The sequence below is a fragment of the Phocoena phocoena genome, chromosome 4, assembly GCF_963924675.1.
Source record: "Phocoena phocoena chromosome 4, mPhoPho1.1, whole genome shotgun sequence".
Classification (NCBI taxonomy): Eukaryota; Metazoa; Chordata; class Mammalia; order Artiodactyla; family Phocoenidae; genus Phocoena; species Phocoena phocoena.
Window position 1 is genome coordinate 137,366,353 of NC_089222.1, and position 72,089 is coordinate 137,438,441.

Here is a 72,089-nt window from a genome sequence, read left to right on the forward strand (position 1 = left end):
TTTGATTTCTCCATCAAATATGAATGAGATCCTTGTCAGGTAGAGTAATCTTGGTTGTAGGTTCCTCCCTTTCATCACTTTAAATATATCATGCCACTCCCTTCTGGCTTGTACAGTTTCTGCTGAGAAATCAGCTGTTAACCTTATGGGAGTTCCTTTGTATATTATTTGTCATTTTTCCCTTGTTGCTTTTAATAAATTTTCTTTGTCTATAATTTTTGTCAGTTTGTTTACTATGTATCTCAGCGTGTTTCTCCTTGGGTTTATCCTGCCTGGGACTCTGCGCTTCCTGGACTTGGGTGGCTATTTCCTTTCCCATGTTATGGAAGTTTTTGACTATAATCTCTTCAAATATTTTCTCAGGTCCTTTCTCTCTCTCTCCTCCTTCTGGGACCCCTATAATGTGAATGTTGTTGCGTTTAATGTTGTCCCAGAGGTCTCTTAGGCTGTCTTCATTTCTTTTCATTCTTTTTTCTTTATTCTGTTCCACAGCAGTGAATTTCACCATTCTGTCTTCCAGGTCACTTATCTGTTCTTCTGCCTCAGTTATTCTGCTATTGATTCCTTCTAGTGTAGTTTTCATTTCAGTTATTGTATTATTCATCTCTGTTTGTTTGTTCTTTCATTCTTCTAGGCCTTTGTTAAACATTTCTCGCATCTTCTCAATCTTTGCCTCCATTCTTTTTCCGAGGTCCTGGATCATCTTCACTATCATTATTCTGAATTCTTTTTCTGGAAGGTTGCCTGTCTCCACTTCATTTTGCTGTTTTCTGGGGTTTTATCTTGTTGCTTCATCTGGTACATAGCCCTCTGCCTATTCAGTTTGTCTGTATTTCTGTGAATGTGGTTTTCATTCCACAGGCTGCAGGGTTGTAGTTCTTGCTTCTGCTGTCTGCCCTCTGGTGGATGAGGCTATCTAAGAGGCTTGTGCAAGCTTCCTGATGGGAGGGACTGGTGGTGGGTAGAGCTGAGTGTTGCTCTGGTGGGCAGAGTTCAGTAAAACTTTAATCCACTTGTCTGCTGATGGGTGGGGCTGGGTTCCCTCCCTCTTGGTTTTTTGGCCTGAGGTGACCCAACACTGGAGCCTACCCGGCTCTTTGGTGGGGCTAGTGGTGTACTGTGGGAGGGCTCGTGCCAAGGAGTACTTCCCAGAACTTCTGCTGCCAGTGTCCTTGTCCCCATGGTGAGCCACATCCACCCCTCACCTCTGCAGGAGACCCTCTAACACTAGCAGGTAGGTCCGGTTCAGTCTCCCATGGGGTCACCGCTCCCTCCCCTGGGTCCTAATATGCACAGTACTTTGTGCGTGCCCTCCAAGAGTGCAGTCTCCACTTACCCCAGTCCTGTCGAATCCTGCCAGCCTTCAAAGTCTGATTCTCTAGGAATTCCTCCTCCCGTTGCCAGACCCCCCAGGTTGGGAAGCCTGACGTTGGAATGGGAAGCCACTCCAGTGGGTGGACCTCTGTGGTATAAGTGTTCTCCAGTTTGTGAGTCACCCACCCAGTGGCCATGGGATTTGATTTTATTATGATTGCGCCCCTCCTACTGTCTCACTGCAGCTTCTCTCCTGTCCTTGGATGTCAGGCATCTTTCTTGGTGAGTTCCAGTGTCCTCCTGTCAATGACTGTTCAGCACTTAGTTGTGATTCCGGTGCTCTCGCAAGAGGAAGTGAGCGCACATCCTTCTACTCCGCCATCTTGAACCCAGATTTGGCCTTTCTAAACCCAACCTCATTTATGGTTCATGAAAACTTTAGAGTCTAAGTTGTTCTCATCTCTGGACAATTTCTACCTTTCCTGTTGACCACTCCTTATCTTTGCTCTATCCCAGCATGAAAAAAATTCTTTTCTGCACCAGGACTCCATACTGGCAAACAAGCAAACCTTTCTTAGCGCTTGCCACAACATAAACTTCTCAAAAAGAAAGAAATAAATTAACATTCTATTGGCCATTTGGGAAAGATAAAGAGCACAGAAACTTACACAGTGTGACTGGGAAGATAAGTCCTATAAATTTCTAATTGTGTGTCATAAACTTCCTAGAAGAGCCTTCCCCAAAAAGCATTCAATAGGGTGCTAACAGAGTCACATAGATGAAAGGTTCCAAGCACATAAATTGGGGAAGTACAGGGTTGAAAAAGCTAAGCCCGTTTCTATAATGCAGAACTTCGCAGATCCTTACTGTGCTGACATGCAATGTGAGTCTCTGTGAGGCAGAGAAAACATTTGGCATTTCACAGACTGACTTAGTCATGGACCCATCCTTCAGGGGGAGCAGAATACAGGGAGAAAGGTGTCCTTTGAGAGACACATCTTCCAGGAATTACTCTGGAAAACACTGGCCTAGCCAGGATATATTGAGTTTCAAAGGATGGAGTTGCCATGACTATTGACATAAGGATTCCCTGTGGTCTGAAGTGGTTGGAGAGGGTATCTTAAAAGTAGTATGATTCTCGGGAATTCCCTGACCATCCAGTAGTTAGGACTATTTGCTTTCACTGCCAGGGACAAGGTTCGATCCCTGGTCAGGGAACTAAGATCCCACAAGCCACGTGGCATGACCAAATAAAAATTTAGAAATTAAAAATAAATAAAAAATAAAGTATTGTTAAAAAGTAGTATGATTCTTATTAATGATCAAAACACAGAGAGAGGAGAGGAGAGGAGGGTGCTTGGGCAGGGAAAATAGCTTCAGCAAGGGAGAAAAATTACAAGCTGTGTTTGAAGAGCACCAGCGTGGAAGGTATGCTGTGGAAAAGGCCAAAAGACCTAGGAGGAGGGAGAAATGAATAGGAAAGAGGCTTAGAACCTGACTGTGATAACCTCATTCTGAGAGTGTAGGAAACAACTCAACTTCAAGGCAAAAGTGCAGACCAGGGGTGCTGCAGGAGTACCACTGAATTAGGCCCCAATCGATAAAATGATAGCTACTGTTGTAAGACCAGACACTATCAAACTCTCAGAGGAAAACACAGGAAGAGCACTCTTTGACATAAATCACAGCGAGATCTTTTCTGATCCACCTCCTAGAGTAATGGAAATAAAAACAAAAATAAACAAATGGGACCTAATGAAACTTCAAAGCTTTTGCACAGCAAAGGAAACCATAAACAAGACCAAAAGACAACCCTCAGAATGGGAGAAAATATGTGCAAATGAATCAACGGACAAAGGATTAATCTCCAAAATTTACAAGCAGCTCATGCAGCTCAATATTAAAGAAACAAACAACCCCATCAGAAAATGGGCAGAAGACCTAAATAGACATTTCTCCAAAGAAGACATGATGGCCAAGAAGCACATGAAAAGCTGCTCAACATCACTAATTATCAGAGAAATGCAAATCAAAGCTACCATGAGGTATCACCTCACACCGGTTAGAATGGGCATCATCAGAAAATCTACAAACAACAAATGCTGGAGAGGGTGTGGAGAAAAGGGAACCCTCTTGCACTGTTGGTGGGAATGTAAATTGATACAGCCACTATGGAGAACAGTATGGAGGTTCCTTAAAAAACTAAAAATAGAATTACCATATGATCCAGCAATCCCACTACTTGGCATATGCCCAGACACAACCGTAATTCAAAAGGACACATGCACCCCAATGTTCATTGCAGCACTATTTACAATAGCCAGGTCATGGAAGCAACCTAAATGCCCATCGACAGACAAATGGATAAAGAAGATGTGGTACATATATACAATGGAATATTACTCAGCCATAAAGAGGAACGTATTTGGGTCATTTGTTGAGACGTGGATGGATCTAGAGACTGTCATACAGAGTGAAGTAAGTCAGAAAGAGAAAAAAAATATCGTACATAAATGCGTGTATGTGGAACCTAGAAAAATGGCACAGATGAACCAGTTTGCAGGGCAGAAGTTGAAACACAGACGTAGAGAACAAACGTATGGACACCAAGCAGGGAAAGCTGTGGGGGGGTGGGGATGGTGGTGTGATGAATTGGGCGATTGGGATTGACATGCATACACTGATGTGTATACAATTGATGACTGATAAGAACCTACTGCATAAAAAAGTAAATAAAATAAAATTTAAAAATTAAAAAAAAAATGATACCTACTGTCTACTGGGCAGGGAGGAAGGAGAGTGCTGGTGAACTTGGCATGTAGTGGAGCCTTGGCAGTGGAGGGACAAGAGCCCTGGCATGTTAGGGAACTCTCACCTTCCACACCCGCACTGCTGTGACTTTGGACAAGCAAGCTCACCGCCCCCGCCACCCAGGGACCCAGTGTTCTCATCTGGGAACTAAGAGGAACTAACGCTCTGGTCCCCTACTATTCTACTACTCTAACACCAGTCTCTGATGTCATGAAAGTCACAACTGTCCATAGCCAGCAGGAGTAGAGGGAACGGGGCTTTTTTTTTTTTTTTGCGGCACACGGGCCTCTCCCTGCTGTGGCCTCTCCCGTTGCAGAGCACAGGCTCCGGACGCGCAGGCTCAGCAGCCATGGCTCACGGGCCCAGCCGCCCCGCGGCACGTGGGATCTTCCCGGACCGGGGCACGAACCCGCGTCCACTACATCGGCAGGCGGACTCTCAACCACTGAGCCACCAGGGAAGCCCCAAACGGGGCATTTTGTGGTCAGACACCGCACTCCATTCTCCCACCATGAGCTTGACAGAGATGTTTTCAGCTGACAAGCCCTTCTGCAAAGAGAGTGCAGCTGTGTCAGTCTGGGCCGCTCTGCAGCCCAATACAGCCACCTGTGCCATCTGGGTAAGGGGTGGGAACCCAAGAGGCATGAGTTCTGAGAGAAGCAAGGGACAGTCCATTGGGGGACAAGAAGACAGAGGAATTGTGAGCTGTGTCTCTTCCCATTGAGTTCAGGCAAGCTAAATGCCATCCCTTCTGAATCTTAATGAGGGAATGGACCAGGTGCATGCTTTCTAATTCCTCAGCTGCTTCCTGAACTACCGAGAATCAATTAACAGCTCCCACATGTATAAAATTAAGAAATTCATCGTAGTTTCATAGGGCAGTGGAGTGGATTGAATGGCAAAGGTTATATAAAACACAAAACCCCGTGCCTGGCCTAGAGGACAAGTCAATACATGTTCACGGCTTTGCAGTCTAAGCGTGTTGTACTCAAACCTAATTATTTCCCAGGATCTGTCACTGATGTGTTGCTTCCTCCATCCCACACCCCTGTCTCACCCCAACACTTCCCTGCCTGCTGATGGGGCTTGGCTCCAGCCACTCAAGGCATCCTTCAGTGGACAAAAGGACCAGGAAAATACAGACCCACTTGGGCATCTCAAACTTCTTTTTACTTACAGCCAACACTATGATTTTAGCTAAAATGTTAGAATAGTTTTGTTTTCCATTATTAGCATGGTTCTTCCTTACCATGATGAAATGTGGTTTCCTTTGGTTTTAAAAAAAAAAGTGTCCAATGTGTTGTAAAAGATGAAGTAATGCTTAGTAACCTTGGTTGTTTTTTAAAACCCCTTCCTATCAGCTTCTTAAGGGACTTGGTTGTAATGTTGATCCATGCCACAGTATATCTGCTTCATGCCCAGATTCTGGCTGACCCCTTAATGGGTAAATTCATTAGGTAATATGACTCAATTAATCAGAATGCATAGTTATTTTTATGAACTCTACTGCCAGCGCATGAACTCATGACATGTGTTTCATAAATGGGAAGAACGGCTAAAATTAAAGTATAGATTTTTATATGATATATGGTTCTAAAAGTCAGATACTATGAATAATTCATCCATTCATTCCCCCAAGAAGTGTTCATTAAGGACCTACTAAGAACCAGTCACAATTCTCAGCACTGGACGTAATAGATGGGTCTAGTCAAGGGGGGGTAGTAGGCGTGCAAACAAATCTGCACACACAGATTTATGATGGAGGTGGGGATGGGATGGGATGGTGAACAGTGTGGAGGCCACACCCCTGCCAGAAGGTCAACCAAGGTTTCAGAGGGACAGAGTTGCATCTAGAAGGATGCTTAGGGACTCAATGGATAGACAGAAAGGGAGAGAGAAGGAAAGAGTGATAGAAAGATGCCCCAGGTATTGGGAATTTCCTCTGAAAATGCCTCAAGGCTCCAGGGAGCAGAGTAACTCAGAATGGCTAGAATGTAAAGTCCCAGGGAAAGAGAGGGGAAGTGATGAACAGGCGCTAAGTGGAGGAACAGGCAGAGCTTAGAAGACCTTGAGTAGCACACTAAGGAGTCCTGAAGGCAATGCAGAGTTTCTGAAGGGTTTTAATCACAAGGAGTGGTGTGGCCAGATGTTTAAAAGATCACTCTGGAGACAATGTGGTTGACGGATTAGGGAGAACAAGACTGGTGGGAAGATTAGCTTAGAAAGGATATCATAAGTCCCCAGTGAGAGATGATGGAGGTCCGGGGTAAGTCAATGGCATAAAGGAGAGAAAAGAGACAATAGATTTCAGGTATATTTCTTCCAGTTTTATTGAGATATAATTGACTCAGGTATATTTAACAGCCCGAATCAGCAGGGTTTGCTCATGGATGGAGGTAAAGTGAAAGGAAAGAGTCTGGGGTTCTAAGTGGATGAATGGCAACACCATCAACTCAAGTAATGGAGAGAGAACAGGTGTTCAGGGAGGTTCATGAGCTCCATTCAGCCAGGTGGATTTGAGGGGACCGTGGGACATCCAAATGCAGGTACTGGACACGTTGTTGTACAGGTGGGGCTGAAGCTCAGGGAATGAGTCTGGGCTGGTGAAAGGCAGTCAGAAATCATCACTGCTATTGTAAAGGAATCAAGAGAGATGTGTGATTGCTCAGGAGGGGCGGGGGAAGAAGAGGAGTCCAAGAACGAGGTAAGTCCAAGGATGATATAGCAAGACAGAGGATGACATAGAGAAAGGGGGGTGGACGTGGAAATCACCGGATAGAGCATTTCAAGAGTGCGCAGTCCACAGCGTCAAGTGGCACAAGGAATGAGCACTGGGCGTGTTCCTGGTTGGCGCTTTTCAGTTCCCGTGAGGTCAGCTGGCGCTGACCAATCAGCCACAAACAGGGCGGTGCCAATTGATACAAAAGGAGAGAAAACCCAATGGCTCTCCAACTTTAATGTGCATCAGAAACACATGAAGGGTGGGTTTAAATACAAATTCCTGGGGCCCCACCCTCAGAGCTTTTGATACGGTGGGTCTACAGGAGATCCCAGGAATCTGAATTCTTAACCAGCACCCGAGAGAGTTTCTAGGAGGGCAGTCAAAGAATCCACTCTTAGGAACACTGTGAAGGTGCCTCCCTTGAAGTCAACATTGCGACTTTTTTAACAAAAGCGTTTTATTAACAAAAGTGTTCCCCAGGGGTCACTAGTATCCCTCTCTTCCACTCAGAGAGGACGAGGCTTCTGGGTTGGTTTAACCTTCCAAGTGACTTCAATCCTGTAGCCCTCAGCATCCTCAAAATGAGATCAGCAGTTCTCAGAACCGGAAGAATGACCTTTGCATTTAAGAAAATATATCGACAACGTCCCGGTACCCAGAGGTGGAGCTCAGGAATCCAGAAATTTCTAAAGTCTCCCTGGTAGATTCTGTGGCTCAGCCAAGTTTAGAAACAACTGAAGAGGTGATCTCTAATCCAACATCAATCGTTAATAGCCCATGAATTCAATGGGCATCTGCAAGAGGAACTGTGTTTTGGTTGCCGATGTACGGCCCCATAAACCTCCCTGTCGAAAAGGAAGTTTAAGATTCCTTGATGTCAGCAGAGCCTGCGATAGAAACTTTAGTCCAACTGTGAGTTTTCAGAGTAAATATTATGACAATGAGGTAGACTTTTAGCTGGTCCTGTTAATCATGCAGTTGAAGCACTTGGATGGCTCACGGGTGGTACCCTGATGTAAACATTCTGTTCAGTAATTATTACTGTCAAGTTCAATGGCCTCCTCCAAGCAGTCAGCAGAGATTTGCCATTGTTGTTATAACAACAAGAGGAGTCCTGGAAGAATGAGTCCTTTCATCAGCTCTGAAATAGGAAGGCTTGGTGTGCATATTTTTAAGTCAATGCCAAACAATACGGGATGCCTGATAAGTAACATAAAGGGCTGGTAATCACTACTATTTCAAAAGTGCCATTCCTCCAGAGGTAAAAGAGACAGACAAATCCTTGCAAATGAGCCAGTTACCCCTCTAACCTTTGCTTCTTTCCTCCTGTGGTGACCCCCAGGCTAGGGGATGCTGAAAGAGAAGGCAGCTGAAGAACAGGGGACCACATGGCAGACCAGCACTGAAAACCCACTTGCAGGGTCTGCCTTTGTTATCTCCCGGATTTCTCTTAGGATGGCCCCAGGGCGGTACCATCAGCTTCCTACAAAACAGAGGAGATCTCCCCTGCTGAAAAACCTCAGTAGGGTTCCCAGGGCTTACACAATAAAACTCATACTGCTTATAGAGGCAAGCAAGAGCGTTTTCCATGGGGCCTTCACTGCTCTCTCTTCTTGCCACCCACCCTTCCCCATCCTCACTCCCCATACCCCCAACAGGTACACACCCTCCATTCCGTGAACACTGAACTTCTTACTTTCCATAGCTCCACACTGGGCAAATCTCCCTCATCTCTCAAGACCCAGCTCAGACAGCACTACCTTGGTGAAGCCTTCCCAGATTATCCCAGACAGACATATGGGTCCACCTTTGACGCTCTGGAGCCCTTTGTTTAAACGCCTATGACATCAAGTACCCTGCTAAACTATCTTTTATCTAATTGCCCATCCAACTCTTATGCTAGACCATGAGCAGCTTCAAGGCCAAGCTCATAGCAGATTCTCAAAAATGTCTGTTGGATAGATAGAAGGAAGGATAGATGTATGGAGCAATAGACAACATAAAGGAAAAGGAGGCAGAAAGGAGAATTGGGCTGGAGTCAAAAGACCTATATTTCTTTATCTGTTGATACAACAAACATGTATTGGGAGCAACTATCAAGTTCCACACTGTGTGAGGCACAGTGAGACAAATAAGACACACCTCTGAGCCCCACAGAAGGCTCACAGGCCAGCAAGGGACACAGATAAGCAAATACCCAAGTACATTGACATCTGTGGAAGGATGCACAGGGTGTTATGATATCTTATAGGAGAATTAGCTAAAACAGTCCAGGAGGGTCAGACTGAAAGCTGAATCCTAATGCATGAGTGGAGCTGGAAGCAATTCACATTTCCAGTAGAGAGACAGAATGTGCAAAGGCATGAAAATAAAGAAAAGCTTGGGCAAAGAATTGAAAAACAATGCTGAGGTGTATTTTAGCATGCAGGCAGGAGAGATGAGGCTGGAGAGAGAAGCAGGGTGTGGCCATGAAGGAGTCTAGAGTAACTATGGACATGAGGGTAAGCAGAGAGAAAGCTCTCACTGAACTCCGGGCCTTTGCACATGCTGTTCCTTCTACTTAAAATAAGTTCAGTTTCCTCCAGCCAAACCCTGCCCCTTTAGTCAGAGGTTCCAGGCACCCTACACCTGACCTTTACAACACTCATCAAAATTCATTAAACTAATCTTTCTAGTATCTGGCTGCCCCAGTAAAGTGGAAGATTCGCCGGGGCAGCCACTGTATATGTGTTGTTCATCATCGTATTCCTAGCACCTAGAAAGTGCCTGGCCTATAGTAAGCCCTCCATGAATATTAGTTAAATAGATGCAAGGGCTTCATGGTCTTGTTGACCAAATCTTTCCATCATGGAATCTATGAAACAGTAAAAAGAATCTCACCTGGAGGAGTATTTGAGAAAAGTCCGTGAGGTAGAAAAGATCCCAGCAGAGCTGGTTCTCACCCAGCCACTGACACTCAGCCATGATGTGACCCCCAGCTCACCAAGGCTTGCCTTCTTATTTGTCAAATGGGGCTCTTGGACTGGATGAACACTAAGGAAGCCTCTAACTCATAAAATCAGTGATTTTTACATTGCAGTAGCTCCAAAGCCATAATGGCCCATGGCAAGGAGTCCCTTGGCAATACTAACTTGGAGGAAAGAACTCAGTGCCATTCACTTCCAGGACTGTGGTCTCATTGGATTTGGACTCAGGGAAGCAGGTGCAAAGTCCACTCTTGACTTTATTAGATGTGAAAATATAATCAGAGATGAAAAGAGAGGTCACCTCTCCTGCTCAAATAAACTTTCTTTCAGTGAGTCCCCAAGAGATGGATATGGAGAGCCCAATGTTTTCCACTTTCAAGTTTAAAAGGCCCAGAAAGAGTCACTGTCCCTACAGCCAGACCTGGGAGAAGAGCTTGCTGCTTCTTCCCAGCAAAGGGCCACGTGGTCTGCTCTCCGCCCAGGAAATCCGGAGGACTGGAAACAAATTAAGCCATGATTTAAGTAATTTCATCTATGTGTTTCCAGAAATTAATTATATTTATTGTATCTGACACCAGTCATGGATAGCAAGCGCCTTTTGTGAGTCTTACAACAAAAGTTAGAAAGCATTACTCGTAATGGCTGATTTTGCTTTATTATATCTGACTCAGAGCCAAAGGTAGACAGCACTTAGAGCCGTCTGTGGATATTAATGTTTGGAAAGCAACAAAGACAGCTCCCCTCCCTGGCCTCCTACCACCACTTGCACATACAGCCCACCCCCTCTCAGTATAAGGATGATGGGGGTGGCAGGCAGCAGGGAGGCAGGGAAGCTGTTCAACACCCCTAGGATTTGTTGTGTAGCCGCCATACCCCAAGCACAGTGCTAGGCATTGCTGGATCCTCCGTGGTGGGTAAGACAAGGATCCCCGCCCTCCAAGTATAATTGATAATAGTCTAAAAAACATTATCCCATAAAAATCATATGATATGTCATAAGACAGGATGAGGATGTACACAAAAGGGAAAGATGCATTCTAGTTGGGAGAAGTCAGGAAAGGAGGTGGCATATGAGATGAGCCAGCAAAGAAGAGGCATCTCTTAGGAAGACACAAATGGGAACTGATTTGGGGTGCCAAGAACAGAATAAGCGAAGGTGGGAAACCAAGGAAGCCCGGGGCGTGTTCAGGCAAGGCTTCAGTGGCATGTGTCCAGGTGGGGAAATAGCACACAGTAGGACGGGAAAGATGGAGCATGCAGTTGAAGGCCTTGAATACTTCCTGAAGAGCGTGCCTATGTCTGGTAGTCAGTAAGGAACATGCACGCCATTGAGCAGAGGAGTAAGAAAAGAGCTACGCTCCAAGGATATTAGTGCAGGGATAGTGTTAGGTATGCAGCCAGCAGGGCCTTAAGAAATTGCCTTCCCTGGCCCGACTGAGAGACACTTCTCTGGAACACAGGCACACCTGGTGATTAGGGTCTGTAGTGTTGCTTCGATACTACAGATATTAACACGGCGGCCTTGGCAAATTTCAGTCAGCTGGCCTGGGAATCTAACTATCATGTCTCCACAGAAAAGTGCAATTTTGAATTTCAAGCTGTTGCCATAGAAAGAAGCTTCAAAGACAGCCCATGAGCTGCAGATGACGAAGGTTTGTGTCATATCTTTAAGGCGTGCTTCCACTTTTCAAGAATCTGACATCTAGTGGAAAAGATGAACATATTTTGGACAAAGGATCCAGGATATCCAAGCATGAGGGCACTTACATCCACCTGTGCCCACGATAGCAGGACAAGAACATAACCCATCAGGGAGCACCCACACACATACCTCACTAGCTACCCAATGGTCTGTCTCCATAAGCCTTAAAAAAACAGCCAGGATGTGAAATGGTTCTAAAATCCATAACGTCTTCCCAGAGTCACTTTTCCTGGGAAATCGTTCCCCCTTTATAGAACGTTAGTCCCTAAGGACACAGTACAGTGAGGAGAAACTTGTTTTTTTATGAATTTGCCTAAGAAAGTTGATACACACTAAAGTCCATCGAGTTATGCATTTCTCTCGCATCTGTCCCTTGTTTGTTTGCTTTGAAACCACCAATCTAAATCTTCTTGAGACACTCAATGCAAAATAATAATAAAAGCCTGGTCATGTTTATTTGGCTTTAAAGGAGAAAAGTAGCAGAAGAAAGGAACAAGGTCTCAGCTCGTGATTAAGAAAATACGGCGGAAATGAACATCTACGAAAAATGAATCAAGAATGAATCTCTGTATCTCTGCATTGTCAATGGATTCTTTTTCTTCACAAAGAAGACACTTATGTCTTTCTTCCCTGCGTATTTTCTGGTTCCATCATTGAGATGCCATATTTTATCGTGCCAAATATATTGATAAGTTCTTAAACATCATAAAACGCCTCTACTACTTATCTTTGAAACAATATGTCACTCAAAAGATACAGTAAAATTGTATCAGTAAAGTTATGAATGCTAGCATAAATAGGCATAGGTACATATTTATGTCTATTGAGAAATGCATATCTATACATTAACTTTTTATTTCAACATAATTTTAGGCTTACAGAAAAGTTGAAGAATAGTATAATGAATTTACAATTCCCATGTACTTTTCACCTAGATTCCCCAAATATTACCATTTATCTTGCGTGTGTAGCTAGATACATAAGTTCCAGACATGATGCACTTTTAGCCCTAATCACTGAAGTTTGTGTCTCCTAAAAACAAGAACATTCTCTTACATAACCACAATATCTTTATCCAAGTAAGAAAATTAACAATACTATTGTCCAATACCTCTTATGCAGACTTTATTCAAATTTGGCCAATTGTCCGAATAGTGACCTTGAGAGCAAAGGAAAATCCCGCATCACACATAGCGTTGATTTGACATATGTTCAGCAATACCGACCACCTTCATGTGTAAAGAGCAGAGAAACTTGCTGTCATGAAGAGTCTCAGAAAATATCCCCTTGAGTTCTTCCTGAGGAATTTACTAGAGCACAAGCTTCAGACAACCAAAATGACTAGAGAAGCATGCACACAAGGCAGGTGGTGAGCATTTTAACACGGGGCTACTTGAAGAACTAAAACTTAATGAGACTTTATAAAGAGAGACTTTATAGTCTATATGACTATATAAATATAGATCTGCCTACAAGTATATAGTAAAACCATAAAAAATAGAGGGAGAATGAAGGTAGCATATGTGACAAAATGAAGTTAACCATTTTCAGGAATCATAATTAGTGATAATAGCATTATGTAGTTATTCTGAGACTGTTGTGTATATACTATGGAATAAAGCAAGTGAGTAATTATGGGAAGTTCTAATTCTACCACTCTAATTCTCTGTGCTTGAGAACTAAGGTTTTTGGTGTGAAATAAAGGAGATACACATGCAGTACAGAGGAGGTAAAGTACAAACACTGTAGTCTTTAACTTGAATTAGAAATCAGTGTGAATTCACAAGGCATTTTATCTTAGATAATAGGTAGATAGGTAGATAGACAGATAGACAGATAGACAGATAAACAGACATAGATATAGACGTATACATACATATGTGTTTTCCTAGCTCTGTCCACTGGAAAAGCCTAGAAATGGTGATGAACTCAGTTCTAGATTCATTTCAAGAAGATACAAGAGTAACTGGTTATAGAGGCCTAACTTGAAGAGCTTCTCTGGGTCAAAGATGGGACATTGTGAACCCCCACGAGGATGAGAATTGCTACAGATTGAAACTCATCAAATATGTTTAAATCCATGAGCTCATAATGACATGTTTTAAAAACCTAACTGGTCAACTTTCAAGGATGACAAGGAACCCATACATTATCTTGAAAACTAAGTAAGTAAAAGGAGAGTGCCAAATATTTATATTACTTTCCTATATGAACTATACCATCAGGTAACCAAATAGTAGGTGAAAGATGGTATCTCCTTATAAAATTATCCCAGCTAATATAGCTGGGATAAACAAAAACTAAATGAGGTAATTAGAACATCAGCATTCCGCAGTGCTCAGTGAATGAACAGACCTAGACAATGTACATCATACGAGAAACAAGGGAGAAATGAGCGTGTATGTGATGGAAGAAAACAGCACCACCTACAATATTCTAGTCCAGGGGCTAAACCTGGACCTGGTAAGACTTCTGGATCCAGATGCCAATTTATAGGAGGACGGATCTGCACCATGAGTGTGCAGTCAGCAAACTCCAGCCTGAGGGATACTCCACAGGTCAGAGGGCCCAGGTTCTTCAGGTTCAAACGTAAAAATTTTTTTAGTGAGCAAAACCTATAGTGTGTAGGGCTGCATACTTTGGATTAAACCATAATGATGCAACAAATTTAATACCATAATATCCATAAAAGTGATTACTTTTGGTGGTAGTGAGGGAATTTCTAGGGTGACTGGCCAAGTTCTACAAAGTTTTACGATAAAACTGCTTTAAAATAAATGTAAAAGTCAAAAACTTAATAGGTGTTGTTTTAAAAAGACTTTCCAGAACAGGAATCCATTATCATTATGATACACAATGTGGGGAAACCCTTACAGTATACATCTACATATAAAATAAATGTCTAGAAGAAGTCTTGAAGCCTGCACACCGAACTATGAACCGTGAAGGAGAGATGGTCCTGATGCAGCCCAAAATGAGATGCAGAGAGAGCTGGGAGACGCAGCCCAAGAGGACTCTCACATTTAGCTTGATGTATTTTTATACCATTTGCATTTTTACAAGTGACTTTTCGTGTATTGCTATTTTTTTTAACATCTTTATTGGAGTATAACTACTTTACAATGGTGTGTTAGTTTCTGCTTTATAAAAAAGTGAATCAGCTGTACATATACATATATCCCGATATCTCCTCTCTCTTGTGTCTCCCTCCCACCTTCCCTATCTATCCCACACCTCTACGTGGTCACAAAGCACCAGGCTGATCTCCCTGTGCTATGTAGCTGCTTCCCACTAGCTATTGATTTTACATTTGGTAGTGTATATATGTCCATGCCACTCTCTCACTTCGACCCCAGCTTACCCTTCACCCTCCTCACGTCCTCAAGTCCATTCTCTAAGTCTGCGTCTTTATTCCTGTCCTGCCCCTAGGTTCTTCAGAACCGGTTTTTTTTTTTTAGATTCCATATATATGTGTTAGCATACGGTATTTGTTTTTCTCTTTCTGACTTACTTCACTCTATATGACAGTCTCTAGGTCCAACCACCTCACTACAAATAACTCAACTTTGTTTCTTTTTATGGTTGAGTAATATTCCATTGTATATATATGCCACATCTTCTTTATCCATTCATCCATCGATGGACACTTAGGTTGCTTCCATGTCCTGGCTATTGTAAATAGAGCTGCAATGAACACTGTGGTACATGACTCTTTTTGAATTATGGTATTCTCAGGCTATATGCCCAGTAGTGGGATTGCTGGGTTTTATGGTAGTTCTATTTTTAGTTTTTTTATGGAATCTCCATACTCTTCTCCATAGTGGCTGTAATGGGACCTAATGAAACTTAAAAGCTTTGGCACAGCAAAGGAAACCATAAACAAGACGAAAAGACAACCCTCAGAATGGGAGAAAATATTTGCAAATGAAGCAACTGACAAAGGATTAATCTCCAAAATTTACAAGCAGCTCATGCAGCTCAATATCAAAAAAACAAACAACCCAATCCAAAAATGGGCAGAAGAGCTAAACAGACATTTCTCCAAAGAAGATATGCAGATTGCCAGCAAACACATGAAAGGATGCTCAACATCACTAATCATTAGAGAAATGCAAATCAAAACTACAGTGAGGTATCACCTCACCCCAGTCAGAATGGTCATCATCAAAAAAATCTACAAACAATAAATGCTGGAGAGGGTGTGGAGAAAAGGGAACCCTCTTGCACTGTTGGTGGGAATGTAAATTCATGTATTGTTTATATAGATTAAATGACTCAATCAAGGAGTTCGTGAACTAAAGAATGTGCGAGCTAGTGGGAAAAAGTGGGTGAGCAAGTGAATAAGTAAGTACGTGAGTTAATGAATAAGTGAATGTGTAAGTGAGAGAGGGAGGGAGCAAATAAATGGAGAAAGAAAAAAGTACCCCAGTATGGTAGGCAGGTCCTAATAGAAAAGTCTTTATAAAATCATGTTTAGCAAACCACAGGGGAAAAACAGAACATGGGAAATAACGGTCAACCCAGATATTTCACGGCCTGCGTATCTGAAGATCCTTAAATCCCTAGCCACTGATTCAATGAGATTATATGCTAAAATTTTATAAATGAAAAATTTACAAGGAAACTTGAGGAGTGACCAGTCAAGTGTGAATTCAGAACCAAAGGCCACTCTGAAAGACCTTGTGTGTCCATCCTAACAGCAGCCTGCCTACACTCCCCTCCAGGAAACCCCTAATCATGAGATCCCACCAGGAAGTCTCCCTGGCCTTTCAAATTTCATCATCCACAAAGAATTCTAAAGCGCACCTCTGCATCCACCCAGAACTGCAAACATTCCTTTTAAACACAGAACCACAGCCTCTGAGTCCCTGACCACCCAGTGTCCAAATTCAGAGCCAAGAGGTGTTCTTTCACACTTGAAGCAGTTCAGGACCACCTACCTCCAAGTTTCTTCGAGTCACCATACTTAACTCTGGGAATGCGAGGTTCTGGAAAGCTTGTCAGAAGGAGAGTATGTTGCTTAATTTCTCTGGGCTTCCGTCAGGGTCTCCATCTGTAAAATGGAAGGAATTCATCACCCATCACAGAGGGGCATGTGACCTCGACGGGAGAATTATGTGAAATGCTTAATACGATGCCTGCTTCACAGCAAGTGCTCAGTGGGTGTTTGCTGTGGTTCCTTACCTTTATTAAGGTGAAATTCACATAACATAAAATTTTCCATTTTAAGGTGCACGATTCAGTGGCAATCAGTATGGTCACAGGATTGTGAACCACTTCCCTCTAGATCCGAAACATTTTCATTACCCAAAAAAAGCCCCTTATTCACGAAGCAGTTAACGCCTATTTCCCTTTTCCCCTGCTCCAGCAACCACTAATGGGCTTTCTGTCTCTATGGCTTTACCCATCCTGGATGTATCATATAAACAAAATCATACAGTGTGGGACCTGTTGTGTCTGACTTCTTTCACTAAGTATAATGTTTTCAAGATTCATCTATATCGTAGTGTGTATCAATATTTCATTCCTTTTTAAGGCTGAGTAATATTCCGTTGTAGGTTTATACCACAATTTGTTTATCTGTTCATCTGTTGATGACATCTGGGTTGTTTCCACCTTTTGGCTGTCATGAATTAGCACTACCATGCACATTCGTGTACATGTATTTAAGTACCTGTTTTCAATTCTTTGGGGTATAAACCTAGGAGTGAAATTGTTGGATCGTCTGGTAATTCTATGTCTAATTTTTTGAGGAACTGCAAAACTATCATTATTTCTAAAACATTCATTTCAGTGTCTACTAAGAACAGGGCATTCTTTCACAGCGGGTGCTGTAAATATCCATGAGCTATAGCCCCTGCCGTCTGGGAACTTATTTTCTATAAGCAGCATTAATCCAAATGGAAACAAACAGTCATAATTTTCCACGGGCTGTTAGTTTTTGTTTGTTTGTTTGTTTGTTTGTTTGCGGTACGCGGGCCTCTCACCACTGCGACCCCTCCCGCTGTGGAGCGCAGGCTCCGGACGCGCAGGCTCAGCGGCCATGGCTCACGGGCCCAGCCGCTCCACGGCATGTGGGATTTTCTGGGACCGGGGCACGAACCCGTGTCGCCTGCATCGGCAGGCGGACTCTCAACCACTGCGCCACCAGGGAAGCCCCCGATGCTGTTGGTTTTATTCAAAGTGAGTACCTAAGCAAACTCATGACAATTGAACCTCAAATTTCAAAGTAGTCTTTATCCCCCAAATATACATATTTCAAATGTATATAGGTAAATAAGCCTATTCTTTTAAGTAGTGCTGATAACTTCTAACTGGGTCAAACTTGACTTTCTATAGCCAGTAACTGATAAAATGTATTTTTAGGCCTTAAATCATACACATCCTTGCAAGCACAGATGCAAAACGGCAGAATGCCTGTCTGACATAATTGCTCAGGTGGATCCATATCTTAGTAAAGGAAGGTTATAGAAACAAATGCAGTATCAAGTGGAGGGGCAATTAACAGAGCTCATAGAAACACAGAGGGAAGGACAACATAGGTTTCAGAACAACCAAGCCAGGGCAGAGATTCAAAGAGCAGAACAACACAACAACAACGCCAGGACATGGGGAGATGTGCCAGTTACGGAAAGAGGCGGGGTTAAAAGATGAGAGAAGAATGTCAGTTTCATGTCCCTGCCAAATCTTTCACGGCTAATTACACTGACAGCCTATAAATTCCTCTAATAGTTTTCAATGAAGAAACTATTCTTCTACCCATTCCCACAACTATTAAGTAGCGTAGCTGGTTTAGACTAGCTTCCAGAATCACCCAAGTGGCGTTGATTATCATTGATGGGTGTGGACAAGAAAGAAAAAAAGAATGCATTCTTGTGACAGCCTTCTGGGCAAAAAGCACTATGTATGGTAAGTATAAGATTCCGCACATAAAATGTCCCTATTTCCCAACTGAAACAAATATCTGAGGAGTACCTGTCCTCTCCTCTCCTCTCCTCTTCTCTTCTCTCTCTCTCTCTCTCTCTCTTTCTTCCACCCCTCAGACTAGGACCCAACACAATAGCTGAGCTCTCCAACCAACCACCCCTCAAATTCATTTTTCAGAATCAAGGGATTTATCTTTCCCACCATGGAAGAGTTCTGGTTCCATATATGTCAGCTAAGAAACAAAAATTCAGTTTTCAGAGACAGAGGCTCACTCACCTCCAACAAGCAGCTTCTTTCATGGTTCTGAATGAAGACAATGATAGCTAGCATTCATATGGTGGCTTTTGTCTTCAAGACACTTTAGAAAGAGGAGGGGGTAATGGGTTAACAGACCACCTTCAAAACCCTATTTTTCAGGTGGCTAGTCTACATTTTGACTGTTTAAATAAAGCAGGAATGGAACAAAGACCCATTCAAAAGGTCTAATTCTACAGAGAGAGTGAACCATCTATGGGGCAAAAGAAAATAAGTAATAAAATAAGTGTCAAGTCCCCAAAAGTGAGCCCCCCTCTGCTAAAGGTCACTGACTTAGGAGTCAGGCACAACTCATTTCAAACCCTTATCCTGCCATTCACTAGCTCTGTATCCTCTGAAAGCATCCATATTCTCACTGGAAAATGGGAGAAAGTGAGTTAATGTCCAGCCTAGTGGTCAGTAATTGTGGTGGTAGTGGTAATATTATGCCCCGTATCAATGACTCAACTTTTAGAATGTAATTTATTATGTTATAAGACCAAGTCTTTTCAAAATATTAAATGGTTTGGGGATCCTTGAAAATGTTGAGAGGTAAGAAGTATTTTGCTTTTTTTTTTTTTTTTTTCCCCGGTACGCGGGCCTTTCACTGTTGTGGCCTCTCCCGTTGCGGAGCACAGGTTCAGCGGCCATGGCTCACGGGCCCAGCCGCTCCGCGGCATGTGGGATCTTCCCAGACCGGGGCACGAACCCGTGTCCCCTGCACCAGCAGGCGGACTCTCAACCACTGCGCCACCAGGGAAGCCCTATTTTGCATTTTTTAAAACAATTTGGGGATTGTTGTTTTAAAGATTTTTTAAACTTTTGCAGTTAATAGCTGGGCACTACTGATGTAGCATGGGAGCATGAGCTAAGATTCTTCCAAGATGTTTGAGTAAGGATGTCTGAAACAATAGATGCACCACGTGAAACCCATACAGGCTGCTTCTTCAGCCCATCGCCATGCTTGCCACCATTTATTGCATTGGCCAAAAAGTTCGTTCGCGTTTTTCATAAGATGTTACAGAAAAACCCAAACGAACTTTTTGGCCAACCCAATATTTCCTCTTCGAGTGTGGCTTGGGATAAGGTAGTATCATTTGTGAAAGGAATTGCTCCAAAGCACAGAAAGGCTTACAGAGATACTGATTTAAGAGTAAAAATTATGTTTGTTACTTCACCCTCAGTGGGTGAAGACCACTGAGGCTTACAATTGTCCTCTCATCAGCAGACAATTTAGACGTGTGAAGTAATTTCGCTGCCTTGTAAATTTAGTACAGTATCCTGACTTAAATACAACCAAGCTGAGCCCACCTGGAGAATTTTGAACATCCAACTGGATATTTACAGGTAACTTCAAAATGTGTATCTCCAGCCCAGATCTCACCTATGGATTTCAGAACCATAAATTCCATGTGGCATCTTAAATGCCACTTGTCCAAATCTGATCTTAAGATCGTCTCTCCCAGTCCCAGTCCTTCTTCCCTCCTCCTGTGTCTCCTCTCTCAGGGAATGGTCCTTCCTACATCCAGTTTTGTTGAGTAGAATCTGAGGGGCCACCCTTGGCACCATTTTCTCCACCTCCCACCCACACATCACAGCCAACTCATCACCAACTCCTGTCCATTTTCCCTTCTAATAATAATTAGGTCTCTTCACTTCTCTCCAATTCCATGGTCACCAACGTACAAACCCAAGACACTGACATTTTTTGCATGAACTACGCCCCAGCATCCTCCCTGAACCTGCCCTCATCTCTTCCCCATGGTTTCCAGAATGATCTTCTCAAAACTCAACATTCCACCTTAAATTCCTCCTTGGCTTCCTATTATTCAGGTAAAGGAGGAAACATTGAGCATGGCCTAGAACACTCACCATGATTTGACCTCACAGACTTTTACCTACTCTGAGCTCCAGCCAGGGTCTCCATTCAAGTATACGCCCACTCCTGTCACAGGGTCTTCGCTCATGCTCTTCCCCCTCCCAGACAATCGCTTTCGCCTAACCCCACCTCTATCTGGACAATTCCTACTTGCTCTTCAAATCTCTGCTCAAAAACTGCTCCCTAAGAAATTATCTTGGTCAGATTCTTACGTTCCATATGGTTCAGCATGGCTCCATATGTTCATGGAACTATATCTCTTTCTTCAGTGCTCTCCTTTCAGTCTACATTTATCACCCCCCCACCTCACTGCTGTGACTGTTGTAACTGCTCCTCTACTAGCCTGTGAGCCCAATGAGAGCAGGGACTATGTCTGGTTTGTGCACCGTTATACCCTGATTACCAAGGCCAGTGTATAGTGAAAAGTAGGCACTTGGTAAATAGCTGTTGAACGAATGATGAAATGGATGCATTTGAAAAGGTATATTACATGTCTAATAGGAGGATATGAGAGCCTCAAGTGTAACCTTAAAAAGAGTCTATAGGACAAAATTCCAGGGCATGGCTAGGGAAGGGCAGAAGGGCTTCTGCATCCCAGGTCAGAGTCCTACAGCAATGCTACAAAGATCCTAGCCTTTGTTATCTCTAGCAAATTCTGTAGAAAGAGAGGGTACAAATATTTGGGCATCTTCCTTTTATATCACCACCCTGAGAATCTTGAGTTTCAAATGGAGAGTCAATGGTGGGGGTGGTGATGAGAGAAAGAACGAAGGAACATGTCATTCCAAAACATTCTAGAGCTTTCAGGACAAAATGCAAATGTGCCAAAGAATATCAGATAGAAATTGGGCCTATCTACAGTTTTGCAAAATGAACAAGGAGATCTCACAAATATCCATGCGTTTCATATCTTTTACAAATTATGCAGCCCCTCCAACCATCTTAGACACTGTTGGAAATTTCCAACTAACTGGGAAAAATATAGTCCTCGGCCTTTCCTCAAGATGTCTGAGGAAGTGAGACTTGACACAGGTTTTTTGACGTGTGGCAAAAGCCACGTCATGTTTCAGAAGGAAGATGGGAAGAGGTGTGTCCTGCCCAACCACATAGAATTTCTCGGCTGAGAACAGCCACTAGATCTGTGGCCCGGCTATGAGCTGCCAGAGGATGCTTGCCTAAATGCTAAAAGGACTGCAGTCACGTGTTTTTTCTGTTTTGATAATTACTCCTTCATTTGAAAAGAAAAAACAAAAACCATGAGCATCCATCTCACATGTGAGCCTACGTTTAAAATCAAGCTTTCATGATGCATCTTTAGAGAACTAAAACTCTAACAATGCAAGGAGAGAACCCTCCTGCAGAAAGACTAGCACCTTCCCCAAAAGCTACCAGACTGTCCTTTCCAGCACTAGAGCTCAAAGTTTCTTTCTTTGTTTCCTTTAAAAACTTCAACTTGAAAGAATATACATGATATTCTGAGTTTGTGTTGCAATCAGAACAACAGAAGTCTAAACTCAAGCTTTAAATAAAAGTGAGAAATGGATACGTGGCTGTGGCTTCTCCTGGCCCAGATCAGGTGATTGAGAAGATGTTCAAGAACCTAATCCCATGAAATATGCAAGGTGCTGTCACTCATCCAACTCTCTTTTACTCTTTCTGAAGACCCCACCTGTATTGCTTCATCTCCTCTACCTGAACCAACTCCAAGCCAACCCAGAGCTCTTTTCTTCTAAGTTTACTGAACCTCGATCTTTAACCCCCTGACAGTTTCTTGCCTTGGCAAAACCCCTAAAGCTTTCAGGGTGGTTAACAAACAGTAGGTGTCAGCCTCCAAGGGTTAAGAATTCACGCTCCCAGATGATAATCATCAGTATATTGTTCTGGAAAATTAAATACACCTGGGCCAAGTTTCTTAAGGCTGTACTCTTTGGAGATGTTTCAATTTTTTTAAAAAAGGAGCAGTTCAAGAATGTGAAGTTCATTGTTCACGTATATTTCCCTAGACTTGTTTTCTTTTTTCTCTGGTATTTCATTATGTGATTTGGGTTTTCCCCAGATTTTTACCTACCCTGGGCCTCTCTGATAAGTGAAAAATGTGCTTGCACGCTGCCATCTTAGTAGGGGCATCAAATGACAAAAGCAACTGTTCATTCAAGAAGGCCTAACTGCACTATCATTCGATTCAAGCAATCTATCTGCAAAGTTCTCCAGCAACAAGAATGAACTCGGCTGGGTGGGCGCCCTCACTCAAGAAATGCTGATTTAATCCTTCTATGCACCAAACATTAGGCTCGCATCATGTCTCCAGAAAACCTATCAGGATGTTCTGGTTCTCAAGGAATTCACATCTGTTGGGATAATGGACTAGAATAGAGGTGAGCACCGGTTCTACCCATGGTAGAAGGAAGGCTGAGGAATGCTTCATATGATGTAATCACCAGTTCACCAGATGATGGAGATGCCATCACGGCCTCCCAGGTAGAGAAACCAGCGGAGGCAAAGGTACAGAAATGTGAAAGGACATAGGGATGTTTCTAGGTGGCCAGACCAAGCCGTGGGGAAGAGAAACAAAACTGAAACCTAGGAATATCTATGAAAAATGGGTGATGGGAGCTTTGGTGTGTTGGCTTTATTCTGCGTTAAGAGGAAGGCAAAACACAAGGAGGGCTTTCAGTCTGCCAAGGGATTGAACAAGGAGCTGTAATAGGAAGCATGACCAATGTATTTCTCCTCTGGCTGTAGGAGAAGTGTATGAGGGGGAAGAGGAGGGCAGAGAAGAATCCTAAAATGAACAACATTTTAAAGGAGGGCAGGACTCAGACCATGAGTGACGAGAAACAGTGCCCTGAGCAGAGCAGGGGCACAGGCTGGCCAGTGGGCATGGCCCGTTCCAGAAGGAGCATGGGATCTGCCAGGGTTGGCCGAGGCTGTTGGAGGCTTAGAGCAGAGGATAAGCAGGCAAGTTAGACTAGACCGTGTTGGGGAGGCCTCTGAATGCCACACTAAGGATACTGTTCTGAAGACAACAGCAAGCCTGCAGGGTTGTTGATGTCCAAGTTACCCGCTCTCTTGCGGTTGGCTGTGATCACGTGGGATGTGATCAGAAGTGGTGGACTCACGTATCAGATCTTCCCATCCAAGCTGCCAGAGTGCCTCTTCAGTGCCTTTTCCTTTCCAGCTGGTGGTGATGATGCTAAGCTCAGAGTATCCTTGGAATCCCACCGAACATGACTGAAACTCCATCAGCCTGAATCCCTGAATGAATGGCTGTGTGCACAGAGCCATACCATGAACAGCTTACTCACCCGATACTGTTATGTGAGCAAAAACTAACCATCTATTAATTGTGTGTCATTTTATGCTTTGAGATCTATCTGTTATACCAGCTCTGCCTATCCTACCTAACATTGGCCGCAACTAGCAATGCGGACAGAAAAAGTCCACAGACTTGTGGACATTAGTCCTCCAGACGTGGCTACCAGTTTTTTGTTTGTTTGTTTTTTTTTTTTTTTTTTTTTTTTTTTTTTTTTTTTTTTTTTTTTTTTTTGCGGTACGCAGGCCTCTCACTGCTGTTGCCTCTCCCATTGCGGAGCACAGGTTCCGGACGCGCAGGCCCAGCGGCCATGGCTCACGGGCCCAGCCGCTCCGCGGCACGTGGGATCCTCCCGGACCGGGGCACGAACGCGTGTCCTCTGCATCGGCAGGCGGACTCTCAACCACTGCGCCACCAGGGAAGCCCGTGGCTACCAGTTTTAAGTGCAGGTGAGAGTCAAAGATGGAGCCACCATTTCCAGCCAGAATGGAGGGGAGTATTGAGAGGCCATTCATCTGAGTTACCGTGGAAGGAGGAAAAGGTTTTGGAGGGAGGTAATGAGATTTGGGACCTATAGAAATTGGGGTATCTGTGGGGTCCCCAGTGGAGCTGTCCTGCAGGCAGTTAGGAACACAGGCAAGGAGCTGGACCATGGAAGCCTGGTAGAGCCACACAGATGCTTCCAGAACAGCCCATGCTACCCAGGAAGTCTCCCTGTGTACTTTCCTCAAATGTTGCAAATGTCTATGTATAAAATAGACAAAGACCTACTGTCTAGCACAGGGAACTCAATATTCTGTTATACTTTGTAATAACCTATAAGGGAAAAAAAGGTTGTTTTGTAATAACCTATAATGGAAAAGACTCAGTTATACATACACAACTGAATCACTGTGCGCTACACCTGAAAGTAACACAACATTGTAAAACAACTATACTTCAATTTTTTTAAAATACTGCAAACGTCAAGGACCGCAGACTGTATCAATCAGTTATTTAAAATATTACTGATAACCTTTTAAGATGAACTCTGAGTGAGTTATGGGTGCTAAATTGTCTTGGGTTAGTAAAAACTCCAGCTCTGCCACTTACTAGCATACCAAGAGATGTCACCTCTCAGGGCCTCCATTTTTCTTCTGTATAAAATGGGGTAATGCCTCTGCTCTTGCAGTGAGGAACAAATGGGCAATGTACCCATTACACAGGGCTCAGCGCCCATACATGCAATTACTGTAAACAAATGACAATAAGTACGGCATTTATTGAATTATTCTAAGTGTGCTACTGGATCCACCCAGTTAATCTTGACAAACCCTGGTACAATCACTTTCCCCATTATACAGAACAGGAATCTGAGACCAAAGAGGTTAAGTAACTTGCTGAAGATTACACAGCTAACGGTGAAGCTGGGCTCCAGCCCCAGCAGGCAGACTGTGGCACGTGGGCTCTTCCCTGCCACATGACACAACCATCCTGGGAAGGCACAGTCCCTCAGGAGCACAGTGTCCCTCTTCCTCCTTGTTCTTTCCTGAGTCATGACCTAGGAAGCATCTCCAGCAGTTGTGAGCACTTGCTTGTTGCCTCTATCAAGCAGTTCATCAAGGCAGCTGGCAGTTCTCCGCAGGTTCTAAGTGGTTATGAGAACTTTTGACTTATTCTTGAATAGCATTTTCACAGTAATGGAGAAAAGTCAAGAATTCCCAAAAAACAAATGCTAGTCGGGCAAGATAACAATCCCAGGGCTGGGCTTCCCTGGTGGTGCAGTGGTTAAGAATCTGCCTGCCAATGCAGGGGACACGGGTTCAAGCCCTGGTCTGGGAAGATCCCACATGCCGCAGAGCAACTAAGCCCATGCACCACAACTACTGAGCCTGCGCTCTAGAACCTGTGAGCCACAACAACTGAGCCCGCGTGCCACAACTACTGAAGCCCGCACGCCTAGAGCCCATGCTCTGCAACAAGAGAAGCCACCGCCATGTGAAGCCCGCGCACCTCAACAAAGAGTAGCCCCCTCTCGCCACAACCAGAGAAAAGCCCACGCGCAGCAATGAAGACCCAACGAAGACCCAACGCAGCCAAAACTAAAGTTAATAATAATTTAAAATTTTTTTAAATAAAATAAACAATCCCAGGACTTCTATAATGCTCTTAATTTTCCAAAGCATGCCCGTGATCTTCATCTCACTTCCACCAAAGGAGATTGGAACTCGGGCCATTCAAAGGTTCATGGAGGGAAACAGAGGACACTGGCAGAGAAAATGTAAACTGTCCCTCTTGAAAGAGGCTACTTGCTGCACCCATTTTTCTCTGTCTTAGCCAGGACCATCTGGAGCCCAGGAGGACCTGCATAGTAGCGGGGAAGGGGAGATGGGTCATTTCAGCTGCTTGGCTTGGGCTGCAGGACCCCCCCATATGGAAGGGCGCCTCTCCAGAGGTTGCTGCTGCTGTTCTTCCCAGGGGCGTCTCTTCTCCAGGCTGTTCTACTGCAGGTTTCATTCTGGGGGACAAGATCAGACTGGCGCAGAGGCTCTGCTACAACTTACTGAATGTTAAAGTACCATGAGGTTAAAACTGAAGCGACACGATGATGCTTGAAAACACTTCAGGGCTTGGGGCAGCTCAGACCTCAGTGCTCCACTTGGTAGAGTGTAATTTCCCACATGGGGAGACCCGGGATGCCGTGCTGCCACCGTGTTACTATTACGACGCTCCAAGCAGCTGCAAAGCCGAAACGTCCGGAGTCCTTCTTGGTAGTTTCTGGCCCTGTCTGCAGGAAGCTTGACAGGACCCAGAGGCCTGGGTCAAGCATCTCGCTTGATCCGCACACTCTCTGCCACCTCCCAGCTCTTGCTGTTAGCGCCGGCAGAAACCACGGGCACGGAGAACTTTCCTCCACGGTGCACAGACGTCCCCAGGCTCCTTTCAGGATTCCAAAGAGCTCAAGGACCTTCTTCTCCCAGTTACATCCCTTATTCCTAAGCCTTGGTGCCCATCTCGCCCTCCTTTAAAAGGGGGGAGCAGTATATTATATTTTAAAAACCCGGAATAAAACAGGGATCAATCAACATATTTCTTAGAAGAACTGCCAAGAGTCTCCGGCCTCACCAGCCACAGAGGCTGGCTGTTGCCTTCCTCTTTGCTCAGCCTGCCGCTCATTTAAGGATCATTAGAGATGACTCACGTTCCAGTTCTTAAAATCAAACTTCTGCCAAATCCAAGACTCTGAATTTATCCAAATGGTGGAAACATGCTTTTACCATCCATCCACCAAAATACCTCTCATTCAGATCCACATTATGGCTGATTCAATCCTCTCAAATTTTAAAAATATTCTTACGCCTTCCCCATCAGGGCAGAGGCCCTCAGTGTTCCTCACACACGCTCAGAGAATTCCATTCACAGTGGGGTTTACTGACCAGGGTTCCGGCCTTCCTTTTTTTTTTTTTTTTTTAAACATCTTTATTGGAGTATGATTGCTTTACAATGGTGTGTTAGTTTCTGCTGTATAAAAAGTGAATCAGCTATATGCATATGTATATCCCCATAGCCCCTTCCTCTTGCATCTCCCTCCCACCCTCCGTATCCCACCCCTCTAGGTGGTCACAAAGCACCGAGCTGATCTCCCTGTGCTATGCGGCTGCTTCCCACTAGCTATCTATTTTACGTTTGGTAGTGTATATATGTCCATGCCACTCTCTCACTTCGTCCCAGCTTACCCTTCCCCCTCCCCGTGTCTTCAAGTCCATTCTCTACGTCTGCATCTTTATTCCTGTCCTGCCCCTAGGTTCTTCAGAACCATTTTTTTTTTAGATTCCATATATATGTGTTAGCATGCGGTATTTGTTTTTCTCTTTCTGACTTACTGACTTCACTCTGTATGACAGACTCTAGATCCACCCACCTCACTACAAATAACTCAATTTCATTTCTTTTTATGGCTGAGTAACATTCCATTGTATATATGTGCCACATCTTCTTTGTCCATTCATCTGTCGATGGACACTTAGGTTGCTTCCATGTCCTGGCTATTGTAAATAGAGCTGCAGTGAACATTGTGGTACATGATTCTTTTCGAATTATGGTTTTCTCAGGGTATATGCCCAGGAGTGGGATTGCTGTGTAGTATGGCAGTTCTATATTTAGTTTTTTAAGGAACCTCCATACTGTTCTCCATAGTGACTGTATCAATTTACTTTCCCACCAACAGTGCAAGAGGGTTCTCTTTTCTCCACACCCTCTCCAGCATTTACTGTTTGCAGATTTTTTGATGATGGCCATTCTGACTGGTGTGAGGTGATACCTCACTGTAGTTTTGATTTGCATTTCTCTAATATTAGTGATGTGGAGCATGCTTTCATGTGTTTCTTGGCAGTCTGTATGTCTTCTCTGGAGAAATGTCTATTTAGGTCTTCTGCCCATTTTTGGATTGGGTTGTTTGTTTTTTTGATATTGAGCTGCATGAGCTGCTTGTAAATTTTGGAGATTAATCCTTTGTCAGTTGCTTCATTTGCAAATATTTTCTCCCATTCGGAGGGCTGTCTTTTCATCTTGTTTATGGTTTCCTTTGCTGTGCCAAAGCTTTTAAGTTTCATTAGGTCCCATTTGTTTATTTTTGCTTTTATTTCCATTTCTCTAGGAGGTGGGTCAAAAAGGATCTTGCTGTGATTTATATCATAGAGTGTTCTGCCTATGTTTTCCTCTAAGAGTTTTACAGTGTCTGGCCTTACTTTTAGGTCTTTAATCCATTTTGCGTTTATTTTTGTGTGGTGTTAGGGAGTGTTCTAATTTCATTCTTTTACATGTAGCTGTCCAGTTTTCCCAGCACCACTTATTGAAGAGGCTGCCTTTTCTCCATTGCATATTCTTGCCTCCTTTATCAAAAATAAGGTGACCATATGTGCATGGGTTTACCTCTGGGCTTTCTATCCTGTTCCATTGACCTATATTTCTGTTTTTGTGTCAGTACCATACTGTCTTGATTACTGTAGCTTTGTAGTATAGTCTGAAATCTGGGAGCCTGATTCCTCCAGCTCCGTTTTCCTTTCTCAAGATTGCTTTGACCATTCGGGGTCTTTTGTGTTTCCATACAAATTGTAAAATTTTTTGTTCTAGTTCTGTGAAAAATGCCATTGGTAGTTTGAGAGGGATTGTATTGAATCTGTAGATTGCTTTGGGTAGTATAGTCATTTTCACAGTGTTGATTCTTCCAATCCAAGAACATGGTATATCTCTTCATCTATTTGTATCATCTTTAATTTCTTTCATCAGTGTCTTATAATTTTCTGCATACAGGTCTTTTGTCTCCTTAGGTAGGTTTATTCCTAGGTATTTCATTCTTTTTGTTGCAATGGTAAATGGGAGTGTTTCCTTAATTTCTCTTTCAGATTTTTCACCATTAGTGTATAGGAATGCAAGAGATTTCTGTCCATTAATTTTGTATCCTGAAACTTTACCAAATTCATTGATTAGCTCTAGTAGTTTTCTGGTAGCATCTTTAGGATACTCTACGTATAGTATCATGTCATCTGCAAACAGTGACAGCTTTACTTCTTTTCCAATTTGGATTCCTTTTATTTCTTTTTCCTCTCTGATTGCCGTGGCTAAAACTTCCAAAACTATGTTGAATAGTAACGGTGAGAGTGGACAACCTTGTCTTGTTCCTGATCCTAGAGGAAATGGTTTCAGTTTTTCACCATTGAGAACGATGTTGGCTGTGGGTTTGTCATATACGGCCTTTATTATGTTGAGGTAAGTTCCCTCTATGCCTACTTTCTAGAGGGTTTTTATCATAAATTGGTGTTGAATTTTGTCAAAAGCTTTTTCTGCATCTATTGAGATGATCATATGGTTTTTATCCTTCAATTTGTTAATATGGTTTACCACATTGATTGATTTGCATATATTGAAGAATCCTTGCATCCCTGGGGTAAACCCCACTTGATCATGGTATATGATCCTTTGAATGTGCTGTTGGATTCTGTTTGCTAGTATTTTGTTGAGGATTTTTGCATCTATGTTCATCAGTGATATTGTTGGCCTTCCTTAATCAATAGAAACTGACTAGAGGCCACAGAAGAAATACAAACAAGGCTTTAATGGGGCCGCTGCTGCAGCAAGGGGAAGCAAAAACAAGTAACATGTTCCCTTACTCACTCCCCAAGGGAGGACAAGCTGGTTCCTCATATGAGATGAGGGTAAGGGCGGGTTCAGTGTTCCTCATATAGGATGAGGGTAAAGGCAGGTCCAGGGGTCGGGCCAGAGGAGTGGCTTAGGGGTTTGCCCACCCCTTTGGTGGTGTGTACAGGGGTATGCACAATACCCTGCTTTTGCTCCCGGTACTCTGTTTTTGCTCCCAGCTCTTCAGAAGTGGCAGTTGGGTTTTTGGTCTTTTTCTTTCTTGTTGTCCATAATTTGCCCCAACTGCACATGGATGCAGTTATTTTTAGTCTCTTATGGTTTCTTTGTATTTTGTTGCTTGAGAAGACGTTTGTCCAGGTGCAAGCATGCCTCAAAGGGTCCTAGGTCCCAGCCTGTCTCAGGGTTACCAATTCACAGTCTGACAGAGTACTCCTATCAGAGGCATTTTTAAAAAGCTGACCAGGGGCTCGGGTATGCACATCTTGATGGTGAGATCCTTTGATTCAAGCTCTTCGTTTTGCTGGTGAGAAAGCCAGGCCCATGACAGTAAAAGGTTTGCCCAATGTCACATGGCTATGAAGGAAGCCTCCAACATGACACGGATGCTCAAACAGCTCTGACCTTTGCTCTAGGTCTAAAGGAGGGAAATCACTGTTTATTAATTCCTCGTAGGTAAACAATCATTTAGTTCTCTCGTTGGTAACAACTTCTCTCCTTACCAAAGAAGACTTCATGGCAGAGCGAACTAGGCTCAAAGAGGGAACAGCGTTTGACTATGAACAGGTGGAAGGGAGGCTGTTCCAGGCAGCAGAAACAAAGGCATGGAGGTGGAACTTCCTGAGGTACATAACAGGTCACAGAGTAAGTGGTTCCTTGGAGTGGAGCACAGGCAGATGAAAACGATTTAAACAATTGTATCCTTGTAACTATTTTTCAAAAGTAATTACCCTCCCGTTACATTAATACATATACAGACATGTAAGTCCCATCATGTGTTAATTCTCTCTTATTGTACCTTCAAGAAGTCTCCACCCTAAAACACTGAGAGGGAATCAAGTTTTGCTAATCATAGAAGGTAGATCGTAGAAGGTAAAGAAGAATTTACCAATCATTGGAGTTCTTCATAAAAGGCATGAGCTGCCGGGACTTCCCTGGCGGTCCAGTGGTTAAGAATCTGCCTTCCAATGCAGGGGACGTGGGTTCGATCCCTGGTCAGGGAATTAAGATCCCACATGCTGTGGGGCACCAAAGCCCACGTGCCCCAAGTACAGAGCCCACAAACTCTGGAGCCCGTGCGCCACAAGTAGAGAAGAGCCCGCACGCTGCAACAAAGAGCCTGCATGCCACAACTAAGACCTGATGCAGCCTAAATAAATAAATTAAATAAATAAATAAATACAACTGCAGGATAAGTTAAAAAAAAAAAAAAGTCATGAGCTGCCAACAAAGTAATGAGCTCTCCATTGCTTGATGCATTCAAGCAGGGGGCTGGAGGACCACCTGACTGGAAGGTCAGAGAGATTTTTGCTTTGGTGGGAAGTTGGCAGGAGGACATTTAAGGAGTCTTCCAAGCAGAACAGGTGTGGTCTTTGGGTTAGAACTAAGGATCCACCTGAGTTTAACCCCAGCTCTGCTCCTTAACAGCTGGGTGACTTGGCAAAGTAGCAAACCTCTCTGTGCCCCAGTTTCCTTCCAGATAAAGTGGGAATAAATACCAGTACCTACTTCTAAGGTTGCTGCAAGAACTAAATGAGTTCATCCATAGCAAGTGTCTGAGACATAAACAATGCTGGGTAAATGTCGGTTGTCGTTCTTGTTATGAGATTGTTATTATTACCGGTACTCTGAGATCTCAGCGTCTTTCACTCTCCAGCACCATGAGGCCCCATCAGTAAATGCCACTGAAGTATACACCCAGCCAAGTGTATACTGGCTGATGCCACTGAAGTGGCTACACAACACAGTGTGACATCCATCCAAGCACAAACCGTGTACCAAACACCCAGTTTCCTTCTGAAGGTTCCTTTTCTTCTTCCTTTTTTTAATTAAAAAAGTTCTTACGAAACAAAAAGAACTGTGAGACTCAGGTTTAAACAACTGGATTGATTTCTAATTACGTTAACACATAGCAATGTAATTCCCATTATGTGTGAGTCTATCTTATTAGTTGGAATTCCAATGTTTTTCCACCCTCAACCCTTTGAAAAGCACTTCTGGTGGGGAGAGTGGAGACTCAGAGAAGGGACCCTTCCTGTGTTCCCGGCCTGGCTTCCTGGTGCTGCATTTTGGGGGAAAGTTTCCCTTGAACTTCTATGCACCTCATTCTATCCCCCTGCAAATTTACACACAGAGCACCTTTGTGAGCCCAAGACTGAGGCAGGGAGAGAGCACAGAGAAGGTCTGTCTAGCCAAACAAGTTGATTCATGTGCAAAAATCCCCCAACTGCATTTACACATTAAACTGGAAAAACTTTCAGCTGCTTCTGGTTGAAAATCCCACTGAAACCCTTTACTGACTGTCTGTGCCTGTAGCACATACAATTCCCAGGGCCTGCACAATAGCCTACACGTGCAAACGCATATGATCAGAGGTGCGTGAGTAGCGTGTGGCTTCAAGGTGTCTGTGTCACCCGACGGCCAATGGTTTCCTGAGTATTTGCTATGTAGACACATCCCTATCTATTATTGTGCCGTAGCCCACAAAGCTGAACAAGGTCTGCCTGGTGGGGCACTTGAATTCTGAACTTAGCAAAACTACATGCTTGAACGCATCAAGCAACGGGGGGGGACTTACTTTGTTAGCAGTTCATGCCTTTTAATGAAGAGCTCCAATGATTGGGAGGGAATAGTTATAGATCTGCACTGTCCTATGTGACAGCCACTAGCCACTTGTGGCTTTGGACACTTGAAATACGGTTAGTCCAAATTAAGATGTGCTATAGGTATTAAATGCACGCCAGATTTCAAAGATTCAGTACCAAAAAAGAGTCAAATAACTCATTAATAACTTTTTTGGTATTTTTTATTGAAGTGTAGTTGAGTTACAATGTTGTGTTAGTTTCAGGTGTACAGCAAAGTGATTCAGTGATATATACATACATATATATGTATATATATAATATATATATTCTTTTTTATATTCTTTTCCAGGATAGGCTATTACAAGATACTGAATACAGTTCCCTGTGTTATACAGTAGGTTCTTGTTGGTTTTCTATTTTATATAGTAGTGTGTATATGTTAATCCCAAACTCCTAATTTATCCCTCCCCCCGTAATAACTTTTTAGATTGATTATATATGTTACAATGATAAATTGTCTATATTGGATTAAATAAAATGTTACTAAAATGTCACTTGTTTCTTTTTACTTTTTTAATGTGACCACTAGAAAAATTTTAATTGCACATAGGGCTCACGTTATATCTTGACTGTACAGTGTTAACTCAGAGTATTTATTAAAATCAGAATCTCATAGAAGTGGCCCAGGAATCTGCACGGTTAATAAGCACCCAGATGATTGAGATCACTGCCATTTGCGGACCCCTGACATAGCAGGCAGCAATGTGGACCATGAGTCATAACACCTGGATTCTACACTTGATTCAAGTTCCTCCTCGTCAACAGAATGAAGGTCTTGGATTAGACCTAGAAAGTCATACGGCTTAAGGCTTCCAATCCCACTACCCACTGATTTTACATCCATCGACCCATAAGATCCCCAGAGACTGACTGGAGCCAAATGGATAACAACTTCATGCCATTTTTAACCTTATGAACTATTCATTTCATTCCTCCAAGAGGACTCTGACAGAAGATGTTAAACCAGTCGTCCAAACAGCCAAAAGGGTTTTCACTGGGGAAAAGAAATGACCCCTTCAAAATATTTCTAAAAGTAACCAATGAAATAAGTGAGCAAGGCCATTTGGTTTTGGAGAAGGAAAGATAGGAAGCAGAGAAGGAAGTGGATAAGATCCACCCCCATCTAAACCCTGAGTGCACTTAGGGTAAGGGTGCAGGAGAGTCTCCAGATCCCTGGCTACAGAGCACACTAGCAGGTGGCCTTCAGATTTGAGATGATAGAATTTCAAATAAATGTTGGCTGACTCGTGTGTGAGGACAAATTCCACCAGACTGCCTAAAAGGAAAAGATCCTGGTTTGAACCTTTTCCTTAATCAATGCAAGAATCCTCACTTTCCTCCATCACTTTCTTAACACAAAAAAGAAAGGCATAGGGCTTCCCTGGTGGTGCAGTGGTTGAGAGTCTGCCTGCCGATGCAGGGCACACGGGTTCATGCCCTGGTCCGGGAAGATCCCACATGCCGTGGAGCGGCTGGGCCCGTGAGCCATGGCCGCTGAGCCTGCACGTCCGGAGACTGTGCTCCGCAACGGGAGAGGCCACAACAGTGAGAGGCCCGCGTACCGCAAAAAATAAAAATTAAAATTAAAAATGGCATAAAGGGCCAGCAACAAGCTGGTCAATTCAAGGATCTTCTATGGCTGGGAATATCCAGCACACATGGAAAGACTGTTTTCTCCACTAAATAATAATGATCCAAGACATAGGGCTGTGACAGTATATGCCATGCTGAATATCAAACACGTGTAGAAGAGATCAATTCCTACATCTTGCTTTGCTAAGGGCTCTCACATTTTCAGCCTCAGACCTTCCTAGATTACATTTTCGTGTTAGTTTGCTTCTCAAGCTTGACCTAAATGTTGGCTTCTTCCCACGCTCATTAAACCGGGGCTGGCCTGCCCCACAAGACCTTTACCACTCCAGCCAGGCAATTCTTGCCATCAGACAAGAGGAGGAAGACAAACAAACTTATAAGAAGTGAAATAGACTGAACTGGGACCCAAATCATGAGCTAGCACCATGAATAAACACGCACAGAGATTCCAGGTAAACTGTGGTTCTGTTCACAGTGGAACAGGACGCTCTTTCCTGGGACAGCTCCTCCTAGCTTACCTGATTGGCAGTTCCACATTCATACGATCCCCTTCTCAAAAGTTTCCTTTGCTGCCTAGGCAGGTGACGGTTTTTTGCACCAGATGAGCTTAGTTAAACAGAAGCAGGGTGATCTAGGTAATCAGCTACATACATTGCCAAAGAAGACCTCTAATAATATCACCAGCTGCTATGGCCGTCACCTCTTCCTCTGCACAGAAAACAATGAATAGTATCCTTTCTGCTGTCCTTGGATCCCAGCACAGGGAGGAACATCTGGCTATGATTAAAGTACTGGTGGTAGAGATGCCGGGTCACCAGGAACCTAGGTTAACGAGCAGCCAAAAAGCTTGCTGGAAGAAGTTGGCCCAATAACTAACTCTTGGTCGCCAGCACAAGTGATTCTGAGTAGACCTTGATGCTTGGTCTGAGCCCAACTCAGCCCAGCCCAGTCTGCCATCTACAGAGGTTGTAACTGAAAACAGAGGTTGTCTTTCTCAGAAGCTATCTAAGGCAAGGAGGCTCTGCTTCAGTTACCCTTCAGGAAGTACAAGACCGGGTGAAACAGGAATTCTTTCCACAGAAGACCACACCGATGTGGCCCCTAAGGGCCCTACCATATATATCGGCAGCACAAGCAGAAGAAATGGCACCCAAGGGAGGGGACCTGGGAGGGGAGGTGGCCCTTGTTCCTGGGGGTAGCGTCGCTCTCCAGGAGACTTGGGGGGCACTGGAGAAGTCTCTGTAGGCAACTACCCATCTTCAGGGTAATAAAATGGCAGCTGTCACATGGCAACTAAGCCTGTGAGTAATTGGGAGAAAGGTTTCTGAGGGTCAGGCTCGCATAAAAAAAGCAAGAAAAATATGGTCTATACAAAATTAAACCTCTTTTAAACTCCACAAGTTGTGTGGTCTTAACAAATTCAAACCTTTTCTGGGATGCAAACATTGAAGACAAACTGAAAGGCTGTGGGTTCCTCCAAAAGGCAGCTCAGAGATCTCTTCTGCTCTGATCTCCTTTTAGGATTAGGTAACTTAGCCGGTTTAATCTGAAACTTAATGGAACTGAAAGATAAACCTCTCAGGTGAGTAAATGGGGTGCAGAACAGAGATCATTAGCCTTCATGAGAAACCAATGCCAAAGGCGTTAGGCCCGTGGGTTCCACCTGTCCGGAGGATGGCCAACTTCACAAAGGAAACAAGTCCCAGCTCTGCCACTTGTGAATATTATAAATTTTAACAAATTAGGTGACCTCTCTGCACCTTGGACACCTCAACTATCAAATGGGGATTCTAATAAATATCTTGCAGGACTTTTTTGAAGGTTAAATAAAATGTATAAAGCCCCGAATGGAATGCTTGGCATATCAGAGTTGCTTTTTTTAAAAAAGTAGCAATTACTATTAACCAGCCAATTCTAAACAACATCCTTTATACATAAAGAAACAAACTTATGGTGACCAGGGGGAAAGGGGGGGGAATAAATTGGGAGACTGGGATTGATGTATACACACTACTAGATATAAAATAGATAACTAATAAGGACCTACTGTATAGCACAGGTAACTCTATTCAATACTCTGTAATGACCTATATGGGAAAAGAATCTAAAAAAGAGTGGATATATGTATATGCATAACTGATTCACTTTGCTGTACACCTGAAACTAACACACCAAACAAATAAATAAAAGCATGAAAACAAATTAGAGACTGATCCCACTGATGGAGGTTCAGGAACAGTAAGTGTATTTATAAAGCCATGGAATTTGAGAGAGAAAATCTCCAGACTACATGGTCCAACCCCCTTATTTTTTGCATATGGAACTGGGGCTGCTAAGTGTCAAACTAAAGCCACACAGTCAATGGGGGACAGACTAGAACCAAAATCCACGCTTGGCTACTGCTGTGGGTTGAACTGTATTTCCCAAACAAGACCTGTTGGAGTCCTAACCCCAGTACTTCTGAATGGCACCTTATCTGGAGATCAGGTCTTGACAGAGGAAATCAAGTTAAAATGAAGTCATTAGGGTGGACTCTAATATAATATAACTGGTGTCCCTAGAAAAAGGGGAAATTTGGACATAGAACAGGGAGAACCCATATGAAGACTGGAGTTATACTACCACAAGTCAAGAAACTACCAGAAGCTAAGAGAGAGGCCTGGAAGAGAACTTCCCTAGAGCCTTCAGAGGGAGCATGGCCTTACCAATACCTTGGTCTTAGACTTCCAGCCTCCAGACCTATGAGACAATAAATATCCATTGTTTAAGCCACCCAGTTTTTTTTCACTGCAGTATAGTTTATTTACAATGTTGTGTTCATTTCTGCTGTACAGCAAAGTGATTCAGGTATACATATACATACATTCTATTTTTTATATTATTTTCCATGGTTTATCATAGAATACTGAATATATTTCTCTGTGCTATATAGGACCTTGTTGTTTATCCATTTTATATATAATAGCTTACATCTGCTCACCCCAGCCTCCCACTCCATCCCTCCCCCACCCCCTCCCCCTTGGCAACCACAAGTCTGTTCTCTATGTCTGTGAGTCTGTTTCTATCTCTTGGGTATGTTTATTTGTGTCATATTTTAGACTCCACATATAAGTGATATCATATGGTATTTGTCTTTCTCTTTCTGACTTACTTCACTTAGTATGATAATCTCTAGTTGCAACCATGTTGCTGCAAAAGGAATTATTTCATTCTTTTTTATGGCTGAGTAGTATTCCATTGTATATATGTACCACATCTTCTTTATCCATCGGTCTGTCCGTGGACATTTAGGTTGTTTCTATGTCTTAAGCCAATCCGTTTTTGATACTTTGCTAGGCAGCCCTAGTAAACTAAAACAGCAACTTCCCATAGACAAAGCCATCATACTAGTCATTTTTAAGTTCTGTTATGTAGGACCCCAGGGACCCTGGCAGACAGTGATATGCTGGTAAATGTTTAATAAGTGGGTCTCAGGAGGAGGTGCAAGGAGACCTGATGTGCAGTATTTGTCAAGTTCCATGGTGTAACGATTCTCACCCTGGTTAATTTCAAGCTACCCGTGTGAGATCAGTGAACGCAGAGGTGGGAAGAGCTGTAGCACCATCAGCTGTCATGAGCCAGGATATGCCCCATGAGAGGCACCTCAGGGGCTGCCACAGGACAAGGGAAAGACCAAAGAGGCAGACCAAAATAAGCCCTATATGTTTGGGAGTAATGCTACTCAAAGGTGTGAAACCATTGCAGTAGACCATGATCCTCAGAGGAATACATCCAACTTCTATTTTCAACCTGCAGTTCCAGTTAAGTGTCTGCAACCCTCACCAACCTCTGGAGCCCCAGGTAAGTGTCTGTCCAAGGGCTTTAGCGGCCACCCCAAAGGGTGTTTTGTCAGAGGTCACCCTCCTCATTCCTCTACTCCCTGCCCATTAGAGGTCATGCAGCTTTTCACTGACCTAGAGATGAATATCAAAAAGAATATCTTTCTTTCACATTCACCAAAGGGCCAAGTTCTTTACCAAAAAGTATGTCTTTAGGGAAATAATTCTAGAACAATCTATTCACAGATTCTGAGTCCTTAATCTAGCTGTCCAGTGTGACAGAACTGAGACACTGTGAAAAGGTTTCCTGTTACTAGGCTTGTTCTCCAGGTCGATGCTTTTTAATAATAACGTTGATGTCTCGAGCCTTCACAGACCTGTTCAACCAACAAGACTTGGCATTTCTGGTCATTTTATTTGAACTTCTTTGCCAAGATGATGGATGCATCTCACAGTTCAACTGTCTCTAACAGACTAAATATATAGACTCAGCACAGCAAACAATAATGGTGAAACTAGCACAGTAGAAAGAGCGCTGGCTTGGGAAAGAATTCCTGTGTTCTAGAACCAGCACTGTTGTTCATGAGTGTTATGAAGTCTTTTCACTTTTCAGCCTCTTCATCTGCAAAAGGAGGGAATAGGGAGTACTAGGCTCTGCACAGGTGTGTCGTGTGGATCGAACGAGATGCCAAACACGTTAAACACACTATCATTTGTGCTTTCCACTTACCTGCTTTGTTCTAATGATTTAGGTAAAAGGGTTTATATGATTGATTAATATGAGACAGCATTCAAAGTTTCGAAGTAACTTTCGTTGTAAAAAGCAAACTAATCAAGAAAAAAGTAATTCCAAAAGTACTATTTTTTTGTTTAGTTTGAGAGATTACAACCAGATCATTTCTTTTTAAAGGTAAATATTTTCTTTAGGAGTGTGGTCCGACCACCATACCTTCCAGCCACACCATCACTAGCTCCAGCACACCTGGGCATGTTAACGTGTGGGATACCTCAGGTGACAGCTCACCACAGTAAACGACAGCTTGAGGCCCAGGAATAAGCACCGAAATGGACAACAGAAAGTATAGAGAAAACTCCAGAAGAACGAGGAACCCATCTCGCTCTTCTCATTTGGTATATTTCCCTGTGTACGTGCACGTGCGTGTGTGCGTGTGTTCCCCCAGATTGTCTCAAGCAAACTGAATCACCAGCAACTCAGAGTCCAGCGGGCTGACCTCTTGCTGCAGAGCAAAAACTCCAATGCATAGGATTTTTTGGTTTTCCTACAAGGAAAGAATGAAGAAGATGGAGGGGATATATCATTAGAATGCTATTGTTTAAAGGAGAAAAAGGAATCAAATGAAAGAGTCCCAGGTTCCCTGTCTGGGGGAATAGAGGAATAACAAGGGGAATGTAATAGTAAAAATTAATAACAATAATAATAAAATTACTGTTGGCTCCAAGAGACTCTCATATTCCACTCCAATTCTAAAATTGGAAATAAAAACTGGAGTGCCACTGAGGCAGGGACTGTAGGTTTGTGAGTTACACACTTCAAGCTGCATGTGACTTCACCAAGACAGTAAAGGCAAAGGCCCTAGAAGACACAGTGAGGGCCCCCAGGGTGGGAGGGAGACGGGGAAGGCCCAGGAAAACTCAGCAAAGGTAGTCACAACTATGGGTGCCAAGAAGAGGATGGAAAGAACAAATTCCCATCAAAGGCAAGGTAACAGGGCGCTTTCTACAAGAACAGTGGTCACTGTGCCAGATGTTGGAAAGAAATTAGGGAAGAGAGACAGAGGACTGAGATACAGCCAATAGTTTTGTCGATAAGGCAGCCATAAGGATTCCTCGGTGGCATATTTGTAATAGAGTGGTGGGGACAGGAGCAACTAGTAGGTGGGACAGTCACTGATAATTATGGTAGGGAAATCTTCAATCCAAACAAACGTGAGATACGGGGGTGTGAACTGTGTGGACAAAGGCTGGTTAATTGCAACGGGATGGAAGAGATTTGAAGGGACCCAACCTGGAACTTCAAGGAGTCACTGGGGTGGGGATAGGGTAAAAGGGACTTGGGGGCAGGCCGACCCAGCCTCCGAATCCAGTTCCGCAAGCAGGGCGCAGGGTCCAAAGGGGTTGGCAACAGCCAACCACGAGTCATCCCGGGGGGGCAGACAGCATGGGGGCAGGTGAAGGAAGGGCGCAATCTGTCCACGTGGTGAACTGTAAAGGTTTCCCAACAAATAAACTAAACCAGGAGCAGGAAGGAAGCAGGAGGAGGAGCTACTCAAGGAGGTGGGGAGAAAGACAGCCAAACAGCATCGGGAATCGTGACAGAAAGATGGCATCCCACCAGTGGGCCATGACTCAGGGGCAAGACACCAGTCCCTGGGGAGGATGGGCGAGGGCAAACAGAAGGGGCCCATCCAAACAGGAGTGGGGGGATTGAGTACCGGGCAGATTCCTAAGGGAGGGATCGGGGCCCCGTCGCTGTGTGGAAGCCAGTGGCAGACCTGGATGTAAAGCAGACCTGGAAGGGCAGACAGAGGGACCGGTTGCAGCCCGGAGTGCTGAGCCAAAACCCCCTCAGCTCCTTCCCCTAGCGGGGTAGAAAGGGCCCAGACCTGAGGCTCAGGAGAGCCCCGTTTCATCCAAAAGATCTTAGCAGAAGAGGGCCACCAAGGATGAGAATCAGGCAGGGGCCAGAGAAGGGATGCTTTAAGATATAGTGGACCTCATCTTAGAAACAGAAACAGAAAAGCAAGAAGGTAAGGGAGAGTCTAGAGATAGTCATGAAGAGTATTTTATGGGGAGGAGATCAAGGAAGATATGGGAAGGAATCAAATTCCCAAAGAATACGCGCCCTTGCTCCCCCCAGGCCTGATCAGTCACGGACCCAGAGATACCACAGAACCATCGTTCATCAAACCCGGTGCACCCTGGAATCACGCCAAACTGGAGTCTGATCTGCTGTGTGAGGCCCAAGGAATCATCTCTAGATCGTAAAGACCAATAAATACCCACACGAGTGGCCATAAGAGGTTAGGAGGGCTCCTTCTGCAGTAATTAGTTTTTCTCAGTGCCCCCTCACCTATTCTGAGATCCTTTTACGGTTCTAACTGAGGGCCAAGAAGTGAGTTGGAGAACGTCACACAGGACAAGGTAACCCCATTCCTTCTCCTCTGAGCTTGCCAGCTCCTCCCAGCGGCTGGTTTCAGTTTCGCGACTCTTCTTGTTCAGGATAATAGCTAAGGTGCCTTTCAGTGAGATGACTGAAAAGGGAGATCTCTTCCTAGACAAACAAAGGCTTCCAAACCATCAATTCCTATCTTAAACTTTTTAAATGAACCCAAACTCTTGAGTACTAACAACTCTTTAAAACTTTCTGACTTTAGGTTGTCCCCTTAAAAACTGTTATGCTTGTTAAGTGAAGTAAGTCAGACAAAGACAAATATCATGATATCACTTATATGTGGAATCTGAAGAAAGATACAAATGAGCTTATTTACAAAACGGAAATAGACTCACAGACACACAAAATAGACTTATGGTTACCAAAGGGGAAAGGGGGGAAGGGATAAATTGGGAATTTGGGATTAACAGATTCACGTTACTATAAAATAGATGAACAACAAGGACCTACTATATAGCACAGGGAACTATATTCAATATCTTGTAATAACCTATAATGAAAAAGAATCTGAAAAGTTATATATATATATATATATATATATACATATATATGTATATAACCTGAATCATTATAAGCCAACTATACTTCAAATTTTTTAAATTGTATGTTTGGTTTTCCTTTAAGGGGAGAATATTTTGGATTTGCTTTTGTCAGCTTCCAAGGAAGGATCTGCACCTTTACATTAATATCTTAACCAAAAGAATAAAACGTTGTGACACCTCAGATGCTGAGTCCAGGAAGCTGGGGATCGCTGAGGAATAATCCAGACAGAACTTTCAGAGGACGAGGAACTAGCACCTGGCGGTCTCCCGTTTCTTTCAACAGATTAAATCATACCTCCCCAGGTAATCAGACTGACCTTAATCAAAGTTCTCAGTAAAGAAATGAGGAGGACACCTTGACCCAAAAAAATCTCTGGCCCATGTGTCAGGAATGTGGCAGGGATAAGTGAGGACAAGATTGGTTCCCAACTGTGGTTTATTTTCAAATCCAGTAAAACATAGAACGTGGGTCATTTGCAAATTCCAGTAAAAACAATTCAAACATGAAGTTCCTGGGACTTCGGTACACATATTTTTGTTTGCATCCTCTCTTTTTTCCCCTCAACATCATGTATGAGATGGCTGAATGTAGACTCTTTTTTATTTTTACTCAGTAAATGTATTTATTTACATGGGCTCGAACAAGACACACAGGCGTCCAGAACACAGGAGATAATGAGATACTCATATTTCTTAAATCAATACAGACGATGTTTTCAAAACATGATTTAGCTACTGGGAATATCTGAGTTCTTGCTAAATCTCATTGATAGGCAATTTCAAAACACTCACAGAAAGAAATCATCTGTTTCCATGGTTTATAACCCACACACTGATATAGACTGGAAATTGCTCTCTCCATTCCTCCCCTTGCCTCGATCCCCTTGCACAATCTCACCTGCCCAAAAGTCCAGAGGGCAGATGACAGTTAGCAGGGAAAGGACACGGCAAGCCGCAGCTGCTCTGGCTTCACCGGCATGGGTTTACTCCACCACATAGTACATAGTCTGATCTCCCTCTTCCTCCTGTCTGTTTCCGCAGTCCCTTCTGCGGGTTGCCTCCACAGGAATCTCCACTGCAGTGGTCCTGGCAGCATCATGGGCCTTATAAAGGGGTAGCCCTGGGCTCGAATCCTAACTCCAACATGGAAAAACTGTGGGATAAGGAGGGTGGTAGGGAGACGCAAGAGGGAGGGGATATGGGGATATAGGTATACGTACAGCTGATTCACTTTGTTATACAGCAGAAACTAACACAGCATTGTAAAGCAATTATACTCCAATGAAGAGGTTAAAAATAGATAAATCAATAAAATACATGTAACATAAAAAAAATGTAATGACAATTCTCAGTTCACAGGCAGCACAAAAAGAGGTCACATGCTGGATCTGGTCCAAGAGTTGCAGCTTGCTAACCCCTATGTTACTGTAAACCTGTTACAGTTCTAAGGATCCATAAATACTAAATCATTCTAGCGATCCTAAAAGAAAAAAAAAGAAAAACTTTGACCCTGAGCCAGCTATCCAAACTCTGAGCCTCAAGTTTCTTGTCTATAAAATGGGCTTATGATACCCACCACTTAGGGTTCCCGTGAAGATAAAATAAGATCATATATGGGAATCCCCTGACATAAGGGGGTGCTCTGTTAACCTATGGTCCCTTCCTTCTTTCCTCCTCAGTTTACTTATAAATTTACACTAAATGAACATGCAAGGAATAATTTGAAAAGACCTTGAGGTACTTCTTGCCCTCCAAGAAAAACACAATGAGTTACAGTATCTTACAGAATGTTCAAAGAAGAATAAGAAAAGTGCTCAAGAGGATGAAGAGGTTTCCATGAGGAAATGAAGGGAAACATAACTTCCTACCTGGAAAAGCACAAGGAGAGACATGTTTAGATGCTACCAAATCTACAAAGCCTGGGCATGGAGTGAACACAAGGACATGTGCATCAGGTTTGGATATATTGGAATGTTACCTGCCCTCCTGGATCTCCCCACAACTGTTTCTTCTTCTGCAAAATGAAGATAACAGTACATAACTCAAAAGACTGTAGAGAGGATTAACTTCAGATAATGTGTGTAAAAAACTTAACACAATGCCCGAGTATTAGTTTTCTATGTCTGTTGGAATAAATTACCACAAACTTAGTGGCTTAAACAACACAGATGTATTATCTTATGATTCTGAAGATCAAAGTCCAAAGTCACAGACATAGAGAACAGATTTCTGGTTGCCAACAGGGAGGGGGGTGGGAGAGGGACAGACTGGGAGCTTAGGGTTAGTAGATGCAAACCGTTACACATAGGATGGATAAACAACAAGGTCCTGTTGTAGAGCACAGGGAACTGTATTCAATATCCTGGGATAAACCATAATGGAAATGAATATTAAAAAGAATGTATATATGTGTATAACTGAGTCACTTTGCTGTACAGCAGAAATTAACACAACACTGTAAATCAACTATACTTCAATAACTAAATAAACAGAGATAAAAAGTGTCCAAAGTGGGTCTCACTAGGCTAAAATCAAGGTGTCATCAGGGCTGCCTTCCTTCTAAAGGTTCTGGGTAAGAACCTGCTTCCTTGCTTTTCACAGGTTCTGAAGGCAGCCTGCATTCCTTGGCAGGTGGCCCCTTCCTCCATCTTCAAAGCCAGCAGTGTAGCATCTTCAGATCTCCCTCTGACTCTGCTCTTCCCACTTTTTCCATAAGCACATTTGTGATTACCTTGCACCCACTTGGCTAATCCAGGAAAATCTCCCTACCTCAAAATCTTTAAATCAATCACATCCACAAAGTCCACTGTGCCATGCAAAGGGACATGTTCACAAGTTCTGTGGATTAGGATGTGGACATCTCTGGGGCCCATTATTCTGCCAACCACAGTATGGTCCGTAGTATGTTCTCAGCACATGGGAGCTGCCATGGCAAGAAGGAGGGAGAGGCAGCAGAAGCAGGGGGAGGGGCCTAAGGAAATTGATTGCCTAAGTATTGAAAACTCGTTCCTAAGTGAGTTCAAATAAAGCCACAGATGACTCATCCGAAAGGTCTGTGAAGGAAAGCTAGGGATATTTGTGGTATGTCATCAACTTTCAAAGGCTAGCAGCATTAGAGGTAACAGCCAACTCTTCTTTAATAAATATAATATGTAGGTACCATTTAAAATCATCACCATGTGCAGTGATGGATGCTACCCAGACTTATTTTGGTGGTCATCTCACAATATATGCATGTATCGAATCATTATGCTATGCTGAAACTAATATAACTTTATATGTCAACTACATCTCAATATAAATAAATAAATAAATATCATGAGAATCTTAAGGGTATTTTTCAACTCAGATCAGCATTTAAGCTAGAAACCCAAGAGGCACAAATTGAGAAATCTGGCTTAATGGGCATCATCCATCATCACGCTGGGAAACATCCTTCATTTGCCTATGAATTAATAAATGCTCAAGGCATAATCTCATGCCAGAATGGCAGGAACATAGTTTTTCCTGGGCTGAAGCAGGCTGAGGTGGGTCTGGCACTCTGATCTGAGACACAGCTAGAGAATCTGGTACATAGAACGAGCAGCATGTGTCTTAAATCAGCATTCACAGTCCCAATCCAGCTCTTGACCGGTCCTCTGTCAGGATTAAGAGCCCTGAAGAGTGGCAGAAGGGCAAGTTGACCCGTTGCCTAAATGAGAATAGATCAAATGCTTTGAACTCCCCAAACACAGGTGTAAGGTTAACTTTTAAAGTTATATTTGATGATATAAATTTCAGAATCTGACCACTTGCTCTGTTGCTCCCATGGGCGTGCACTGGAGTACACAGTGCAGACACAGCAGGCACTTTGAATTCACTCAAGTGCCCGTGATCAACTCCGATGCAATGCCCAGGACTACGCTCTGAAGACGCAGGAAGACGAGATCTTAAATTAGAAGATTTTTGAAGGCAAATGATGGTGGCCACCAGCCTCTGCTCAAAGCTGCTTCATAGGGCCCCTTGAGAATCCCTCACTTGGTGAGTCCTGATGTGCTCCCAAGATAAACAGGGACTTATGTCCCCCTAGGAAACAAAATGGATTGACATGTTGGATGGAAGTAATTAACAATTCTCTCTCTCAGTGCTGAAGAAGGCCTGCTATTATCCCGGCTGTCTTTCTGACATTCATCCATGAAGAAAGATGAGGATGATTACAAATAAAAATGGCTCATATTTATTGAGCACCTATTTTCTGCCCTGCATGGATCTTAACTTTATTAATTCATTTAATTCTCAACAATCAGATGAGTTATTATTATTTTGCCTCCTAGATAACTGAGGAACACAGAAGTTAGATTCCTTGTTCAAAATCTTAGAGCAAAACAAACGAAGATTCAAACCCGAGCCCTCTGGGTCCTAAGCCTGAACTCCAAACCATTCAGCCCTATTTTTCTCAAGAATTAACAGATTCATTCATAATTGTCCTATTTACATTTTTCAACAGAATCATTTTTGTCCTAATATACTTTGACCCTATTAAAGGTAACAGTGCCAGGCATTGGGATTTTCTTCTGTTTTGCCTTTCAGAGCAAGGACACAGGCCCATTCAATGCTTTAGTATAATGCTACCGAAAATCAAAGAAATATGATCTTATTTATTTTAACAAAGATAACACTTCATAGTAGAAATAAAAATGGTCTTCTTGCTCATTTACTGAATCACTGCCTTGCCCATCTATCAGCATCACCAACACCGGGCCTTCAGCCATAATGTGGTTACCTAAGAGCACACAGATGGTGTCTTTATCTTCTAGATGGTTTTCCGAAATGCCCCCAGCGTCTGACACCTTGCTCAGGCTACACTTCTTCTCCAAAATATGCATGTTGTAAATTTCTCAAATATCTCATGGATTGCATGTGTGGGGAAAAACGGGAGCTTTGATCATAAGAACACACCCCAACAAAAAATGTTTATTCTAAAGCTAGAACATTGTTAAGAACAAACCTGTATGAAGGGTTTCCTCTCACAAACAGAAGCTGATGGGAAAAAGCAGTTCCAGTAACTGGGCTGTAAGCCTGGACCCCTCAACTAGGTTGGACTGACACCCATTTACATGAAGGATTATATAATCTTTGGAGACTGTCCTGGACGGTCTTGCCATGGATTTGGCTGTCAGTCTCTTAACCCTTTCTCCATGCTTGGGAACTTCTACCTACACATACTGTTTGCCTTCATAGCCTATCAATATCACCACCGAAGCTGAAAACGCCTCCACCCTGCCTGCTCCTACATCTGGTGAGGAAGACTGGTCACATGACTTCTCGTGGCCAATCAGATGCTCTGGCTGGGTTTTTGCCCCCGGACTGAGTGACCCAGGTTTATTTTCCTTCACCACACTTATCACTATGTTTATGAGTTCATTTATTTTATTTCCCCAACTGAATGTAAGGCTCCATGAGGCTTATATTTACGCTATACTCCTAGTACCTAAAATAATACCTGGCTCACAATAGGAACAACATATTTCTTGAACGAGTGAATAAATGGATGGATAGATGGAATAAATGCATGCGTGTGCAAAGGAAGGTGAATTTACCACTCCCTTTCCCACAAGATCATGCATCATAAAGAAGCTCATGGATGCCTTCCTTCACGCAGACATTACCATTAAGGGAAAGAGGACACAAGGGGCAAAACAAGATCACGCTACTGTTTTTGTGGAAGGAGGCATTCACCCCTTCCACTATGCAACCTGTTCTCCTAAGCAGAACTGCACACATTCTTTCCCCTGGCCGTGCATCACCAAAAGGACATTTTTAAAAGGGTAAATATCACCATTTTGAGAACCGCAACTTCCAAAACTCCCAAGAAGAAGAAAATATTACAAAATGATCCAAACATGCCAGATAGGAGGCCACCGTTGGTCACCTTAGAGAACAAGGAGAAGTGTTTAGGAACAGAGTTAGGCAAAAAAAATGCCTCAATACTTTTAAAGGGAAGAGGATTTATAGAATATATAAATCAATACTTAACATCGATCCCTTTAGAAATCCACAGCAGATTAACAGCTATCATAAAATCTGCATATTTTAACGCACATACGCCCTATCCCACCTTATATCTCACTCTCCATGCAGGATATCCACGGCCACCTCCACAATTACCTTATGACATGTTTTCTAGAACAATCACCATCATAGATGTCCTCCACTTGACAAACCCTAACTTGTGTATGTGTATTATAAATTGCGATATCCGGAGCTAAAAATACTATCCCAGAAATTATGAGAATACAGAATCATCAATCACCCTTTTCGTATCAATATATGTCTATCAAAGTAGCTCATGATTTCATTTTTCTTTTAGCAGCCTCTTCATACTGCACATTGGAACTGCTCCTAAGCCAATCACTCCACACTCTTCAAATTTCACAAAAAGATGGAGATTTGGACTAAGTGACAAACTTAGTACATTCACCTAGTTCTCCCCCTGCTCCACATCCTTATAAAAGATAGAAGAGATGGGGCTTCCCTGGTGGCGCAGTGGTTGAGAGTCCGCCTGCCGATGCAGGGGACGCGGGGTCGTGCCCCGGTCCGGGAAAATCCCGCATGCCACGGAGCGGCTGGGCCCGTGAGCCATGGCCGCTGAGCCTGCGCGTCCGGAGCCTGTGCTCCGCAACGGGAGAGGCCACAACAGTGAGAGGCCCGTGTACCGCAAAAAAAAAAAAAAAAAAAAAAAAAAAAAAGAAGAGATGGTTTTTTAAATAGTGAAGCCATAGAGCGGTGAAAAACAAGAAACAGTACCCAACATTAACTAGAAATTTTGAGACAAAAAGCAGAAAGACAAAAATCAGAATCAACTTGTTGGAGAAAAATACAACCAACACTTGTGCAGAAGTCTGCTACAGAGAGCGGTCGTTACACTGTCCTCCAAGCTCCAAGGCAATGGAGCAAGAGGGGCAAATCTGGCAAAAACAATACTGGATCACTGCATTTGCAGCAGCTACATCTTTTGGCTTCTCCCTCCTCCCCCCTTGAACTGAGTGGTGACCAACAACAGCATATAGCACTGGTTAAAGTGATAGACTGGGGCGCTCAGGCCAGAGAGGCATCACTCACCTGAAGCTACGGCAGAAAGTGGCTTGACACTCAGCAAACCCACCTGCCTCTTCCTGGGCACAGGAAAGCTATATTTGCCAGCTTCCTTTGTACTTAGGTTGAGATCATGTAACTAGTATCTAGCCAATAGATACTAATGAAATGTACCCCTTCCAGGCCTGCTTATGAAAGTCCTGTACAATCATCCTCATTTTTTCTTCTCTGAAAGTAAAGGATCGAATGAAGATCTGTGAGGGGCCCCTGGAAGATGACCATGCTCCAAGATGGAAAGAGCTGGGATTTCAAAATCAGTAGAGAGAAAAACAAATCTTTATTGAGTTACTAGGGTTTGGGGGTTATTTCTTTTTTTTTTCCTTTTTTTTTTTTTTTTCCTATACGTGGGCCTCTCACTGTTGTGGCCTCTCCCGTTGCGGAGCACAGGCTCCGGACGCGCAGGCTCAGCGGCCATGGCTCACGGGCCCAGCCACTCCGCGGCATGTGGGATCTTCCCGGACCGGGGCATGAACCCGCGTCCCCTGCATCGGCAGGCGGACTCTCAACCACTGCGCCACCAGGGAAGCCCTGGGGATTATTTCTTATAGCTGACATGAGTCCTCTAACTAATCCCATGGCCAAGGAAACCCTGAGAGGATATGGAGGGGCCACAACAAAAAACATTGCACCAGCATCTCCATCAGGGTGCTTCCAGGAAATGGATGGCACACTCAAAAAGTTGATCAAAGAGATACTCGAAAATGGACTATTTCAAGAGGTAAGGACAGGGCTGAGGGAATCATCCAAGGATGATGAAGCTCCTGGGGGTCAGCACCAGTGGAGAGCCATGGCCTTCCCCAGTCCTGAAGGGGGAGGGATGGAGCAGTTACTAGAAACAAGGAAGAGCTGTAGCTACAGGGTAGAAGTGTCCCTCCAGGACTTCTGACTATAGATAGAAGACACCACCTCTGCCAAAACCAGGATGACAGAGGGAGGACAGAAGAGAAGGGGAGATCAATACTCCAATCTTTCCTCCTGTCCTCTAGATTCAGCTGGAGTGTCCCTTTGGCTGAGCCAACTGGAAGGCAGTGGGCAAGGGAGCCCAGTGATGCAGAGATCAGCCTCCTGGGGGCCCAGAGCAAGGCTGCTTGGGACAGAGCGTGGATGTGGAAGACACACTGAGAAAAGCCCGACACCCTCTCAGCAGCCCATCCTGCCCAACCCCCAGCAGCCCAACCAGAGATGAGCACCTGTAATCAGAAACGGCATGCCCAGAGGGACAAACTAAATGAAGATGAGATGAGCAGATAACAAAGAATCAAAGACTTAAGGAAAGAGCAGCACAGAAGTCATTATGAAGAAGAAATAATACTGAAGGCAACAGAGTTTATAGTGCAAATAGAGGAAGGATTAACAGATTTCATGTTGTGAAAAGATACGAGTGGCTATCAGATCTATAGATTAAGAAGCAGCTACTACACAAGAAAATCTGAGAAATCTTAGAAATTGTAAGAATTGATTCAGAAAATAAAACACTCTGTGAATATATGGAGTCAGAGGAAGTTCACAGTTAAATAGTAACTTGTTGACCTGGATAATTGAGCCAAGGGATTATTTAAGAATATATCACCAAAAGGGAAAAATGGAAAATATATATTTTTAAAAGGTATGAAGTGCCAATATCCATCTAATGAAAATTCTAGAAATAGAGAACAGAAAAAATTCTAGAAATGGAAAAGAACAAGTAATAAAGAAACAAAAAGAAAAATTCCCAGGGCTGAAGGAACATGAATTAAAACTATTCATCACTTTCCAAAAGACCTACTCTTTGATTTTTTTTTTAACCTCACTGTTGTAAAATTCATAAGTTCAAAGATAAAAAGAAAATCCTAAGTGCTTCATGAGAGAATAAAACAGCCTACTTAAAATGAATGAGTTTCTGAGCAGCATCAAATTTCTCCTTGACAAGACATGATGCTAAAAGACAATTGAGTAATACCTTAAAAGTTCTGAGGGGCAATTACTTTGAACCTAGAATCTGATTCCTACCCAAATTAACATTGAAAAGGAAAAACAAAATAAAGGCATTTTTCACAGACATTCAAAGATTCACACACGGGCCTTCTCTAATAGATTTAATCAAGCAAGAAAGAGAAATTAATTCAAAAAAAGGAAAATGGGGTGGGACCCATGGATCAACAGTAAACAGAAAAACTAATAAAACAGAGTTCGCTTAGAAATATCTTTTAAAAATTTTTAATAATAATCTACAACTTAAAAATCCCAGAAGATCTCAACATGGGAGGCAGCAGGGTTGGAGAGTAGAGAGAAATTAGTGAAAACAATCCTAAAGTTCTAGTTTTGTTTGAAGTGTGAAAGAAAAATAGATTAGCTAATTCCAACTAATTAATTTGGAATCACTATTTCAAATATTAATTAACCTAACAATGGGAAAAGGGGCCTAACTCTAGATATGCGACTTTATTAAACAAAAGCAAATAATATTATATAAAATTTTTGAAAATCTCAAGGGCATGACTTTCTATAAAAATATGGATTAATCAAAATTGATCCAAGAAGAGGCTAAAAATGTGAATAGATGAATACCTTTATAAAGATTTAATAGGTAGTCAAAGCTTGAATCCTTAAAACAAAAAAAGGCACCAAGACCAAATACTTTTATATGAATTTCTGTTCCATGAAGAAACTGATAATCCTTAAATTATACATCTATCTGGAAGTACACAAAAGTAAAGAGAATCCAGACTCATTCTACACAGACTCCAAAACCAGACGACAAGGTTAGCACAAGACCAAAAAAAAAACACAAAAAACTCTTATTACAGCAAAAAAGAATGTAAAATCATGCTGCCTATCACAGAAACTATCATATTTAATAATGAAAGATTAGAAAGTTTCTATTAAGATTGAAAACAAGATAACCATCACAGCTACCATCCTTCATTGTTCCATATAATAGGTCCTATTTAAAAAGAGAGAAAAGTAAAAGAAATAAGAGGTATAAATATGGACAAAAAAAGAAAAATTTTCCTACATGTAGACAAATTGCTGTCCCAAGAGAATTGAAGGAAATACTATTGAAAAATAATATCAGATACAAAATCAATACCTTTCTTATACACAAGCAATAACAAATTGAACGCCTCTGATATTTTCTTCTAATACTTTCATAGTTTAGTTTTTATATTTAGTTATTTAAGCCATCTATAATTCATTCTGGCATAAGGTATAAAGTAGTAGTCTAACTTGAACTTTTTAGAAATACCATGAATAACAGCAACAAACAGATATGTAACAGACCTAGAAATAAACCTAGTTAAAAATGTACAGGATGGGCTTCCCTGGTGGCGCAGTGGTTGAGAGTCCGCCTGCTGATGCAGGGGACGCGGGTTCGTGCCCCGGTCCGGGAAGATCCCACGTGCCGCAGAGCGGCTGGGCCTGTGAGCCATGGCCGCTGAGACTGCGCGTCCGGAGCCTGCGCTCCGCAACGGGAGAGGCCACAACAGTGAGAGGCCCGCGTACCGCAAAAAAAAAAAAAAAAAGTACAGGAACTAACATTTAAAAAAAAAAACTACAAGAATGGTTTTGTCCCCTGGGTGCATATTGGAATCACAACAAGACTAATTAAAGCAGAGTTTGTAGGGTTGAGACCCAGGGTAAAAAATCTCTATTACAAAATGTAATGATATTGGTTTTTCTAATAAAGCAAATGCAGTCATTATGGACAGGAAGATAAAAAATTGTAAAGATGTCAGTTCTCCCCAAATTAATCTATGAATTCAATGCAATCTGAATCAGCATCCAATGGAATTTTTTATGGAACTGGCAAGTTGATTTCAAAGTTCATCATGAGAAGAAAATATAAGAACTTTGTTTTGAAAAGATTAAAGGGAACTACTATTAAATACCAAAACATACTTCAAATCTGAGTTAATGAAAAGAGTGTGCTATTGGTACAGGAATAGAAAAATAAATCAACAAAATAACAGAGTCCAGAAACAGTCCCAGATATACAACATTTTTATCAAGTTTCAATTCAATGGGAAAAAGATGGATAAACAAATAAATGGTGTTGGGACAATTAGATATTTATTAAGAAAAATTAAGCTAGACTTCTCTTCTGTGTAGAATACTCCAAAACAAAGTCCAGATGGGTTGAAGGGCTAAGCATAAAAAAAAAAAAAAAAAAAAAAAAAAACTCTAAACATTAGGAGAAAATACAGAGAAGTTATAACCTTGGAGAAAGTCATTCTTAACCAAGACAAAACCAGAATTTCCAAAAACGAAAATTAAAAGATCTGCTATCAGGGCTTCCCTGGTGGTGCAATGGTTAAGAATCTGCCTGTCAATGCAGGGGACATGGGATTGAGCCCTGGTCTGGGAAGATCCCACGTGCTGCGGAGCAACTAAGCCTGTGCACCACAACTACTGAGCCTGCGAGCCACAACTACTGAGCCCGAGTTCCACAACTACTGAAGCCCACGCGCCTAGAGCCCATGCTGCACAACAAGAGAAACCACCACAATGAGGAGCCTGCACACCACAACGACGAGTAGCCCCCGCTCGACACGACTAGAGAAAGCCCATGCACAGCAATGAAGACCCAACGCAGCCAAAAATAAAATAAATAAATTTATTAAAAAAAGAGATCTGCTATCATGAACATTTAATGCTTTCATAAGAAAAGACTCCTTAAGTAAAATTAAAATACAAGAAACAGACTTGGAGAAAATCTTTGCAACAATTAATGAGAGTAATGTCTAGACTATTTAAAGAACTCATACAAATCTGTAAGAAAAAAAGGATTAAAAAAAAGAAAACAGGAAAGGATGTAAACCAGAAATTCCAAAAAACTATATGTACAAGTGTCCAAAAGCAAACGAAATGCTCTGATAATCTGGAAACTACAAATTAAAACAAGAATAACACTTTATTCTCCCATCAGCATGGCAAGAACTTAACAGACTGATAAAAGCAGTGTTCATAAGAATGAAGTATGGGGGAAACTGGCCTTTACATACATTCTTGGTAAAAGTACAAACTGATAATACGTACAGCTGATTCCCTTAGTTATACAGCAGAAACTAACACAACATTATAAAGCAATTATACTCCAATAAAGATGTTAAAAAAAAAAGTACAAACTGATAAAGCTTTTCTGGTAATGATTTTCAGAAATCACAATGATTACCTTTGATCCAACAATTCCTAAAGAAACACTCACATGTGTGTTATATATATAAAGATATCTGATGCAATACTGCATGCACTAGCAAAAAAATATTAGAAACATCTTTGGGGGAGACAGTTTAATAAATCATGAATCAGTTTAAAATAGTGGGCTTGTATACATGATAGAGAAAGATGTGAAAAAATGTCCTAGAATATTTATAGAGCACTATCACTTTTTTATTAAAACACGTATATATTTATTTATGAGGGTAGAAAGTCTACAGAGAAAGAACTGGAAGTGTGGTTGTATCCCTCCACTTTGGCTATCATGGCACATCATATTCAACTGTATTTATTTGTTTTCATGTCTGTCTCCTCCCTAAGCTATCACTTTCTTGCACTCTGTTTTATTTATTTTTCTCTCCTCAGAAAGCACTCTGTAAGTATCTGTTAAATGTCTGCCTGGCTCTCTTACCTCAGCCCTGTCCTACTCAGCATTTTAGAGGTTAAAAGGATGATACAATCCAAGACTGCTCAGTTTCAATCCCAGTATTGCCATTAACTACTTGTATGACCTTCGGCATGTACCTAGATCGTTGAGCCCCAATTTTCTCATCTATCAGGAGGAGAAATAATGCCTATGTCGTAGCACTGTTAGGAGGATTAAGTAAGAAAATATATGAAAAGTTAGAAGCACAGTGCCTGGCACTGTTCTTACCACTGAACTTAGTGGTTTAACTCAACAACAACAGTTTACTGTGTACACGAATCTGACCTTGAGCAGGGCTCAGTAGGGACAACTCATCTCTGCCCCACCTGGAATAATCTGAGGCAGCTCTACTGGGGCTGACCCATCACCTCCAAGGGGACTCTCGCACCTGGCTGGCAATCGTTCTGGCTCTTGGTTCCTCCCCTATGAAAGCATCTCTATAGGACAGCTTGAGTTTCCTCTCAACATGGTGGCTGGATTCCAAGAATAAGCATCTCAAGAGATAGGAGGCAGAAGGTGCCTAGGCCTGAAGACTGGCACAGTGTCACTTCCCCATATTCTACGGGTCAAGCAGCTACAGCGCCCAGATTCAATCTGCCTCTGGACACGTATCACATGCAAAATACACTCACTCCTCCCAAGACCAGCCAAAAGTCTCATCCTTGTGAGTCATGTCCAAGTATAACTGAAGCTCTCTGAGTGTGGCTCTTCTTGAACAACTCACTGAGGCTGTTCATCACCATCGGAATACTATGAACTATAGAGACCAATTATCTTCACCCCGACGTACAGACACATACTCCACACACAATGGTGGGACAAGCAAAACAAAAAAACCACAACAGACACTCCCATTCAAAAAGGGGAGAAACAGGAGGCTTCAGTCAGCACTGGTCCAGAGCAATTCTGCGCTCCAGCCGCATAGATGGTGCAAGTTTCTTTCTAGGGCCCAGGACTCTCAAGTGGCTCTTGGCTGTGCCCTCTGGACTCTTGTCTCTTTCTCTGAGCATCCTTCATTTTCTGTAAGAACACTTAGTTGGTGATTCTGTAGCCTTCTCAACCTACTTCCTCCCCATAGAAGTTGGGGCTCTATTTCTGTCTCTTTCAATCCAATCTGGTGGTGCTTCCAGTCAATAAGTGTTTACAGTCAATAAATAGAGTCTCTGGGGGCTTCCCTGGTGGCGCAGTGGTTGAGAATCTGCCTGCTAATGCAGGGGACAGGGGTTCGAGCCCTGGTCTGGGAGGATCCCATGTGCTGCGGAGCAACTAGGCCCGTGAGCCACAACTACTGAGCCTGCGCGTCTGGAGCCTGTGTCCCGCAACAAGAGAGGCCGCGACAGTGAGAGGCCCGCACCGCGATGAAGAGTGGCCGCCGCTCGCCGCAACTGGAGAAAGCCCTCGCACAGAAACGAAGACCCAACACAGCAAAACTAAATAAATTAATTAATAAATTCCTACCCCCAACAACAATAAATAGAGTCTCTTATTGTTATTGTTATTAATAACATGGATTAAGATATAAAGACGCCTTACCCAGCAGGCAACTCTTACAGTATTTTTGCAGGATAGAATTAAACAGGTAAACAGAACAAGATAAAATATAATAAGGGTAAATAAAAGTCCTGCATTTAGACTTTAAAAATCAATTTCATAATTACAGGATGGGGAAGCTTTGGTTTGCTGGCATGCCTGTCTCCCCGACTAAGCTGTAAGCCTTTTGTGGGAGAAAATTGAGGGGATTTAGGTGACAGCGAGCTCACAATGAAACAAAAGCATGAAGAGACACACACTGTAAGTGGCGTCCTGACAATGTAGCTTAAGATCAGGACGGTGAGGGAAGTAAAACCACATAATAGGAGTAACTTTTGAGAAAACGAGTGGCTTTGCCTGGAGAAGAGAAAAAGCTCGGGGAAGTGATACAAACTTAGGGGCAGGTTAGCAACCTTATATGTCTGAAAGGCTGTCACGTAAAAGAAGAGATAGACTTGACTCCAGAGGACAGAATCAGCTTAGATGGGTGGTAGCTCCTGGAAAGCTGACCTCCATCAGTACAAAAAACAGCAGAGCCATTGCTCTCAACCTTGGATGCTTATTGGCATCATGGGCAGAGTTTTAAATAATACTGATGCCAGCACCCTCCCCAGAACAATTCTATCAGAGTCACTGAGAGTGAGCCCCAGGCAGTAAGGAGTGTGTGAAATTTACCAGGAGGTTACACCATACTGCCATGATGGTGTATGTTGGATTGACCTAGCTGAGGGAGCAGACTCACAAAGAACTGACTTACCCATCACCCGAGGGGTTCAAACAAGAGTCAGTATTGTGATTACGGAGAGATCCTGCACCAAGGGAGGGAGCAAATGAGCCTTGAGACCCACTCCAGGACCCAAAGATTCAAGGGTGGAGATGATTTGATCTCATCAGACAACAGAGGACTCAGAGATTCCTCACTGCCAAGGGAGCTGTGCCCGCATGTTCGGGCCATGGTTTTTTCCTCTCTAACCTCCTGGAACAGATAGCTGTATTCGCTACCCTCTATAATGGGGGGCTCTCAGCGTGGACTTCCTTGCCCAAATGGACAGTTTGAGTCAGGGAATAACCCGTTTGGAATGGTTAAGAAAATGGAAAGTTTAGGGGAGAGAGAGAGAGAGAGGAAAGGAGGTACTTAAGCCCATGACCTGGGTATTTGAAATTCTATGACCTTAATTCCACAGAGGCTCTCCTATCTCCTCAATTTCTGCCCACTGAGTCCCCAACCCAACTCCAGCTCTTTATATCAAGCTGAACTGTTCTCTTCTTTTGAATCGCATTCTCTTCAATGCGGGTAGCTAGTGTTGCCCACAATTTGCTGTTGGCAAAGTCCTCATGAGGTATTTCATTCTCAAAAGTCAGAGACTGGAGCCTGAACTACCTATTCTCCGCCCCCTTCTGAGCTCTCCATTTCTATTTCTAGACCTTTCTATTAATGAAGTGCACTAGTGTATTAGAACATTCCAGCTGTGTTACCAGCAGCCCTGAATAAGAAATAACCATTTGGGGGCTTCCCTGGTGGCACAGTGGTTAAGAATCCACCTGCCAATGCAGGGGACACGGGTTCAAGCCCTGGCCAGGGAAGATCCCACATGCCGGGGAGCAACTAAGCTCGTGAGCCACAACTCCTGAGCCCGTGCTCAGCAACATGAGAAGCCACCGCAATGAGAAGCCCGCGCACTGCAACGAAGAGTAGCCCCCGCTCGCCATAACTAGAGAAAAGCCCGCATGCAGCAACAAAGACCCAATGCAGCCAAAACTAAAAATAAATGAAATAAATATTTTTTTAAAAAAAAACCATTCACTTTATTAAAAAACAAAAAAAAAAGAAAGAAAGAACCATTTCTTTTGGCAGATCATACACCTGCCAAACTAGTATTTCACAAACAGAATCCTTCTTCATTTTCTTAAACCTCCCATCATGAAAGAAGACACCACTGCAGCCCTGCAGCCCACATACCAAGAGCAGATATCTAGCGTATGTCAGGTGAATATCTTATTTTTCCACATGAACTTGCTTAATTGTTTTTCTATTTTCAGATATGGGTCTCCCTCACACTGAGCATTGACCAAGACAGGTGGCCAAAAAGAGAAATTTTCTTGTAATTTGAATACAGATTAAAGAGGGGAAAATTGTTATAAATCACAGCACTGTCTTCTGAAGGCCAAGTGCATATTATAAAACTTTCCCGGTTCATTTCAAGCGACTGTTGAGCTCATCAATGCTTTATTTGTGAAAGCAAATGCCTGGCCTTACAAAACATCTATTCAAACATCAATGACTCAGAATTCTGGGACTTTCCTGCTTGTCTGGGAATTATGTTTATGATACAAATGCCGAGTTAATAAAAAGCCTGCCTTTCACACGTCAAAGACCTTTACAATCTTAAAGAAAGGGGAAAAACGAAAAAAGCTGTACTTGGCTGCTCTTCTTTTGCTATGTAAATGACATTTGTGAAGTTTCTCTGTATTTGAAAATGACCAATCAGAGGATTTTTAGGGCAGTGAAACTACTCTGTATCCACTACAATGGTGGATACATGTCATGATACATTGGCCCAAACCCACAGAAGGTACAGCACCAAGAGTGAACCCTGATGTTAAAGTATGAACTCTGGGTGATGATGACATATCAAGGTAGGTTCATCAACCGTAACAAATGTACCCTCTGGCCAGGGCTATCGGTAGTGGGGAAGCCATGTGTGTGTCGGGGCAGTGGGTGTATGGGAAACCTCTGAACCTTCTACTCAATTTTGCTGTGAACCTAAAACTGCTCTAAAAGGTAAAGTCTATTTAAAAAAAATAAATAACCAATCCTGTTGGAAGAAGGTCTTCCTTAGTGCACTCATGGGCTCTGAAAGAATGCTTCCTTTTGAAACACAAGAAAGTATGGGTATATCGGAGAAGGTTACCTTTGGAAGTGGGAGATTTTAGGGTACATTGTTACTCCCTTGAGATGTTTATCCCTGATGGTCTCCCGACCCTGACATCTCTTCCCCCAGGTCTTTGCATGACTGATCCCTCCCTGTTACACTGAACTCAGTTGAAATGTCATCTCCTCGGAGGAGCTGCCCCTCCCCGCCTCCCTCCCTCATCAACCTGAAATAGCTCTCTCTTGGTGTCACACCAGCATGTCCCCCTTCCATCACTGCACCCCAGTTCTCCTCGACTGTAGTAGTTCTTTGTCCCTCTCCTTCCACATTAAAGTTTTCCCAGCGCATTCTGTAATATTTCCCGAGAGCCAACAAACTGCCAAAGTGAGGTGTCTGCCTACATTACCAGGACTCTGCCCAGTTGATATAGAGGAAGTCAGACCAGCTGGCTGCCACACACTGTTTTCATGGGGCACCAGTGGCCTCCTTGTGGCCTGCTACCAGGTGGGCATCTAGGGAACGAGAGACCCAGGCAGCTCCATCACTGCTGGGAGAGTCTCAAGGAGGAGGTGCGGACACACACGGCTGACCCAGATGTAGTACTATTCCCTGTCTGTAAACCAAATGTCCTTACTGCTAAGAGTTTTTGTGAAAGACTCTCCTCCCTGGCTTAAATGCAGTCTTGTCTCCTCCAGCTCAACCTAAGAGGATTGTGCCTGAAAACCATGGAAGCTGCTGACCCAGGAAGCTAGCGGGGACTTGCCAGGGGCCAGTGAATCAAAAATATAATCACAGGGACTTCCCTGGTGGCGCAGTGGTTAAGAATCCGCCTGCCAATGCAGGGGACATGGGATGGAGCCCTGGTCCGGGAAGATCCCACATACTGCAGAGCAACTAAGCCTGTGCACCACAACTACCGAAGCCCGCACGTCTACAGCCCGTGCTCCACAACAAGAGAAGCAACCGCAATGAGAAGCCCGTGCACCACAACGAAGAGTAGCCCCTGCTCGCCGCAACTAGAGAAAGCCCATGTGCAGCAACGAAGACGCAACGCAGCCCAAAATAAATAAATTAAATAAATTAATATATATATATCTCATCACAGATGAAAAGTTTAGGATGTTGTTTCTGTTCCAAAGGAGATCATCATCTAACAGGGCAGCTACAAACTCCCCAACCCCGTATCACAGTGACTAAGCCACAAAGAACTCTGAGAAAGACAGATGGGAGCATTCTCACTGGGATCTTACAGAGAGACACATGAACTAGAATCGCACACATATGGAATTACCTATACCGCTGTACTGTTAACTAAGTATACTATACATAGTACGTAATACAACAAAATACATTATATTCTTATATTTTAATTGCATTTACAGAGATGATTTTATATGTAGAATGGAGTCTCTCTCTCTCTCTCTCTCTCTCTCTCCCTCTCTCCATATATATATAAAGACTGGTCAAATCTTAACCCCTCTCTGCATCCACATCCTCGACCAGACCATTTTTTTCTTGCGTGTTGACTTTGGACTTGGCCATAGGACTTGCCTTGGCCACGGCATGTGGGTGGAAGGAAAGTGTGCCACTTCCCAGCCTAAGCCTAAGAAGCTCCCCTTGTTTCCATTTTCCTCCTGCACCTCTGCCACCACCTGGAGAAGAACCTGCCACAGCTTACCCCGTGGTTAACCTCAGCACCAGGGGAGGTCTTGGAACAGGACCATCCTAGCCACATCCATAGGCACAAGAGCAATCAAAATTAATTATAGTTCTCAGTCCATGGCTTTTGGGGTGCTACTACGTGGCATTACATGGCACATGAGAACTGATACATAGGAGATGTGGATATTTCTCCGTAAAGGTCTGAAGCACCCAGCGTACATTTGTCAGTTTGTCCTTTCTTACTGCTCTCCACATCAGCCTTCCAATCCCTCAACTGACATTTTTATGTTTTGAAATTACAGAGGAGTACGGAGAAATTAACAAACACCCATGTCCCCAGTGCCCATAACTGCTTATCATTTTAACATCCATCATTATTTACTCCCAACCATTCTTAATATACAAGATTACCCATAAAGTTCAAGTCTGCTCTGAAGATGAACCAACACGTCCCTCCACACTCTCCCAACTTGCCATGTTGTCCACAACACTGGTCTATTTGGAGGCTGGAGGAGCTGGAAGAGGACTGAAGGAGGGCGAAGAACAAGGGGGAAAGCATCATTCAGAAGTTAAGAAACTTCACTGTGCCTTGGTTAGGATCAACAGAATCTATGCCTCACAGAGACGTCACGTCCTGAGATACTCATGAAGACTGCAGAAGGGATCACACGTCATCACTCCCTTGGGAAAGTGGCTTAAAAACTCAATGAGGCAATTGATAAGCTCACAAGTCTCCCAAGCAATCAGTGGAAAATTTATTTGGAGTTTCCATGATTTGTTTGCCAACTCCCAAGAATACACACCACACACACACACACACACACACACACACACACACGCACTCACACACAGCAGCATCCAGACTTCTACAGCTCCAGATCTTAACCTGGTTAGGTGAGACTTGCTAAGTCCCCTTGCTGAGATGGGACTTGCCTCTAATATGCTTTTTCCCAAGATCCACTTTCTGTGTCACCTCCCTTCCCACATTCTACTCCCCACCACTAAGCTACCAAAAAGTGCTCAGGGGCTACAGCCATGGTGGAGAAGCCAGGAGACACATAGGTTCCCAGGGGATTTATTTGGTTTCATCAGTGCATTAGAACACACACAGGGGAGAAAAGTGAGCAAAGCGCAAGAGAAAAGTTTCTTTGATCTTCAGTCTGGAAACAAAACATACTGGCGTGAAGCAATGAAAAGCCAGAAATGGCAAATGAGAAAGCACAGCTTGACTCTCAGAATTAAACATCATTATCAAATTGTTGTAGGTCCCCGATGGCCCCTAAAAGCTCCATTTCAAAACAAACCAAAACTATGGCTGGAGCTGAAGAGGCTCTTATAACAGGTGAGTCCACAGCCTGGGTGAGAGAGTCAATGTCTTACTCGGCTCCCCTCACCCAGAGGCATTAACACCTACAAGCTTCACCCGAAATAACTCATCGCGGCCACTCTTTTTATCTTGGCAGCCTCTGGGAGACTTTCGCCAAGGTTCTGGGCTCTTTCAGTCAACATGACCAATTCCACATCCTTTTATTAATCACTAACCATTTCCCCTTGTAGTCAGCCCTGAAATCCCTGCTTTGATCTGCCTGACGTGTCACATGGTATGTGCTTCTGAACACAATCTCTCCCGTAGCTGACCAAGAGCCGGCAGGCCTGGCAGACACACACACAAGCAAGGGAGACATTTCCTGGAGACACTAGAAAAAGGAGAATTCTACCAGGAAATCAATGGCCATACGCAGAGAATTTATTTTGTTCATTCCCTCTTTATTTATTGATGGATAGCCCTTTGGTATATGCTGAAAAATCAAATTTCAGTGGCTATCATAAACACCCTACATCCCATCCAATTAGAGGGTCCATAACTTATTTAGCTCAAGAATTGACTGTGATTCTGAAAGTAAATTCTGATGAGCTGAATTAGGTGCTTAACCAAGAAGACTCACAGACAGGCCTTCTGGTAGCTTCCGTTAACTTTTCCAAAGGCACCAAGGCGTCTGCTGCTCCTAACCAGGTCAGAACGGCGTGTGATGAGATGCCTGTCTTGTAACCAAGACAAAGGACATGAGCAGATGGCCCTTCATCCAGATCCACTTTCTTCCTTGGACCACTCTCTATATAAACAGCCTTTATGATATTTCAAATTGGCATAACGATAAACCAGAAGCATTTCCAAAGGCACACGTACAAATCCGTTGTCTCCCTGGAGCCTGACAGCAGATGCTTCCAGGGAAATCTGAGGGTAAGTACTACTGTACTGAATTTAACAAAAGTAATTGAATTTTTGGAGCCCACCCCAAGGATCAAAAAGAAAACAGCCATTACCAGCAGGCATCTGATCTTACATGAGCTGAAATTGGCCACGTGATTAAAAACATTAAATAACAAATGATTTGCCTTTATTAAATATTTAGACCATTTCTATTTAACAAAAATGTGAACCTTTTTTCTCTGCACAGCTTAAGATGCAGGTAAGCTGAAGCTCATCTTTACTTCCTCTTGGCAACCCCTACACATACAAGTCAGTCTTGCCTATTCCCCTGCAGTAAAAAAATACCAAGTCGACTCTGCTTCTGCTGAAATTGCTGTCTGGTGCAAAGATCAAAGGGGCCTCTTCCCCCTGCAGATCACTTGTCTATAGTTCCCTGGCTTCTCCGTGTGGTCTCAACTGCTCCCACTCGTCCGGGGCTGCTCCACAGTTAGCAGCCGCCTAGATCTTCCAGCTATACAACTGGGCTTGAAATGACAGTAATTGCTAGTCTGTCAAGTCACCTCCAACCAAGAAGGAAAATGCCCTCCAGACACACTTCTCAGGCCCACATGAAGAGATAGGAATGAATTCAATAAAAGAAAATTATCCAGTCCTGTTTATACAATGCCACTAAGACCAGGAGGCTTTTTTTTTCTTTTTGTTAATAGGGATATTAAACACTGCTGGGCCACAAAGTGGGGCAAAGGTTTTATGTCTGTTCCCTCAAGTGTCCATGTCCTTGACTTGCTTTGACCACCAGAAATCCACCGAGAAGCAATAAGTCCTTGAGCATTTCACATCTCTCCAAGGTATTGTTGGGCTGGGGATGCCTTTGGGAGGATACCTGCACAGGCGAGGGGCCACCTGGGATCTTATCCAAAGTGGGAGATGTTTCATCTCATTCCTTCTCTACCTTTTCTGTTTAAATTTGATCCTTTTTTGTTATTGTAGAAAGACAGGATTGGCATGGCCAAGACCTAGGATGTAAATGATTGTTTTGGTCTTGTTTCTTACCAATAAAGCCAATTGGATAATTAGTCTGAATAAACATTAACATGAACCTTTTAAATATATTATCCATTAGCATCTATACAACTTCTGGGTTGTATGTATATGCTAGATTATAACGTTATATGATTCCACAGAGACGGGTTTAAAGAAGTGATAACTAGTAACAAAATGTATCTCATTCATGAATTTAATCAAGTAATGTGCATCTACTTTAAATTTACGTAGGATATGTCCTTGGAAATGGGTGCTGACTAGAGTCTTTTGTCCCTCAGCTCCACTCTCTCTCTTCTTTATTCTCCCATCTGGCCTTGGGGCAGAAAGCCTGAAAACCACATTTCCCAGGTTCCCTGGCCAACCAGCTCCCTGTTGGGTTCTACCAATGGGAGGCACCAGCAGCAAACCGGAAGGTGAGCGGAAGGGAGATGCTATTTTTCCACCTCCTCGAGGTGCTTCTGGCAACGGCGGCGGCAGCAGCAAAGGCAGTGCTGTGACTTCTGGGTTTCTGCTAAGTCAGCTCAGTTTTAGCAACAACAGTTTCGTGGCCAAGTAAACCAAAGCTGAGAGTCCCGCCATGTTCCTTGTGGCTTCTTCAAGCCTAATACACTACCATGTGTAAAACAGTTAGCTAGTGGGAACCTGCTGTATAGCACAGGGAGCTCAGCTCGGTGCTCTGTGATGACCTAGATGGATGGGTGGGATGGGGGGGGTGGGAGGGAGTTCCAAGAGGGAGGGGATATAAGTGTATGTATAGCTGATTCACTTCGTTGTACAGCAGAAACTAACACAACATTGTAAAGCAACTATACTCCGATAAAAATAATTAATTAATTAATTTCTTTTAAAAAGCCTAAGGGGATAGTGGCTTCCCTGGTTACCAGGATAGGTAACCCTGCCTCCACATTTTTCCTCCTTCATCCCTCTCAAATCATGTACTGCATATTCTCTGTAGGAAGCACACCTCATTTTATTCAAATATTGCATGCTTTACAAATTGGAGGTTCACGGCAACCACGTGTTAAGCAAGTCTATCGGTGCCATTTTTCCAACAGCGTTTGCTCACTCCATGTCTTTGTGTCACATTTTGGCAATTCTTGCAATATTTCAAATTTTCCCATTACTATTATATTTGTGATGGTGCTCTGTGATCAGTGATCTTCGATGTTACTATTATGACTCACTGATGGCTCAGATGATGGTTAGCGTTTTTTAGCAACAAAGTATTTTTTAATTAAGGTATATACATTGTTTTGGGGGGTATAACGCTATTGCACACCTAAAACACCACAAAATAATGTAAACATACCTTTTATATATGCGCTGGGAAACCAAAAAATTCGTGTGACTCACTTTATTGCAATATTCACTTTATTGCAGTGGTCTGGAACCAAACCCACAATATCTCCAAGATACGCCTGTATCAAATTCCTTCTTTGAGATACCTACAGTGGTTTCTAACAGAAAATTGCACTGATTGGAAACCGATCGATTCATCTTGTCATACAAAACATTTATCCCCATAAACTGCATTTGCAATGAAGCGAAGTTTAACCAGATGTTTAAAGATGATGCTAAGGTCATTTCATTCAGTCTGCCAAATCCATGACAGAATTAGGAATAAAAGTTTAATTATATAAATTCTCCTTCTGAGACGCCATAAAATAGGCAGTGAGTGGCGCAATCCCTTTTCCAAACAGCTTTGGTTTGGATTTTATGCTTGTTGGGTTTGGGTTTGTCCGTGTGGGTCACGTGCTGGCCTGCTGCGGGATCTCAGGATTGTCACCGAGTTTGCACGGCTATTCCCTGACCTAACGAGGCAGATATTGGATGCCACAGCTTTGATCCACGCACACGCACAGGATATAGACATAAGAGTTCCCCAAACCAGCTGGAAAGAGTCCCCGTGGGAATACTCCACGACATATTAATCAAAGTCAAATGGCAGAGCAAATTGAACTGGTTCATTAATTATGAAAATTCTCTCACAAAGTGACATCTTGTTAACCATGTGGAAGCTTAGCACATTTTCACAAGGTCCTTGCTGTCTACTCAGATCTAAAATGTCGCATTTAGTAATAAAGAGAGGAGGTTTTTTCCTTGTTGAAGAAAAAAAGCTCTTTTATGCCTAACCCACATGTAAATATATACTGTGTGTTTCCCTATGCCCACTATGTTGTGGATAGAGGTAGCGAGCTGATAAAAGAAAGTTTACAATACCAGAATGTGTTTTACAAAGATGTATAGGAGGAATTAGGAAAATAGATGTTGATTATTTTAAAACCTCTAAATCCATGTCAACTGCCCATACACCTAGGCTTACTGGGAAAATTCAGCTGTCGTACCGAAAGCTGGCCTTATTTCTCTATGAATGCTGGCTAAAATAGTGAACAGAATCTGGGCCTCGTCTCCACGATCATTCAAAGGAACTTCAGTTGCTTGGGTCTTTTCCTCCTTCAACATGTGGGGATGAGCAGTTTAAGTGACTAAATGTCCCCTTTCAATATTCAGACCTTTTACATAAACTGAGACAGCCATTAGACACAGTTTGACTTACCTCCTGTAAGTCTCTTACCTCTCTATAAGATGGGTGTCTCGTCTACCCAATCTTACGACAAGGCCTGACCACCGGAAATCCTTTCTAGATCAGTTAGTTGGGTTACTGATTTGGCTGCTGTAACAACGGCCAAAGTAACAGTGTCTTAAACTGAGAGAAGTATTTAAAGAGTGCAATGCCAGCCCATATCATCAAAGTCCCATCTCTGATTTCCTCCTCTGTCATTCAAAATACATGGCTTCCATTTTGCCGGTTACTGATACGTGTACACCTAGGCCAGTCCACAGAGGCCAAATAACAGCCCCTGTCCACAGCCCCTCAAGGTCAGATCCGATTGGCCAGAACTTAGTTTCGCGGCACTCCTCACACACAGGAGAATACGGGAAAGTCTTTATTCTGGGCTGCCGATCGCTCAACAATACTAAAGAAGGAGGGCAGTGACTGGCCACCTCTGCCACGCTCTCCCTTTTGTAAAGGTGCAGTGTGTCCCTAAGTATTGGCACAGGGAAGGCACAAAATAGATAACTGTTAAATGAACAAATAAACAAATGAGTGGATGAAATCCTTAAGGAAATGCTAATTTAAAAACAGATATGATGGGCTTCCCTGGTGGCGCAGTGGTTGAGAATCTGCCTGCTAATGCAGGGGACACGGGTTCAAGCCCTGGTCTGGGAAGATCCCACATGCCGCGGAACAACTAGGCCCGTGAGCCACAACTACTGAGCCTGCACGTCTGGAGCAACAAGAGAGGCCCGCGCACAACGATGAAGAGTGGTCCCCGCTTGCCACACTAGAGGAAGCCCTTGCACAGAAGACCCAACACAGCCCAAAATAAATTTATTAATCAATTAATTTTTTTAAAAAAACAGATATGAGGACAGATTGCTAGGACGTCCATGGTTCATTTCTTCATCACTCTCTCAGAAGTGAAATTTAGGTTTAATTAGATAACTAAGTTGACCTAGAAATCGTATATTTGTATGTCCGAATCAGAATAGTGATATAAATACCCAATGATGACTCCATCAGATTTTTCTCCAGAATTTCACAAACTCATACGGTCATGGAACCCTTTTGTCAGAGAATATCCACTAACAATTCATGAGACATTCATGAAAAACACTCTCCTGCCCAAAATCTTAGCAGAAAAGTAGAATTCAACCATTCATCTTCTCAAGTAGGACCTTAAAGAAATCATTCTATACACAGCAAAATATATATTTTTTAAAAGCAACAACACACAGCAAAACTACTCTGTTTGACATCATAATGGTGGATACATGCCATTAAACATTTGGCCAAACCCATAATATATACAACACCAGGAGTGAACTGTAAGGTAAACTATGGACTTTGGGCGATTTTGATGTGTCAATGGAGGTTCATCAATCGTGACAAGTGTAGCACTTTGGTGGGAGATGCTGATGGCGGAGGAGTCCATGCATGTGGAGGGGAGGGGGGATGTGGGAAATCCCTGTACATTCTGCTCAATTTTGCTGTGCAGTAAAACTTCTCTAAAAAACTAAAATCTATTTCTGAAAAAAGCAAAAGAGGAGGCTTTTCAGAGCACGCTAATAATGGTTCCACGGTATCTTGACATGACTGGGAATGACTAGACGGGTTGACCTGCCACCTTACGTGACATCCTCTTCTCCCCAGTGAGTTCCCAACAATCACGGAAGGTTAGAAATGGCAGGGATCTTCAAATGTCATCAAAGCCATCCGTGTTCAGACCCTGATGTCACCGCAGGACTGGGAGAAAACAACATCAGAACGAAACTTCATGACATGATCTCATTCATATGCGGGGTCTGGATAACATCACTTCCACTTTAAATAAACACTGAAAAGGGAAGATTATCCAGACAGACGATCTTAGATGCACTGTATTTGTGGACTAGGCGACTGTAACCAACAGCCCCAGGAAATCTGGCGTTTGTTTGGAAAACACGTCTGGATTTTGAAAGGGCTCTGCCTTAACACCTTCAGTGTATGCCCAGAGGTCTCTGAGGAAGTGCACTCATAAAGAGGATGCGACTGTGTGAGGAATGTTGATTGATGCCACTTTCGTGCTGCAACTCTGGCTCAAAAGGGAAGTTAGTCCAGTTCCCCTTTGAAACAGCTTCTCAGTAGCAGGTGGCCACCAACCACTCAGAAGGCAGGCATGTGAACGCAGCTGTCTTGAAATTCCACTGTTTTGTAATGATTCTCCCTTAATCCATTAAAAGGGCATGAGAGGGAGGACAGAGAAGGTCGATTTTTAGTAGACAATAGTCTCTTGGAATTACAAAACTCAATATATCATGGAGACACTGGTTCCTTTCTCCCATTTCGAAGAATTGTTATAAAGTACTGGAACTAACTGAAAGCTCAGCGTTGGAGACCCCTCTGTAAATAGCATGGTTTGGAGGAGGAGAGTTGAGGAGGAAGTCCGTTGAAAATAGTTTGGAGTAATCTATTAGGCAACTCTCTACACTTTTCCACCATAATTTTCATTTTTCCCCTAATGAGTTCTTTTTTTGTCTCAAGTTTCTATATTTAGTCTGGAAACCTTCCAGACTGGGAGATTGTTTTTATAACTTCCTTTTTAATTGAACTAGAGTTGATTTACAATATTGTGTTAGTTTCTGGTGTACAGCAAAGTGATTTAGTCATATATATATATATTCTTTTTTCAGATTCTTTTCCATTATAGGTTATTACAAGATACTGAATACAGTTCCCTGTGCTATACAGCAAATCCTTGTTGTTTATTTTATATATAGTGGTGTGTATCTGTTAACCCCATACTCCTAATTTATCCCTCCTCCCTTTCCCCTTTGGTAACCATAAGTTTGTTTTCTTTGTCCACCAACGAATTCTGAGTCTCCAGAAATTAGAAAGACTATTTCTCAATTTACCTGGGCAGTAATCCATTTTAATGAAACTAAGTCTGGAGACTGAGGGAAACTAGATAATATTAGAAATAATTGTGCTAATTTTAAAAAGAAAAGAAAAAGAGCAAGGTTAATGTTGGTTACGGTAAATATTAATGAAAAATATGTGTTATTCAAGGTAGTCACTAAAAGGATGGAAATATTTTCAAATGTGATTCATTCCAATTGAAACAGGAAGGGAAGCAAAAACATCAACATCTGACAAGGCAGTTAACCTCACTAAGTGACAGCAGCTCTGCCCCTGTGGGGAGGAAACCGCCCTCCTCCCAGTGGGGGGCTGGACCAGCTCACTCCAACCAGCAGCCTCTGGAGAAAGAGTCATGGAAACACACACACACGCACACAGAGAGACGACAGCCAGCCACAGAGTGTGAAAGACAGAGGGGCTACACCAACCCCTCAGGACCACGCCAGCCAAAAGATATCCTTCAAGAAGGAAAGGAATCACGAAAAAGAGCTGAAGGTGGAGGCGTTGGGGGCAGTCCTAGGCACTTCTGGTTTTGTGCTGCCCAGCTGGAACAGATTTTTGCTCAAATAAACTTACAATTTTTTAAAAGAAAAAGAAAAATAGTTAATGGATAACTTAGGTCAAAATCTTGTTGGGAGAGGGTTGACCAGTTTTCTGGATTCAGGGGTCCTGAGACAAAAACCTAAATGTCATCAGCAGGCAATTCAGGTAAGGAAGGCAGAACAGACTTGGAATGAAAGGGAATGGGGCGCCAGGAATAACACACTGTAAATGTCCAGGCCTTGGGGATTTGCAACTTGAAGAAAATGGTCAAAAGTTACTTCTGAAAGCTAGGAAAATGTACAGAAAACACAAGCATCTAAAAAAGGAGGGTTGTGAAGTGGGAGAAAGGGATGACCTTGGCTTCTATGAGTCTATCCACCTACTTTTAATTTCCTTCACTAAAAAAAAAAAAAAAAAAAAGTTTGTGTAATAATACTTTTAAAACCCGTAAGTAGAAAACCTAGCTGGGAAATAATCAGTGTGAGCTGGCAGAGCATAGATATAGTAAGGCCCCTACACACAAACCTTCACGTTGCAAACTTTCAAAGATGAGAATGTGCGTTCACATGTCCAATCACGTAAGTCAGTTCACGTGCCTGCCGTACACTGTCACGCGTGGGCACCCTCTACAAACGGTTGTGGTTTTGTGTACTTACTTTGTGTAGCTTACTAATGAAGACCTGATGGAATTGGAGGCCCAGAGAAAGGACGAAGAGAGACAAGAGGAAGAAGAAGTAACTGAAGAACTGAAGAGATTCACTATGCAGAAAAGGGCAAGGGGATTTTCTTTATATGAGGAGGCACTGTTGGGACTTCCCTCGTGGGGCAGTGGTTAAGAATCCACCTGCCAATGCAGGAGACATGGGTTTGATCCTTGGTCTGGGAAGATCCCACATGCTGTGGAGCAACTAAGCCCATGCGCCACAACTACTGAGCCTGCGCTCTAGAGCCTGTGAGCCACAACTACTGAGCCTTTGTGCCACAACTACTGAAGCCTGCGCACCTAGAGCCTATGCTCCGCAACAAGAGAAGCCACCACAATGAGAAACCCACTCGCCGCAACTAGAGAAAATCCACGCACAGCAACAAAGGCCCAACACAGCCAAAAATTAATTAACTAATTAATTAATTTTTAAAAAAGAAGGAGGCACTGTTAGTTTTTGAGGCACAGGACCCAAATGTAGAACGGTACGCGAAGGTTGCAGCAGCCATTCAGAACGCAACCCAGTGCTACCATGTCATCTTTGATGAGAAAAAAAGAGCTACTACCCAGACATCACTGGATTGTTTTTTTCAAGAGGGTAGATAGAATTGAATCCAGCAAGGAACCAGAATCTGTGCCATCAGCGTCAGGCGAGAGTGAAATTGCAGCTTTCCCTCTGTCTCCTACTGCTGACAACCCTTCAGCTCTACCATCTCCCACCTCCTCTCCCTCCTCCAGTCAGTAACTCTTCTTGCCTGTTCACTCGATGCCAGCCCCTGGATGCCAGCTGTTGTATGGTGCTACTGTACTTTTCAAGGTACTGTCCTGTAAGATTAAAAATGTTTTATTTTTTGTGTTTGTTTTTTATGTATTATTTGTGTGAAAAGTATTATAAACCTATTACAGGTTTATAATACTATGATAACTATTATATTATAAACCTATTACAGTAGCGCAGTACTACACAGCCAATTGTGTTAGTTGGGTACCTAGGCTAACTTTGTTGGACTTACGAACAAATTGGACTTAACGAACGTGCTCTCAGAACAGAACTTGTTCGTATGTAGGGGACTTACTGTATTCTCCTATTTATCTAACTTCCCTGTAAGAGAAGCCACGGGCTCCACATTACAGAAGGGTAAACGGGTGCCGTGTTTTAATTTTTTCAAGATTTTGATTTAATCTAATCAAGATATTGGGGTTTAGGGGGTGGAGTCAACTACCCTAGGAA